Source organism: Heptranchias perlo, chromosome 37 (genome assembly GCF_035084215.1).
Source record: "Heptranchias perlo isolate sHepPer1 chromosome 37, sHepPer1.hap1, whole genome shotgun sequence".
In the NCBI taxonomy this organism is placed as follows: Eukaryota; Metazoa; Chordata; class Chondrichthyes; order Hexanchiformes; family Hexanchidae; genus Heptranchias; species Heptranchias perlo.
The window spans coordinates 3,413,607-3,484,119 of record NC_090361.1 but is presented as its reverse complement, the minus strand read 5'-3'; the positions used below and the strand labels follow the sequence as shown (position 1 = coordinate 3,484,119).

Sequence of the window (70,513 nt, the reverse complement as noted above, 5' to 3'; positions counted from 1 at the left end):
TTTTCATCACCTCACCATTGGCGGCCGTGCCTTCAGCTGCCTAGGTCCTAAACTCTGGAATTCCCTCCCTAAACCTCTCTGCCTCACCTCCTTTAAGTCGCTCCTTAAAACCTACCTTTTTGACCAAGCTTTTGGCCACCTGTCATAATATCTCCTTATGTGCCTCAGCATCAAATTTTGTTTGATAACGCTCCTGTGAAGCACCTTGGGACGTTTTACTACGTTGAAAGTGCTATATAAATGCAAGTTGTGGTTGTTACCTTATGTTCTAAATATCTGTCCTGAAAACTCTTTCTGAGCTGCAATCAATATCCATCCCATCACCCCCCACTCTAACTCATTTCTTCCAACTGTGGGAATCATTAGCTCCCTTAGTCTTCCCTTCCTCCTCTAATCTGTACGTTGCAAATGTTTGTCAACACAGCAGTGAGTCCCATCGATTCTCCTCCAAGTCTCTGGCATTAGTTGGAATCCTATTATGAATTGGTTAACACATTCCAAAGACATGAAAGGCTTCACTTTTCCCACATTGTGCCTCACACTGCAACCATTTTGAGTTAATTTTCTAAGTTCTACCTTGAAGTCTAAATTATTTCTCACATTTTAGTTTCAGACAAATCAGAGCTGAAGGAAGTTGAGCTTCGTATTCTCAATGAAGTGTCGCAGAAGGCCAAAGAAGGTGAGAGGGACATTGTTAAATCAAAATGATCGGGGGCTCCACAATACAATGTTTTAATCTAAGATCCAACCATTACACATTCTGATCTTCAATCATGAGCAACAATGAAGTTCCAACTCCTAATAATCTTTCAAACACAAACCAGAGGTTGAATGAAATTACCTGCAATGTGATTGATACCCTTTTGGGGGCTGATCTGTGCCATTGAGGAATCATATACCCTGTTGGGCAGCTAATATCTATCCAGTGAGGGCTTTATTTCCCCAGTTAAGAGGCTGATATTCACTGGTTGAGGCAACCATATCGACCTATTCACCATCTGATGCTTAAACAAAGGTGGCAAATACTTCTGATTTCATGCATCACAGGAAATCTTCCGGATCACTCCTCCCATTCATTGTGGCTCAGTAAAGATTCATCCCCACTCAATTGCTACACTGTTCACTGCACTGTTCCTGCACTGTTCCTACACTTTTCACTGCACTGTTCACTGCACTGTTCCTGCACTGTTCACTGCACTGTTCCTGCACCTTTCACCGCACTGTTCACTGTACTGTTCACTGTACTGTTCCTGCACTGTTCACTGCACTGTTCCTGCACTGTTCCTGCACTGTTCACTGCACTGTTCCTTGCACTGTTCACTGCACTGTTCCTGCACTGTTCACTGCACTGTTCCTGCACTGTTCACTGCACTGTTCCTGCACCGTTCACTGTACTGTTCACTGCACTGTTCCTACACTGTTCACTGCACTGTTCCTGCACTGTTCACTGCACTGTTCCTGCACTGTTCACTGCACTGTTCCTGCACTGTTCACTGCACTCTTCCTACACTGTTCACTGCACTGTTCCTACACTGTTCCTGCACTGTTCCTACACTGTTCACTGCACTGTTCCTGCACTGTTCACTGCACTGTTCCTGCACTGTTCACTGCACTGTTCCTGCACTGTTCACTGCACTGTTCCTACACTGTTCACTGCACTGTTCACTGCACTGTTCCTGCACTGTTCACTGCACTGTTCCTGCACTGTTCACTGCACTGTTCCTGCACTGTTCACTGCAATGTTCCTGAACTGTTCACTGCACTGTCCCTGCACTGTTCACTGCACTGTTCTTGCACTATTCCTGCACTGTTCCTGCACTGTTCACTGCACTGTTCCTACACTGTTCACTGCACTGTTCCTGAACTGTTCACTGTACTGTTCCTGCACTGTTCACTGCACTGTTCTTGCACTATTCCTGCACTGCTCCTGCACTGTTCACTGCAATGTTCCTACGCTATTCACTGCACTGTTCACTGCGCTGTTCCTACACTGTTCACTGCACTGTTCACTGCAATGTTCCTACACTGTTCACTGCACTGTTCTTGCACTATTCACTGCACTGTTCACTGCACTGTTCCCTGCACTGTTCACTGCACTGAGCAACGCAGCCAGACTGAGCTATACAGAGCAGGAAGGTACAAGGTTTGATCCCATTCTATGCTGAGTTAGCTGATGTCAAGACAGCATAAGGCACTACAATTCACTGCAGCATTGCTCGACTGGGAAAGAAAAATCAGCCATTTCCTGATTACCGTCCCATGATTCCCCTACTGGCGAGTGTGTCAACATGAGCGATAGGTGAGGACAAAATCAGGACCCACGTGTGATGCACCCCACGCCGGAATAGCCTGCCGGCACTCACTGTTTAGGCTCACACATGAAGAGTGGCCACCTGGGGGAGCATGGTCTTCTGACACCAACTCGAGTCAGCGTCCATGAGCCCAATATGCCTTTTTTTAAAAAATTAGCAGTGGGGTGTTTAGGGGCCGTGACCCCGCCTCATTACACTCGCATAGATCAGCCTCTTCCAATCTGAATTCATTTAGTTCTTGTTCGGTGGAGAGCACTGAGTGTGTGTGTGAGTGTGTGTGTGTGTGTGAGTGTGTGAGCTTCTGTAGCCTCGAGGTGGCGGCAGTTATCATTTCTTTTCCTTCCTGTTATAAGGATTAACACTGCCTCCGCTGAAAGGGTTATTGTCACTTCCCCCGCCCCGAGCACATACTGGCTGCTGGTCTTCCTTTGTCACTCACTGGGTGAGATTAGAGAGATGGCCCAGTAGATAATTCCAAAGGCATGGAATAAAGAGAGGAAATGAGCCGAGAGAAACAGGTGGAGAGGAGACAGACGGACAGACAGGGGGTGGGGGGTGGGGGAAGGGTAGAAGAGATGGAATTTAAAAAGACAGAAAGAAAGACATGAGAGAGAGAAGGGAAACAGACAGAGGCCTTTGGAGGTACACAAAACGTCACCATCTCGACAACCACCAAGTCCGTACAGCACTGCAGACTATCTGAGTTTGTGTGTGTACTTTGTGAACGTGAGTGCGAGAGTGTGCAATGGGTTAAAGACCAACTCCAGGACTTGAGTACCTAATCTTGGTTGGCACTTCAGCCCTGACGCCAGGGTTGCCAACCCTCCAGGATTGTCCTGGAGTCTCCAGGGATTGAAGATTAATTTTCAGGACACTGCCACCAGCAAACCCGGGAGAAAAATCATCAGGGCATTAAACAAACTTGTGGGGTTTTTTTCATGTTCTTTGAACACTTTCATTTACTAGTCATGAAAATATTGGAGATGAGGGAAAAACGGCTGTTTCACTAAGTCAAAATTAATCCAATTGGGTAACAAAGAGTCTGTTCCCTTTCCAATTGGCTGTGGGAAGGCATTGCGCCTGGAGGATGAACCAATGGCAGGATGGGTGGTTCAAGGCGGGAGGTCCTGTGATGAAACCTCCAGAATTACACCCAACCAGAGTTGGCAACCCTACTTGACACTGAGGGAGCGCTGCCTTGTCCGAGCTGACACTCTTCGGATGAGACGTTAAATCTGCTTGTTCTGGTGATTTTGATAGATATTAAAAATCCTGTGGTACAATTCAGAGCCAAACAGGAAGTCCTCCCTCAATCAACACCAACAAACAGATTGCCTGGTCACTCCTTTCCTGCAGTGTGGAGGGTGTTTCTGCAGTGGAAGGGCACACGTTTAATCACATTAAAGAATAATTAATTGTATGGAGTATTTTTGAGATTTTTTAGTGAAAAGGCAGTGAACATATATGGAGGTGCATATTTGTGCATATGAGTGTATGTGTGTGTGTATATGGATTTATCTGTGTGTGTGTAGGGGAGGGAGTGTTTGTGTGTGTGTATATGGATTTATCTGTGTGTGTGTAGGGGAGGGAGTGTTTGTGTGTATGTGTGTGTGTACATGGATTTATCTGTGTGTGTGTAGGGGAGGGTGTGTATGTGTGTGTGTACATGGATTTATCTGTGTGTGTGTGTGTATGTGTAGGTGTGTCTGTATAGGAGAGGGGGTGTTTGTGTGTGTGTATAGGAGAGGGAGTGTTAGTATGCATGTGTGTGTGTATAGGTGTGTGTGTGTGTGTGTGTATATATTTACCACTCCTTGAGATCTACTATTGATTTTCTCTTGATGTTTAGTGTTGGCCGAGCTGTCGAGGGTCCATGCTAAATTAATAACCATGATCTCCGCAAAACTGGAAATGCTGCCAACACCTGGTGAGTTATCCGAAGACAATTCAGTTTAAATAAAGTGAGTGTCTGTCAATATATAAATGATGAGCAGTCTCCTCGAGCGGATGTGGGAAATGTGCCCATTCACATTGATACCAACGATGCAGAGGCTGGTCTTTTTTTGATCAGTTTTCTCCCTTGTCCTCTATTGAAGGTGTAAGGCCGGGTTTCATGCTTTGGCAGCCTCGTTGGCATAATTCTTGTCAGCTCCCACCGGACTCCCGCCTGACCTGGGTTGGGTGGGGGTTGCGTGGGGCAAGAAAATGGCTGTTACAGGCCTCAAACCCCTGCAGCAGTAGAGTGGGTCAGTCTGTGTCTGTGACAGCTGGAGAAGAGGGCCAAATTCATACAATCATAGAATCCTGCAGCATAGAAGGAGGCTATTCGGCCCATTGAGTCTGTGCCGGCTCTATGCAAGAGCAATCCAACTAGTCCCACTCCTATCCCAGTTTCTCCCTATTTACTCTATCAAAACCCTTCATAATTTTGAACACCTCTATTAAATCCCCCCTTAACCTTTTCTGCTCTAAGGAGAACAACCCCAGCTTCTCCAGTCTCTCCACGTAGCTGAGGTCCCTCATCCCTGATACCATTCCAATAAATCTCCTCTGCACCCTCTCCAAGGCCTTGACATCCTTCCTAAAGTGTGATGCCCAGAAACGCAAGCCATTTCTTTCCTTTCTTTAACTGGTGGATATAGAAGCACTGGAGAAGGTGCAAAGAAGATTTACTAGGATGATACCAGAGCTGAGAGGTTATACTGATCAGGAAAGAGCGAACAGGCTGGAGCTCTTTTCTCAGAAGGCTGAGGGGTGACCTGATAGAGGTCTTTAAGATTATGAAACGATTTGATAGGGGAGACGTAGAGAAAATGTTTCCACTTGTGGGGGAGACCAAAACTAGAGGTCATAAATATAAGACAGTCACTAATAAATCCAATGGAGAATTCAGGAGAAACTTCTTTACCCAGAGAGTGGTGAGAATGTGGAACTCGCTATCACAAGGAGTAGGTGAGGCGAATAACATAGATGCATTTAAGGGGAAACAAGATAAACACATGAGGGAGAAAGGAATAGAAGGATATGCTGATAGGGTGAGATGAAGAAGGGTGGGAGGAGGCTCATGTGGGTCATAAACATAGAGCAGTTGGGCCGAATGGCCTGTTTCTGTGCTGTAGACTCTGTAACTCAATGTAACCCACCTTTCAGTGGAGGGGGATGGGTATAGTGGGTGTCCATGTCGTGGTCAGGAGGACGGAGGCAGTGCACTCACTTACTTCACGGTGAGTTGTTCTGCTCGAGGAGCTGACCATCCAGCCAGGGCTCAAACTCGTACTTGTCAGTTGTCCAACGAGTGCCTGTCCCCCTGGACTCCGTGGTCAAAGTGACTCCACCGTGACAGGCCTGCTGACGGGAGCTCAGAGCCAAGTCAACGCTCTGTGGTACAGTCATGACTCTGCTAGGACAGGTCCACACTTCTCCAGGGGTGCAGTTGATGATTGTCCAGCCAGCCAGTCTAACTCACCCATGAAATTTGTTGTGTACAATTACCATGGTGAGTTGGACACCTCTCAATCAGCAAGATAATCTGGGAACGGTGGGATTCATAATTTTGAGAAAGATTCATCCTTTTGCCATGTGGGGACATCAAAGGCACAAGATATCTTTCTGGCAACAACAACAACTTGCATTTATATAGCGCCTTTAACATAGTAAAACATCCCAAGGCGCTTCACAGGAGCGATTATCAGACAAAATTTGACACCGAGCCACATAAGGAGATATTAAGAGGTAGGTTTTAAGGAGAGTCTTAAAGGAGGAGGGAGAGAGGTAGAGAGACAAAGAGATTTAGGGAGGGAATTCCAGAGCTTAGGGCCTAGACAGCTGAAGGCACGACACCAATGGTGGAGAGAAGGAAATCAGGGATGTGCAAGAGGTCAGAATTGGAGGCAAGTCATTACTTTTAAGGTGCTCGAACAAGTCCAGCATGGACCCCTCTTAATAATCCCTCTTAAACCTGATGTCTGTGGTTGACTGAAAGTCACTTCCACCGTGTTGTATTAATTTAGTGAAATATTTACTACTTTGTCAATTTGGACTCTCAGCATTGGCCAGTGAACGTTGAATGTTTTTCAGAGTGTCAAGACCTTCAGTGCCCTCGAAATTGGCTACACTTCAATCAGAGCTGTTACTACTTTTCAACTAAACGAGCAACGTGGAATTCGAGCAAGTTGTACTGTTCTATCCGTGGGACCCAGCTCCTCGTCATTAACAGCGTTACTGAGCAGGTAAAGTTAAGGTTATACAATGAGAACTGTTTCATCTGTCTGTTCGAGTTAAGATTGCCAACTTTTCCCAGGTCCAAACCAGACTGATTTTTGTTTGGTAAGGGTATTAAAGGATACAGAACAAAGGCAGGTAGCTGGAATTTAGATACAGATCAATCATGACCTAATTGAATGGTGGAACAGGCTCGAGGGGCTGAATGGCCTCCTCCTGTTCCTATGTGTCTATGACAGTGGCAGCTAAGGAGATGAGATAGGGATAGGGCAGGGGGAAAGGGGTGGGCTCAGTGGGGCAGGGGTAGGACAGGGGTAGATAGGACAGGAAAGGAAGAGTCCAACGGGATGAGATGTTGGAGTGTAGCAGGGTTGATGGGACAGGGCAGAAGATGGGATCATGACTCGAGTACTGATGGCAATTCATTCAGGACTCTAATAACCTTAAAGAAATAATGGGGCCAATTTTCCTCTCCCGTCACCTCGGTGTAAGTAGATTTTTGTACATGTCCGACTTGATCCCAGCTGATCCTGGCGGGAGTTGCACCTCAGAATCTGGGCTCTCCCAAGGGAGGGAATTTGTGCGCTGCTTAAAGATGAAATGTCATTGTTGTACTGGTTGCTTGCAGGAAGAGGAGGAGCATCTGAAGATGACTAAGCAGCACGCTAGGAAGGAGCAGGATGAGAACTCAGTAGAGATTTTGCTGCAATTTGTGCGTCTCATTGTCAGGGGGCTTCAGTAATGTCATCGCTGGCTTAGGGTCTGCTCACCCACAGATCAGTTGGCACAAGGTCCAGGGAAAGGACCAGGCCTGAACTGGTTATGGATGTGTTATCATCTCTCCTAGTGACAACACATCCACACCATATTGCAACCCTCTCCAATGACTTGACATATGCCAGGTAGTGCCTGACACAGGGTACAAGGGGTTAAAAACCATGGGAGGTATGAATGGTCACCAACCCTGGTTGGACATCGTCCTGGAAGTTTCAGCACATGACCTCCTACTGCCAACCACGCCGCCCCCACACTCCCACCATTGGTCGTCTGACATGTCCATCCTCATCCCACAGCCAATCAGAAAGCAATAGCTCTTCAATACCCAATTGGATGATTCATGACTCTCAGTCAAATATGATGTGATAATGTGGAGATGCCGGTGATGGACTGGGGTTGACAATTGTAAACAATTTTACAACACCAAGTTATAGTCCAGCAATTTTATTTTAAATTCACAAGCTTTCGGAGGCTTCCTCCTTCCTCAGGTAAATGTTCAGGAGCTCCTTGAAGCCTACGCATTTATACATCACAGAACAATACATGGTGTTTACAGACTGCCCCTGCATCAAAGACGGGCACCTCAGCACCTCACTCTACCGCAAGCCCACGGACAACCTCACGATGCTCCACTTTTCCAGCTTCCACCCTAACCACGTCAAAGAGGCCATCCCCTATGGACAGGCCCTGCGAATACACAGGGTCTGCTCAGACGAGGAGGAACGGGATGGACACCTACAGACTCTGAAAGACGCCCTGGTAAGAACGGGATATGACGCTCGACTCGTCGATCGACAGTTCCGACGGGCCACTGCGAAGAATCGCATAGACCTCCTCGGAAGACTAACACGGGACGCAACCAACAGAGTACCCTTTGTCGTCCAGTACTTCCCCGGAGCGGAGAAACTACGCCATGTTCTCCGCAGCCTTCAACATGTCATCAATGACGACGAACACCTCGATATGGCCATCCCCACACCTCCACTACTCGCCTTTAAACAGCCACCCAACCTCAAACAGACCATCGTTCGCAGCAAATTACCCAGCTTTCAGGAGAACAGCGTCCACGACACCACACAACCCTGCCACGGTAACCTCTGCAAGACATGCCAGATCATCGACACAGATACCACCATCACACGAGAGGACACCACCCACCAGGTGCATGGTTCATACTCCTGTGACTCGGCCAATGTTGTTTACCTCATACGCTGCAGGAAAGGATGCCCCAGAGCATGGTACATTGGCGAGACCATGCAGACGCTGCGACAACGGATGAACGGACATCGCGCAACAATCGCCAGACAGGAGGGTTCCCTCCCAGTTGGGGAACACTTCAGCAGTCAGGGACATTCAGCCACCGATCTTCGGGTAAGCGTTCTCCAAGGCGGCCTTCGAGACACACGACAACGCAAAATGGTCGAGCAGAAATTGATAGCCAAGTTCCGCACCCATGAGGATGGCCTCAACCGGGATCTTGGGTTCATGTCACGCTACACGTTACCCCACTAGCGAACAAAAGCTATCTGTTTTTAATATAATGGGTCATTTGCTGGCTTTCTCTGCCTTCCGGATGTTTCTGCCTCTCTCTCTCTCTGTTTTTTTTCCTGTTTGTTTTTTTGTTGAATGTGTATTCGGGGGTTCTGTAGGTGACACCTCTCTGTCTGAACACGGTGATTGCCTTGGCAACGGGCAGTTGCAGGGGCAGTCTGTAAACACCATGTATTGTTCTGTGATGTATAAATGCGTAGGCTTCAAGGAGCTCCTGAACATTTACCTGAGGAAGGAGGAAACCTCTGAAAGCTTGTAGATTTCAAATAAAAATCGTTGGACTATAACTTGGTGTTGTAAAATTGTTTACATTTGTCAGTCAAATAGCATTTTTTCCCATCTCCAATATTTTTGTAACGAGCAAACAAAAGTGTTCAAAGAAAATGCTTTAAATACACAATTTTTTAATGCCCCAATGATTTTTCTCCCGGGTTTTGCTCACATCAGTGTCCTGGAGTTTAATCGTCAATTCCTGGAGATGCCAGGACAATCCTGGAGGGTTGGCAACCCTCTCGGTAAGCCTGCCTGAGGCCCCATTACAGACTCTGCAAGCTGTACAGATATCATAACAGTATCCCATATTTTCCCTTTTCTTAATTGCTAATAATGTTCTATTTCCATCCTTGTACAGCATTTTGTTTCACTGGAAACTGAATCCAGGAGATTCTGGATTGGCCTGATCGACCATGGAAATGATGGGAAGTGGCAGTGGGTAGATGGCACAGATTATGAAACAACACCAACGTAAGTGCGTTCAACGGACACACACCGCAAGTGTCAGACACTGGCCGTCTGTTCACCTCGTTTAATTTTTCATGAAAAATTAAACGACTTTATGCGAAAACGCAGGTTCCAATGTCGTTAGTTTCAATATTTTCAGGGCTGAATATTGTTGGAAACAATTATTGTATTACAAAGGTTTGGAACCTTTCAAATTGGTGAACAAAATCTGTCTGATATGTAGAGTGATCCTGATGGTGAGATTCCCTAGTAAAAAAAAGGAGTTCTGATGGAGATTAGCACTTTAACTGGAGTCCTGATCGTATGATTCGATCCATAAAGGGAGTACTATTCTGACCATGCTGTCGCGTTAAACCCCCAGGATTTGGTACGTTAATAACCGGGTTTTGTTCCTCAGGTTCTGGATGCCAGGAGAACCAAACAGTCAGGAGGAGGGCTGTGCCCACCTGTGGGTGGATGGCATGTGGAACGATGCCCCCTGCTCGACCAAGGATTACTGGATCTGTGAAAAAGAATCTCAGCAATGAGCTTGTTGCCGTGGCGACAGTCTGCTTCTGTGTTTTGTGGCTGTTCAACATTTGGAACCTGGAAGCATGAACCAATTTGTATTTTCTTTAATCTCTCCCTTCTTGAAGGTCTTTTCGTGCTCGTAACTGCCTGCACAGCTAACAGTAAAGAAAGAACTTGCATTTATATAGAGCCTTTCATGACCTCAGGACGTCCCAAAGCGTTTCACAGCCAATGAAGTACTTTTGAAGTGTAGTTACTGTTGTGATGTAGGAAACACGGCAGCCAATTTGCGCACAGCAAGATCCCACAAACAGCAATGGGACAATGACCAGATAATCTGTTTTGGTGATGTTGTTTGAGGGATAAATATTGGCCAGGACACCGGGGAGAACTCCCCTTCTCTTCAAAATAGTTTACGTCCACCTGAGATTTTCTGCTGAAGTCACGACAGACGATCAGGAGAACTGCCCTCCCCCTGCCCAACTGCAGAAATTCAACCCTAGTGTGCATCACGCTGTCAAGTACTTTCATGTCCTACCCATCACTGACTTTATTACCCTTTCACCTGCATTGCACCAATACTAAGGCACAACAAGGAAACATTTCTTGGGGCAAAAGCAGGGGAGTGGGGCTAACTGGATAGCTCTTTCAGAGAGCCGGCACAGGCACGAGGGGCTGAATGGCCTCCTTCTGTGCCGTATGATTCTATGATTCTAACTGCGATCGGAAAACACAAATAAAAAAGGTCAAAAGGCTAAGTCCAAATATTGTCTACAGGACCCAGCAACTCAATTTGATTTACGTTCTGATGAGTTTTGTGAAGCTTTGCTCTTGCAGTTTGCGATGTGACACTTTTGTTTGAAATAAAGCTCTGTAGCTCTTGTATATCTGTGATGGAGTAATAAAGTCAGTTCAGTGCACCTCCTCACATTTAGGGGTGGGGGGGAATTTCCTGGCTGTTTTCCAGTGCATTAGCGGCGTATAAACGGCACGGGAAATTTCTTTCGGAATGGGAATTGGGTGGAAGTCCATTTCCGCCCGTTTGACGCCATTAAAATGCTTCCCCCAAGTTCCCCTTCACTTTTTGAGCCTTCCCGTAATCTGTGCTCCAAATTAATTTGCGAATTGTCAAACTGAGGGCCAGTGGTGAAACAGCTGCAGGTTTCCTGGGGTTTGCACTCAGGGTAAGCTAGACTGAGATACATGGGGTATAGGAGCAGTGAGTTTCCTGGGTTTGCACTGCTGATGCACTCGGGGTAAGTTAGACTGAGATACATGGGGTACAGGAGCAGTGAGTTTCCTGGGGTTTGCACTGCTGATGCACTCGGGGTAAGTTAGACTGAGATACATGGGGTACAGGAGCAGTGAGTTTCCTGGGGTTTGCACTGCTGATGCACTCGGGGTAAGTTAGACTGAGATACATGGGGTACAGGAGCAGTGAGTTTCCTGGGTTTGCACTGCTGATACACTCGGGGTAAGTTAGCCTGAGATACATGGGGTACAGGATCTGCCAATATTATCTGATCAAGGTGGAAATTAGGGGTTTTTGAGCCTGACAAGTCTAGAGAGTTTAAACACTGATTTCTGGAGCTGGGAAACATTTTTTAAAGCCGTTTGGTTTTGGATTTCTGAGTACAATAACCTGCTCTTGCTTCACACAGGGTGGGCCCACCACCATATTTTGAGAACACCCAACTCCCGCCCACCCCCACCCTGCTACAGTCAGGGCGTCTCAGGATCAGGTATGGCATTCATCATGGGAACACTACTGTATGCCTTTATTCTGGAGGAGGACAGGATGGAGCTCAGGGGAGTCAGGTGCATTTAAGAAGGGTGCAGCCCATCAGTAGGGTTGCCAACCCTCCAGGATTGCCCTGGAGTCTCCAGGAATTGAAGATTAATCTCCAGGACACTGCTGCAAACAACCCAGGAGAGAAATCATAGGGGCATTAGAGAAAAATTGTGTTTTTCTTAATTTTCTTTGACTACTTTTATAAAAATATTGGAGATGGGAAAAAGTCTGTTTGATTGACAGCCAAGATTCATCCAATCAGGTAACGGAAAATCTGTTTGCTTTCCAATTGGCCGTGGGAAGGCGGGGCACTGTGAGGATGGACATGTCAGATGACCAATGGCGGGTGAGTGGGGGTAGGACAGTTGGAGACAGGAGGTCATGTGAGGAAACCTCACAGAATACGTCCAACCAGAGTTGGCAACACTACCGCCCTTGTAGCACCTCCCCCCATAAGATATACAGGCAGCACATGTCTTGTGAGGACCTTTCTGAGGAGTTGTTTTTCTTTATTCGTTCATGGGATGTGGGTGTCGCTGGCAAGGCCAGCATTTATTGCCCATCCCTAATTGCCCTTGAGAAGGTGGTGGTGAGCCGCCTTCTTGAACCACTGCAGTCCTTGTGGTGAAGGTTCTCCCACAGTGCTGTTAGGAAGGGAGTCCAGGATTTTGACTCAGCGATGATGAAGGAATGGCGATATATTTCCAAGTCGGGATGGTGTGTGACTTGGAGGGGAATGTGCAGGTGGTATTGTTCCCATGTGCCTGCTGCTCTTGTCCTTCTAGGTGGTAGAGGTAGTGGGTTTGGGGAGGTACTGTCGAAGAAGCCTTGGCGAGTTGCTGCAGTGCATCCTGTGGATTGTGGATAAGTAGAGTGCGCTTCAGCAAAGAGGCAATGAGACATCTCTTTGAGCTGCTGCAGGAAGATCCCAAGCCACACTTATCTGCCCGCACTGCTCGCTCAGTGGCTACAAAGGGTCATTTCAGGCGGCATGAAGGATCTAAGTGCCTTTAGCACAGGGAGCACTATGGGCCTGCATTTATGACTCTCTGAAGGCTCATGACCAGTGCTGTGAGGCTATTGCAAAAGCAAATAGAGTGTTAGGATGTATTGCCAGGACCATTAAATACAAAACAAAAAAAATACTTTGTATAAAGCATTGGCCATTTAGAATACTTGGTCCAATTTTGTTCCCCTCACGTGGTGGGTAATATAAAGGCCCTGGAAAAGGTTCAAAGGAGGGCCTGAAAATTAATACCTAATTTAAAGGCCTTTATTTGACATGATAGGCTTAGAGAGCTGGGTCTTGTTAGCCTAGAAAAGTGTCGGCTTCAAGGAGATTGGGTTTGAAGTCTCTAAAATATTGAAAGGATCAGATTCAGTCCATGTGGCTAGGTTATTTGAGTTAGATAGGTTCGGGAGGATCAGGGGACATGAGAATAAATGACATAAGCATCGAACTAGGTTGGATGTCAGGAGGTAGTTGTTTTCATAAAGAGTTGTTGATCTCAGCAACCAGTTATCAGCACAAGCAGTGTCTGTAATCACTCTAAAGGAAGCTGGAGGAGTTGCTGAGTGTGGTCCATATAACTATGTATGGATGGTGGGTGGTGTATTGGAGGAGGTGTCTACCAGTCATCATGTCTCTGGGAACTTCTTCGATCATCTTCGGGGGTCGGAGAGGAATTCCTCGAGTTTTTCCTAAATTGGCCTAAGATTTTTTTTTTCTTTCTCTCTGTGTTTTTGCCTCTCCCAGGAGACCGCGTGGCTGATTGGTGGGGGGAGGGGGGTAGATGGGGGTCACAAAAACAACTTGCATTTATATAGCGCCTTTAACATAGTAAAACACCCCCAGGGCACTTCACAGGAGCGATTATCAGACAGAATTTGACACCGAGCCACAAAAGGAGATATTAGGCCAGGTGATCAAAAGCTTGGTCAAAGAGGTAGGTTTTAAAGAGCATCTTATAGGAGGATGTGGAGATGCCGGTGATGGACTGGGGTTGACAATTGTAAACAATTTTACAACACCAAGTTATAGTCCAGCAATTTTATTTTAAATTCACAAGCTTTCGGAGATTTTCTCCTTCCTCAGGTAAATGTTTCAAGATCTCCTTGAAGCCTACGCATTTATACATATTGAATAATACATGGTGTTTACAGACTGCCTCTGCAACTGCCCGTTGCCAAGGCAATCACCGTGTTCAGACAGAGAGGTGTCATCTGCAGAACCCCCGAATACACATTCAACAAAAAAACAAACAGGGAAAAAAACAGAGAAAAAAAAGGAGAAAAAAAAAACAGAGAGAGAGGCAGAAACATCCGGAAGGCAGAGAGAGCCAGCAAATGACCCATTATATTAAAAACAGATAACATTTGTTAGGAGGAGAGAGAGGTGGAGAGGTTTAGGGAGGGAATTCCAGAGCTTAGGGCCTAGGCAGCTGAAGGCACGGCCACCAATGGTGGAGCAATTAAAATCGGGGATGCGCAAGAGGCCAGAATTAGAGTGCAGAGATCTTGGAGGGTTGTAGGGCTGGAGGAGGTTAGAGAGATAGGGAGGGGCGAGGCCATGGGGGGATTTTAAAACAAGGATGAGAATTTTAAAATTGAGGTGTTGCCCATTGCAGTTGTCTATTGTTATTCCTACATTTTAAAAAATATGATTACACCTATCTCCTTATTCTGACTTATAATTTGCAAGACACATTCCCTCTGGATCGACTAAATGGAATATTTTACTGCTGGTAATAAGCCATTATGGGATTTGGGATGTTCTGACTTGCCTTGGCAGGCCCGTTTCTGTCTGTGCAGTTTCTGCCTGCTGGCTGAATGCACAGTGATTGTACCCCTGGAGAGCTGGTTTCTAGAACTGAATCACAGTCTATCGCTTGAGTAGAGGTGCTGTTGCTAGGAGAACTTCAGATCCTGTATCCTCCTGTGCGCCATTGACCTATCATATCCTTTCCTGTGGCTCAGTGGGTAGCGTTCTTGCCTATGACTCGGAAGATTATGGGTTCAAGTTTCACTCTAGAGACTTGAGCATGTAATTGAGGCTTAATGCACCTAGTGCTGTACTGAGGGAGTGCTACACTATCAGAGGGGCAATAGCTGTGGGAAAGTTACATTGTTGGAGATGCTGTCCTTTGGATGAGATGTTAAACTGTAGGCCATATCTACCCTCTCAGGTGCATATAAAAGATCCTGTGATACTATTTTGGAGAAGAGCAGGGGGAGTTCTCCCCGGGTCCCAGCCAATATTTATCCTTCAACCAACATCACTAAAACAAATTACGTTGTCATTACCTTATTACTGTCTATGGGATCTTGCTGTGCGCAAATTGACTGCATTTCCTACATTACAACAGTGACTACGTGTCAAAAGTAAGTCATGAAAGGCGCTATATAAATGCAAGTTCTTTCTTCATTAATCAGCATCAGCATAATTGACAAATGGGAGTTTTAAAAGCGGGAAGTGAAACCCTGTTTAGCCCCACTCCAGCGCTTTCTACTAACTTCAAAAGCCGCCCAACAAGTTGAGGCAGTTTTGTTTCTCCTGTCACATGTTTTCTTTGTGAAAGTTTGACACTTTGTGAAGACGTATCTACCAAGACCGACAGATCGGGAGAAAAAGTTATACTTTAAACTTCTTTCTGGAATGAATTTCTCACAACTTTATCTCCTCTGTAAATAAAACAGAAACAAGAAAGTGTAAACCTTGTATTTCTGATTCTGTTCAAAAAAGAGGCAGAGCCAAGAAGAGAGTGAAATAAAGAAGTGCGTAGTTTAATGCAGGCAGTAAGTTGGGGAAATCCCTAAACTAGAAATGTGATTTATTTTATTGACTTGGTTAATGCTGCCAAGTTTCATTGGATTCACCCCACTCCCCCCTCCCAATCTTTAAGATGGACTCTTCCAAACATGTTTTAAAGTTAACCTCTGACTGGTAACTGGGTTGAGCAAAGTGTGTGGGGGGAGGACGAGAACTAGTGAGGCTGGAGGTGATGTCAGACTTCTAACAGGAAGGTGATTTAACTGTGGCAGAAGAGGCTGAGAGAGTGGGGCAGAGGCTGAGAGTGGGGACACTGCAACCAAGTGATGAAGAGAGCAACACAGTGAGTTGACGTGAAGTGAAACTGCGTGTTAAAGTGAAGGACTGACTGTTCCTTCCCACACTCTGAACACAGCTGCACCAGAGAACCTTGATTGGTGTGGTTTTTAAAAATCTCAATCTTATTCCGTTGAGTATTGCTGAAGTTTGCTCTCGTGGTTGACGATACAGCCTGAACTGTCTGTAGAGATTGTTTTATTGTAATTGTTTCTGCTCTCCATTTATTCGGCCTCCCCTTCTTTCTCACTCTATTCCTGTTAAAGGTGAACTTGTATGCATTGAGTAAAGTTCTGATCCGGTGTGAGGGGCTTTTATTGACTTGTGTGCCACAGTACTCAGCAATGCATTGGGATTCTGTCACCAATCGCTATTGCCGAGGGGCAGTGAGTTGTGTGCTGATTGTTGAGATATTAGCATAGGACAGGCAGCTTGGTTTGATTCTGGGTATGTACCTTGTGTTTGTGTGTCCTTTTTGTGGGTTTGCTATGTAGCACTGGCCATTTATCTTGTTTAAACAGTTGACACTCTGGACTGACTCGGGACTGTTATGGTGAGAGAGTTCGCAACTAATTAAAAGGATGTTTGCTGACTTTTGAAATGGACAAGGCTAGTTAAATATTATGCCAGAGAAGTACAACAACAACTTGCATTTATATAGTGCCTTTAACATGGTAAAACGTACCAAGGTGCTTCACAGGAGCGATTATCAAAAAAAAATTAACACCGGGCCACATAAGGAGATATTAGGGCAGCTTGGTCAAAGAGGTAGGTTTTAAGGAGCGTCTTAAAGGAGGAGAGAGAGGTGGAGAAGCAGAGAGGTTTAGGAAGGGAATTTCAGAGCTTAGGGCCTAGGGAGCTGAAGGCACGGCCACCAATGATGGAGTGATTAAAATCTGGGATGTGCAAGAGGCCAGAATTGGAGGAACGCAGAGATCTCGGAGGGTTGTAGGGCTGGAGGAGGTTACAGAGATAGGGATGGGCGAGGCCAGAGGGAGTTGAAAACAAGGATGAGAATTTTAAAATCGAGGTGTTCCCGGACCGGGAGCCAGTATAGGTCAGCGAGCACAGGGGGTGATGGGAGAATGGGACTTGGTGCGAGTTAGGATACGGGCAGCAGAGTTTTGGATGAGCTTAAGTTTATGGAGGGTGGAACATGAGAGGCCGGCCAGCAGAGCATTGGAATAGTCCAGTCTAGAGGTAACAAAGGCATGGATGAGGGTTTCAGCAGCAGATGAACTGAGGCAGGGACGGAGACGGGCGATGTTACGGAGGTGGAAGCAGGCGGTCTTGGTGATGGAGCAGATATGGGGTCGGAAACTCATCTCAGGGTCAAATAGGATGCCAAGGTTCAGCCTCAGACAGCGGCCAGGGAGAGGGATGGAGTCGGTGACTGGGGAACGGAGTTTGTGGCGGGGACCAAAGACAATGGCTTCGGTCTTCCCGATGTTTAGTTGGAGGAAATTTTTGCTCATGTCGGACAAGCAGTGTGACAAATGAGAGTCAGTGGAGGAGTCGCGGGAGGTGGTTGTGAGGTAGAGCTGGGTGTCGTCAGCGTACATGTGGAATCTGACGTTTTCGGATGATGTCGCCGAGGGGCAGCATGTGGATGAGAAATAGAAGGAGGCCCAGGATAGATCCTTGGAGGACTCCAGAGGTAACGATGCGGGAGTGGGAAGAGAAGCCATTGCAGGTGATTCTCTGGCTATGACTGGATAGATAGGAATGGAACCAGGCGAGGGCAGTCCCACCCAGCTGGACAACGGAGGAGAGGTGTCAGGAGGATGGTGTGGTCAACCATGTCAAAGGCTGCAGACAGGTCGAGAAGGATGAGGAGGGAGAGTTTACCACGGTCACAGTCACATAGGATGTCATTTGTGACTTTGATGAGGGCCGTTTCAGTACTGTGACAGGGTCTAAAACCTGATTGGAGGGATTCGAATATGGAGTTGCGGGAAAGATGGGCATGGATTTGGGAGGCGACAAGACATTCAAGGACTTTGGAGAGGAAAGGGAGGTTGGAGATGGGCCGGTAGTTTGCAAGGACGGAAAAGGTCAAGGGTGGGTTTTTTGAGGTACAAGTTCTGTGCTACACCTGTATGTTGCTCCCAGTGTAGCTTCAAATCACATACCCAGTTTCTACTATTTGTTATTAACTTGAAGAAAGCATGGGAAAAATATTTTGTCCGCCTTAGATTAGTGATAATGCTCTGAGTCCGAAACGTCCCAAGGCCCTTCACAGGAGTGTTATGAAACAGAAATTTGACACTGAGCCACGTAAGGAGATATTAGGACAGGTGACCAAAAGCTTGGTCAAAGAGGTAAGTTTTAAGGAGTGTTAAAGGAGGAGAGAGAGGCGGAGAGGTTTAGGGAGGGAATTCCAGAGCTTGGGGCCCAGGCAGCTGAAGGCACGGCCGCCAATGGTGGAGCGACTAAAATCAGGGATGCGTAAGAGGGAAGAATTGGAGGAGCGCAAAGATTTCGGAGGGTTGTAGGGCTGGAGGAGGTCAGAGATAGAGAGGGGCGAGGCCACGGAGGGATTTGAAAACGTGGATGGGAATATGAGGATTGCTGACTGGAAGAGAAAGCTTTAACCTGTTGATCTTCAATGATCTCATTGTTTTGCAGATGGCCGGCCACTGTTACTGGTACATGCTCTCTTCTTTGATTGTTGCCTGTTTTGTGTCGTCTGTGACCTCTGACATTTCCTGCTACAATGATGGTGGGCAGCCTGTTGATTGGTAAGTTAGGTCATTTGCTTTCCACATCTAGAACTTGTTCAACTAAAGACTGAGCTCTAAACATCGGGGCAGTGTTAGAAGTGACCTTTCTGATCAGCAAGAGTGACGTATAAATGGAACCTCCATTACCCACCGTAGTGGAAGGAGCTTTCTGATCAGATGGGAGGGAAGAGAGGGACCAATGTGCTTTGACAGCATGGGTTTCCACTTCAAAGGAAAAGTCAGAATTTGCCTTGTGCACTCAACATGTTGCAAAACACTTCCTGTGCAGTGAAGTACTCTTGCTTGAAGCTCTTGATTGTTTTTCAGTCTCGTCAGAGTCTCGTAGTATTTGATGTTTGTTGACTTACTGGGTTGTATTTTCTATATACTAATAATAAAAAAAGATGCATTTTCTATAACGATACCAATGTTTTCAATTGATCAGCTGTTAGGATAGGGGTCTCTGGAAACGCACGGGGGTCCTGAGGAACATGTGTGTATTTGCAGGGGGATTCCCAGAGAACATAAGAAACAGGAGCAGGAGTCGGCCATACGGCCCCTCGAGCCTGCTCCGCCGTTCAATAAGATCATGGCCGATCTTCGACCTCAACTCCACTGCCCCGCCCAATCCCCATATCCCTTGATTCCTCTAGAGTCCAGAAATCTATTAATCTCAGTCTTGAATATACTCAACGACTGAGCATTCACAGCCCATTGGGGTAGAGAATTCCAAAGATTCACCACCATCTGAGTGAAGAAATTTGTCCTCATCTCAGTCTTAAATGGCCGACCCCCTTATCCTGAGACTATGCCCCCTAGTTCTAGAGTGCCAGTGTCTGGGTCTGTTGTAGACAAATTGATAGAGATTGATTGCTATGATTAGCCAATAACTCCATTATCATTGTATCATGTGACTACCAGGATGGTGGTAGGCGATCTAGGTGGACCTTGGTCTATTCTCATCTAGCAAGTCCTGTATTCCTAACTGCCGTCCCCACTCCTCTGCAGTGTTAACAGGCAAGGATGTACATTATGTGCGATGTTTACTGAGACACCGTTTTTGAAGAAATCCACTGGTACCATGAAATAACGCCATTATTTTCTGAGTGACAAAGAGCTACAAAAATAAACCGCCTGAGTGACAATGAAGCTAAGAGAAAAGCAGAAGTTAAACATCAAACCTATCTTTCTGTTTCCTTATTATGCAACTGCTGGTTTTCTTGGACCTGTGATCAGTGACAATGTCCCACTGTTCCCATGTTCTCATTGAGGTTTGCGGATTTGAGCAGTGCCAGCATCACGTTCACCCCACGTGATCATTTAACCCGTTAATTCACTGGCGCAATCTTGTTTCATCATTTGGGAAGGAAACGTTCTCCAATTGCCCCATAACGAACTATTATTTTTTTCACAAAAAGCACTTGTACCAGTAACTCAGAATAACCCCACAAACTACTGCTGGAAAATGTGATGTACTGTCAGGCACTGCGTGTTATACAGCATGAACTGTCCTAGCGACCAGTACACTCCTCAAAGTGGGTCTCTATTAGCGCCCAAAGGGGGATGTTTGTGGGAGAACCTTCACCATCGGACTGCAGCGGTTCAAGAAGGCGTCTCACCACCAACTTCTCAAGGGCGATTAGGGATGGGCAATAAATGCCGGCCTTGCCAGCGGCGCCCACATCCTGAGAATGAATAATAATATTTTTTAAAGTTTGACTGTGTGATAGTGTAAAACGGGTGATAGCGAATCGGCAGCCTGTTTTACATCTCTCCCGAGTGACTTCAATGGAAATAAAAACAATGGGGAGAGAGGTAAACGGACTGCCGACTCACCCTCCCCCGTTTTACACTACCGCTCAAACTCAACCACCACCCACTTTCATTTCTGGGGCTCTGTATTGGTGCTAAGGACTTGACAGGTCAGGTACAGCGCAGCTGGATCCAAAGCAAAACTACCCCTACTCTGTCCCAACGCCATGTCTTAGGCCCAACCTCAGAAAAGCGACTCTACCACATTGGTGAGATGAGTTTCTGTTCCTCACTTTGGGGAAAGATTTTCTCTTGTGAACATTGTAACTGTTTATAAACAGCACACTTACGATTCTGGTGCAAAATGCACTGATGAAATCTTCCCCCTCGGAATAAGATTGCCAATGTGCTGCTGAACCGGGGGGGGGGGGGGGGGGGGGGATATTGTGATGTGTGCCCATGCTCGCCAGTGGTGGATCGAAACTGCCCAAGATCGAGTTATGTGGACAGCCGTCCCTTTTCCCTTTGCTGTTAACTTAGTTCTTCCCCCCCCTCTGCATTCAGGTTTATTATTTACAAGTTGCCTAAAGACGTTGATGGGAGTGGTTTAACATACATGTACATCGACTCCACAACTGGTGGCTGGAAACCTGGGAAATACTCAATGAATCAGACAGATGGAACTGTGGGAAGGACTTTGCAGCAGCTCTACGGAAGATCTACAAGTCAGGTAACTGGAGCGGTTGTTTATGCCACTGAGCTAGGATTGGAGGGGGAGGGGTGCGGGGGTGGGGGCGGGGCGGGGGGTTCACGAGTAAGGCCATACAGAGAACAATCACAAGGTCATCACTTTCGATATCGAGACTACGGGGAGATTGTTAACCAGCGTGGCGGAGTGCGGTCTGATATTCCTCTCCTTGGATTTGAGAAAGAAACAAAAGAAAGACTGGCATTTTATACAGTGCCTTTCACAACCTCAGAACGTCCCAGAGAACTTTGCAGCCAATGAAGTACTTTTTGTAGTGTAGTCACTGTTGTAATGTAGGAAACCTGGCATCCATTTTGCGCACAGCAAGATCCCACAATCAGCAATGAGATAAACGACCAGATCATCTGTTTTAGATGTTGGTTAAGGGATTAAATATTGGCCAAGGTCACAGGGAGAACTCCCCTGCTTGTTTTAGGTGTATCAGGAATTCTGCTTTCTGTTAATTGATCCTCGAGCTGACACCTGGGGAGGGGGATGAGGGAGGGGGGGTGGGGGGGAAGTAGATTTCTATTTTTTAAAATCGGAATTTTCAATGTACCTTGCTGTTTCCACCAGAATACATCACGATTTGCAGAAACATACAGTTATATTTTGAGGTGATTTATTGGCCATGTGGTGTGCGCCTGATGGACATTCCAACACACCGGACTGGTGTAGCGTAGTGGCCCCCTATGGCTGCCCTAAAAATGATCTAATTGCCCCATTTGTTCTTTCTCCCCCTCCCATCCAAATTCTTCATATGTGGTGGTACCTCTTAAAAATAAAAGCTTTAGGGCTGATGGGATAAGAGCAGGGGAGTGGGACGAATTGGATAGCTCTTTCAAAGAGCCAGCACAGGCATGATGGGCCAAATGGCCTCTTTCTGTGCTGTAGGATTTGGTAATTCCGCAATAGCTGAAGTCAGCAGAGGGTGGGGCGCTGGGGTGGGTCTTGTGCGAGGTGGGCGATGGGAGCGGTGTTATGGGGGCCAAACCCTGGGGGCTACTAGAGTTTTGTGTGGTTCGCCCACCCACCCCTTCAGCGCATTGGATTTGTCTGATTTGGAGTGGGCACCTGAGGAAGCTGTACCTCCTCCAAGAGTTGGGGACTGTAAGATGCTGGAAAGGGCCTCTGACAGAGGCCGCATGCTCTGTAATACTTATTTGGATTGGTAAATATCCAGATAGATTTCTTCCAAATCCTGATGAGCAAAAGAGAGAAATCTGTAAACTCCTTCAAGTTACGCTGATATCTCAGCCAGCAGTTGGACATTTTGCTGAAAGGACCCTGGTTTTCCAGCAATCATAAGGTTGCTGGTTAGATTTGTTTCTTTCCCCTCACCTCCCTAGACCAGGGGAGTCATAGAATCATAGAAACGGAAGGAGGCCATTTGGCCCATCGATTCTGTGCCAGCTCTATGCAAGAGCAATCCAGCTACTCCCACTCCCCCGCCCTATCTCCGTAGCCCTGCAAATTTTTTCCTTTCAAGTACTTATCCAGTTGCCTTTTGAAAACCATGATTGAATCTGCCTCCACCACCCCCTCGGGCAGTGCATTCCAGATCCTCACCACTCGCTGAGTGAAAATGTTTTTCCTCATGTCACCTTTGGGTCTTTTGCCAATCACTTTAAATCTATGTCCTCTGGTTCTTGACCCTTCCGCCAATGGGCACAGTTTCTCTGCATCTACTCTGTCTAGACCCTTCATGATTTTGAATACCTCTATCAAATCTCCTCTCAACCTTCTCTGTTCCAAGGAGAACAACCCCAGCTTCTCCAGTCTCTGTTACATCGTCAAAAAACTCTATCAGGTTAGTTAAACACGATTTGCCTTTAACAAATCTGTGCTGGCTTTCCCTAATCAATCCACCCTCATCCAAGTGACTGTTAATTCTGTCCCAGATTATCGTTTCTAAAAGTTTCCCCACTATTGAGGTTAAACTGACTGGCTTATAGTTTCTGGGTTTATCCTTATTCCCTTTTTTTGAACAAGGGTGTAACATTTGCAATTCTCCAGTCCTCTGGCACCACCCCCGTATCTAAGGATGTTTGGAAGATTATGGCCAGTACCTCCACAATTTCCACACTTACTTCCCTCAGCAATCCCCGAGTCAATGCCAGTTGTGGTTTGTATGGCTTGGTTGAACTCCCAGGAGGAAATCCCCTCTCCTTAATAAGCAGAATATTCACCATTGAATCATTTCCAAATCTGTCCTTTTTAAAAAAAAAATACACACACGTTTGGAACATAGGAACAGGAGGCCATTCAGCCCCTCGAGCCTGTTCCGCCATTCAATTAGATCATGGCTGATCTGTATCTTAACTCCATTTACCCGCCTTGGTTCTGTAACCCTTAATACCCTTGCCTTACAAAAATCTATTAATCTCAGTTTTGAAATTTTCAATTGACCCCCAACCTCAACAGCTTTTTGGGGGAGAGAGTTCCAGATTCCCACTCCCCTTTGTGTGAAGAAGTGCTTCCTGACATCACCCCTGAACGGCCTAGGTCTAATTTTAAGGTTATGCCCCCTTGTTCTGGACTCCCTCACCAGAGGAATTAGTTTCTCTCTATCTACCCTATCAAATCATTTAATCATCTTAAACACCTCAATTAGATCAGCCCTTAATCTTCTCTACTCAAGGGAATACAAGCCTAGTCTATGCAACCTGTCCTCGTAATTTAACCCTTTTAGCCCCGGTATCGCTCTGTTTGGACAGATGGGCACAGTGTAGCTTGAGATAACGTGGGAGCTGTGACGATAACGTACTTGTTTCAGGAGAAAGAGCTGTGACTTTGTTTGGGTGCCGTATGGCTGGGCTGGGAATACTCTCTGTATCATGCAGCAAACTGAAGCCACGTTTTCAGAGGGGCTGGAAAGCAGTTAGGAAGCACCTCTTGACTCTGGATGCCTGGAGTTAATAGGTTGCTTAGAGGCAGTAAGAAGCAGTTGGGAGGATTTCTACATTCATTCCTGTATTCTGTTTTTCCAGAGTAAAGATGTGGCATATGTACTCTACAATGATCAGTTCAGTGTCGACTCCATTACTTACGGTGGCCATACTAAAGGTGATGAGCAAAGACCATGTTGTGATGTTTCCTCTCATGCTCCAGGCCGCAGATCTCTCCACAAGCAACACCAACAATCCTCGATAGGCCAGCGAGCTTGTTTAAAATGGGCTGGGATACAGGGCTGTTTTTTTCCAAGCTTTCTGGCGCTCTGTCTCTGTTGTGTTGCTGCACATGTGCTTAATAAATGTGATTGATTAATGGATTTTGTAAAAGTGTTCCTCCTGTGTTCGGTGTCAGCTGTGGCTCACTGGTTAGCAAGCTTGCCTCTGAGTCAGAAAGTCGTGGGTTCAAGTCCCACTCCAGAGACTTAAGCACAAAATCTAGGCTGACACTCCCAGTGCAGTACTGAGGGAATGCTGCACTGTCGGAGTGCCGTCCTTCGGAGGAAGTTAAACCCTGCTCTCTAGGGTGGAGGTAAGATCCCACAGCCACTATTTGAAGAACAGTGGGGTTCTCTCCAGTGTCCTGAGCCAATATTTATCCCTCAAATCAACATCACTAAAAAAAACAGATTACCTGGTCATTATCTCATTGCTGTTTGTGGGAGCTTGCTGTGCACAAATTAGCTGCAATATTTCAAACATTACAAAAGTACTTAATTGGCTATAAAGCACTTTGGGATGTCTTGAGGTAGAGATAGGTGCTATACAAATGCAAGTTCCTTCTTTCTGTGTGATTTAGATTTGGGGAACTGCATTCAGGCCACTGTCTCAGGCTGAACCAGACTGTTCGAAACCTTGGCGTCCTTTTTGACCCTGAGCTGAACCTCCAAACCCATATCACCTCCATCACTAAGACCACCTACTTCCACCTCTGTAATATCACCTGTCTCCGCCCTGCCTCAGCCCATCTGCTGCAAAAACCCTCATCCATGCTTTAGTTACCTCCAGACTTGATTATTCCAATGCTCTCCTGACCAGCCTCCCACCTTCCACCCTCCATAAACTTCAGCTCATCCAAAAATCTGCTGCCCGTACCCTGTCCTGCACCAAGTCCCGTTCACCCATCACCCCTGTGCTCACTGACCTACACTGGCTCCAGGTCCGGCAGGACCTTGATTTTTAAAATTCTTATCCTGTTTTCAAATCCCTCCATGGCCTCGCCCCTCCCTATCTCTGTGACCTCCTCCAGCACTACAACCCTCAGAGATCTCTACCCTCCTCCAATTCTTGCCTCTTGCTCATCCCCGATTTTCCTTCCGCCCACCATTGGCGGCCGTGCCTTCAGCTGTCAAGGCCCCAAGGTCTGGAATTCCCTCCCTAAACCTCTCTACCTCTCTCTCTACCTTTAAGATGCTCCTTAGAACCAACCTCTTTACCAAGCTTTTGGTCACTTGTCCTAATATCTCATGTGGCTTGGAGACAAATTTTGTTTGATAACGTTCCTGTGAAGCATCTTGGGACTTTTTACTACGTTAAAGGCGCTATATAAATGCAAATTATTGTTATATTCCTCACATACCCCATTGAGTCCAGAATTCAAACCTATGACAGGATGTGAATCCTTTATGTTGCCTCTGTCATTAGATTTGAGTATTTCAGCTATGGGTATTTTTTCACTTATTAACTGCCAGCCCAGACAGTGTGTGTTTATCGGTGTTTATTTTCTTCCTAAAATCAGGAGTTGTACTTTTGGATCAGAAACAAGGCTTTTGGTTGATTCACAGCACTCCGCACTTTCCACCAAGAACTGACGAGAGCTATTCCTGGCCACACAATGGATTACGAAATGGACAATCGTTCCTCTGTGTTACGTACCCATATTCCCAGTTCAAGGAAATTGGTAAGGAGATTGCTCAGCAAGTGTTGTTTCGTTTTCTTTAAAATAGTGCAAAGCTGGTGAATGTACTGCCCAGGAAGGCGCCAGGTTTGATCCCTGATCCACGAGTTAGCTGGGATGGTGGAGCGCTAGAATTAGTCTCCAAACTCCTGGGCTAGGGTGGGGGCAAAAGAATCTCAATCAATATTCATTGGCCGGGTACCTGTCGTCCGAGAGGTCTGCTGCGTAAGCTGATCTGATGCCCCCTCTGGTTGAATAGCCTGTTGATCCTCAGTGTCGAGACTGATCAGTGAACCTCTTTACCCGGTGAGTGGTGAGAATGTAGAACTCGCTACCATAAGGAGCAGTTGAGTCAAATAGCATAGATGCCTTTAAGGGGAAGCTAAATTAGTACATGAAGGAGAAAGGAATAGAAGGATATGCTAATAGGTGAGATGAAGTAAGGTGGGAGGAGGCTTATGTGGAGCATAAACACTGGCATAGACCAGTTGGGCCGAATGGCCTGTTTCTGTGCTGTAAAATTCTATGTAAGGTACCTGACACCTTTTGAGACTCCAACGTTCTGGAGGGAGAAACATAAAGAGCCCAAGAAAGGAGAGGGAGAAAAAATTCCCCCCCCCCCCCCCCCCCACACAAAGAAAAAAGAGCATCTCTCGTTCCCTGAATTGGCCTTTACTTTGTTTGTGTGTTTGTCCATTAAAGGATTGCGCTGTTGTGAAAGTTTCCTGAGGTGTCTGACTTACCCCCTGAACGTTGCCTTTCTGTAGGTACGCAGTTGTTGTACAACAATCCCCACGTCTACGATCATTCGATACCGCCCGCCTTTGCTGGAGATCTAGTGAATCTCAGCAAGGCAGCGGTTGGAGAACACGTGAAGGCTCCTCCCTGGAAGCGCGAGGTGACCCTTTCATCGGCAGCGGGGAAGCAGTTCATCAGTTTTGCAAAGTACAGGAAATTTGGAGACGGTAATGTATTTTCTGCATAGAAACATAGAAAATAGGAGCAGGAGTAGGCCATTCAGCCCTTCGGGCCTGCTCCACCATTCAAATTGATCATGGCTGATCGTCTAATTCAGTACCCTGTTCCCGCTTTTTCCCCATATCCCTTGATCCCTTTAGCATTAAGAAATATATCTATCTCCTTCTTGAATACATCTAATGACTTGGCCTCCACTGCCTTCTGTGGTGGAGAATTCCACAGGTTCACCACCCTCTGAGTGAAGAAATTTCTCCTCATCTCAGTTCAAAATGGCATACCCCGTATCCTGAGACTGTGACCCCTGGTTCTGGACTCCCCAGCCATCGGGAACATCCTCCCTGCATCTAGTCTGTCTAGTCCTGTAAGAATTTTATATGTTTCGATGAGATCACCTCTCGTTCTTCTAAACTCTAGTGAATATAGGCCTAGTCGACCCAATCTCTCCTCATACGTCAGTCCTGCCATCCCAGGAATCAGTCTGGTAAACCTTCGTTGCACACCCTCCGTGGCAAGGACATTGGCGCTGCAGAGCCCTCTTCTCACCCTCTCTCAGGTTGATTCCTGACTCTGCCCTCTCCAAGTCTCAAGCATCGCCCTTGCAAACCGTCTCAGCCACTTTCAGTTTAAATGTGTTCCGTTCATGTTTTAGAAGGAAAAATAATTGTTTGCCTGTACCTCCTGTGAAGCTTAAATTTCCACACACACCTCTCTCGATTCTGCTTCAAACATCTGTTAAAAGATTCTTTGCCTGAGTTCTACTGTTCTGTGGAGCGTACCTTCATTTTTTCTTTTGTCCCTGCATCGAAATCCTTATTAAGATAATCGGCAAAAGAACCAGAGGGGAGATGAGGTAAATTTTTTTTATGCAGCGAGTTGTTATGATCTGGAATGCGCTGCCTGAAAGGGCGGTGGAAGCAGATTCAATAGTAACTTTCATAAGGGAATTGGATAAATACTTGTAGAATAGAATCACAGAATGATACAGCACAAAAGGAGGCCATTCGGCCCACTGTGCCTGTGCCAGCTGTTTGAAAGAGCAATCCAATTAGTCCCACTTCCCCCATAGCCCTGCAAATTTTCCCCCTTCAAGTATTTATCCAATTCCCTTTTGAAAGTTACTATTGACTCTGCTTCCATCACCCTTTCAGGCAGCGCATTCCAGATCATAACAACTCACTGCGTCAACTCTCCCCTCTTGTTCTTTTGCCAATTACCTTAAATCTGTGGCCTCTGGTTACTGAACCTCCTGCCACTGGAAACAGTTTCTCCTTATTTACTCGATCAAAACCCCTACATGATTGTGAACACCTCTATTAAATCTCCCCTTGATGTTCTCTGCTGTAATGAGAACAACCCCAGCTTCTCCAGTGTCTCCACGTAGCTGAATTTATGTGTTGAATACTTCAGCAGTTTTGTCACTTTAGCTGTTTTAATTCTGCCCCTCTCCCCACCCCCTTTTACACTTTTGGGGTTCTAACACAAAGTCTAATCCTATCATTAGGGGATGGAACAGGAAGTATTACATAGAATTACGTAGCATTTATAGCCATTTGGCCCAACTGGTTTCTGCTGGTGTTTATGCTCCACACGAGCCTCCTCCCTCCCCTCTTCATCTCACCCTATCAGCATATCCTTCTATTCCTTTCTCCCTCATGTGTTTATCGAGCTTCCCCTTAAATGCCTCTATGTTATTCACCTTAACTACTCCTTGTGGTAGCGAGTTCCATATTCTCACCACTCTCTGGGTAAAGAAGTTTCTCCTGAATTCCCTATTGGATTCATTAGTGACTATCTTATATTAATGGCACCTAGTTTTGGATGAACCAGGCCGAGTTCCCATTGTCACTGCTATATCACCATCTTCTTGTACGTTACAGATTTGTATTCTGGCTGGGTGGCGGGCTTTTTCCAGAGTGACCTGTTGGTTGAGACCTGGCCGAATTCTGCGCACACCAGCCCATCCAACTGCACCATGAACTACGCGGTGTTCAACGTCAGGAGAATTAAATTCACCGCCGAGATCAGCTTCAAGAGGCGCGTGGATCACTCCAAATGGTGCGTGACACAATCAGACAGAGACGTTAAGTGGACCTGTATCGGGGATATCAACCGGGATCAAGCACAGGAGCACCGAGGGGGAGGAACTGTCTGTACCGATGACCCAGTTGTCTGGGATTCTTTCTCTAGACTAGTTGCATCCTGTGAGTTTTGCCAGTGTTCTTGCAGTGAGGAGCAAAGGAGGAATGTCTGAGCTGGGGTTTGGATGATGGTGTCGGGGATGGGGGGAAAATCATAAATGTGCAATGGCTCGTTTTCCTTTTGCTTTTGTGAGTCCGGGTTTATCGAGCTGCTTCATATATTAGTACACGGAGAGTGTCCCGAATACTGGTAGAGTGCTGGAATCCCAGCCAGCGAGCACCAGATCGTATCCAGTCTTGACTGTCATTGACGACGGCCATGAGATTTTCTTTCAGGTCTGTCTTTCGGATGAGACGTTAAACCGAGGCCCTGTCTGCCCTCTCGGGTGGACGTAAAAGATCCCACGGCACTATTTCTAAGAGAAGGCGAATTCTCCCCCAGTGTCCTGGCCAATATTGATCCCTCAACCAACATCACAAAAAACATTATCTGGTCGGTGCTGTTTCTGGGATCTTGCTGTGCGCAAATTGGCTGCCGTGTTTCCTATATTACTACACTTCAAAAAGTACTTCATTAGCTGTAAAACGCTTTGGGACGTCCTGAGGTCGTGAAAGGCGCTATATAAATGCAAATCCTTTCTTTCTATCACCGTCCGATCCCTGTTCGTTTTCTCTGGCTCCGTACCCTGCTATTGGGCTTTAAGGTGAAACACAAAGGCCGTGTTGAATGGTCCCAACAGCCTCTTGTCACTGCGGCATGTCTGCTCCTCATATTGGTGATTCCAGGGACACCTTGGATCCCAGTTATACTGCCCTACCATGCTGCCTGCTTCAGGAAGGTCATTATAACTAATGCCGGTTTTACCAAACAGTATTTACCCCCCACCAAGAAGGTTGGGGGGTTGCAGCCCACCCCCTCTTCCCCGCGCTCCCCAACAGACCTGTCCCGGGTCAGTCAGCACCAGGCACTCGAGTGCCTCAGTGTTGGAGTTCCTTTCCTTTTCTGTGGTGCTACTCCCCACCGCAGTGTGCTGAGATTGGAGATGATTATCTGGCCATGGTGCACTTCTGCTCTAGGTCACTGGTTTGAATACTACTGAACACTGTCCTCTACAAATATGTCATTTAATTTGTTGTACTAAATCTTCTTGCCTGAATCATCATTAAATTGTAACCTGTTGGGTGCTGTGTAACAAAATATATCCTGTTTGTAACCTCAGTATTGACCTGGTATCTTGTTTTTGGTCTGGTTTTATTTGTTTTACTTTCTATAAATTAAATTTCAAATGTACTAAAGCGTTAATAGGAACAGGAGTAGGCTATTTAGCCCCTTGAGCCTGTTCCGCCATTCAATTTGATCATGGCTGATCTGTATCTTAACTCCATCTACCCGCCTTGGTTCCGTAACCCTTAATACCCTTACCTAACAAAAATCTAACCATCTCAGTTTTGAATTTTTCAATTGACCCCCAGCCTCAAAAGCTTTTTTGGGAAAAGAGTTCCAGATTTCCACTCCCCTTTGTGTGAAGAAGTGCTTCCTGACATCACCCCTGAACGGCCAAGCTCTAATTTTAAGGTTATGCCCCCTTGTTCTGGACTCTCCCACCAGAGGAAATAGTTTCTCTCTCTCTCTCTCTCTCTACCCTATCAAACCCTTTAATCATCTTAAACACCTCAGTTAGATCACTCCTTAATCTTCTATGCTCAAGGAAGTACAAGTCTGGTCTATGCAACCTGTCCTCATAATTTAACCCTTTTCGCCCCGCTATTATTCTGCTAAATTTATGCTGCTACCCCTCCAAGGCCAATATACCTTTCCTGAGATGTGGTGCCCAGAACGGAACGCAGTACTTGGGCAGGAACTCGTTAGTGGATGGACTATTTTATCGAACAAGCATCGTACCTGAAATTTCGAGATGTGATCCCGCTCGAGTAGAACCTAGTGGTGCCAGTCGATTTTCCCCAATTCTTGTGTATTTAAAGGGCAGAACGTCGCTTCACAAAATATCAGTGGCAACGAGTGGTTTATTTCCCCATAAGTCACTGGTCCTCACTTTGTGCCTACATGGAAGAAAAAATAAACTTTAGATTAAATTAATTTTCTTGCTTGAGTTGTGCAAATTGTGGCCAAGTTTACTGGTGTGGGTTTGGTGCAGGTGACAGAGCGATGTGCCTGTGGAGCCATTGAAATTTTTTTTTTCAAAAAAGATCAACTCTTTGTGGTGAATTTTGTACTCGAAGTGGTCATGCTGAGAAAGTGAATACTTTCCTATTCAGTGCACCACATTCACATCAAACTTTTTCCATGTCCCACACCATCTGTCCTGTGGCTTTTCTCAGTTGGTAGCACTCTTTTTAGTCAGAAGGTCATGGGTTCAAGCCCCACTCCAGGACTTGGGCCCATAACCTAGGCAGACACGGAGGGGGTGCCGCATTGTCACAGGTGCCAGATGAGTCCTTTAACCGAGGCCCCCTCTAACTGTTAAGGTGGATGTAAAAGATTCCATGATACTATTCAAAGAAGAACAGGGGAGTTCTCCCCGTGTCCTGGCTAACATTTATCCCTCAACCAACATCACCAAAAAACAGATTAGCTGTCCACAAATCTCATTGTTGTTTGTGGGACCATGCTGTGTGATAATTGTTTGTCGACATAACTACAGTGACTGCCCTTCAAAAGTAATCCATTGGCTCTGAAATGCTTTGGGACGTCCCGAGTACGTGAAAGATGCTATATAAGTGCAAGTTCTTTTTGTTCCAATTTAGTGGCAATTTGTGCTGAATTATGTTGTGCTTTGAGCCCATGGCCATTGGGAGGTAGATTGAAACTGGCCAAATTCATAAAGGAAAGTCAATTTAAAAACTCTGGGAATGATTTTCATCTTGTCACCCTTCCCCACAACCCCCCCGCCCCCCACCACCCAGTTTATGCTTAAAAATGAGGTGGTAATGGGGTGAAAATTACAATCGAGCAGAAACTCGCTCTGTAGCCTAAGGCGGCTGAGACTAATTGTAGCATCCAAACTGTTAGAGCCTCTTATTGAGCTCCGTTTTAGTCAATTTTGGCCATGGTCTCCATCACCACATGTGCTCACTGCTAACAATTCCTGTTCTGTCATTGAATGCCCTCTTTGTCACAACCCTTCTCTGCTCCATACCAATTGGAAAACACCATTGGGGGCCCTACTTACAATAGTCGAACAGTAAGTGTAACAGCATCAAGGGTATTTGATGTGCAACAGCCAAAGGGCCAGAATTTGCTGTCAAAATAACGATGAGACTAATGGTGCTTGTTGCTATTTATGCGTAAATGGTGCAGCAACTTCGGGCAAGGAGCAGATGCGCGGTTAAATGTGACTATCCAAAAGTTGCTGTCCGAGTTACACCGCTCTGCCGTTAGCTTCGCGAAAACAGCATCTCACTGTTGAAGTTGCTGTATTTGGGCAGTAGATACGAACTAAACTCACCGCAGGTATTTAGAGCCAGTAATTAGTGTAAGTACCCTTTTAACGATGTGATAATTGTTAATCACTGCCAATCAACTTCTCTGGTCCTGAAAATGAACTATTACAAGTGTGGAGTCTCATGCCTTCAGGTTTTGAATTTTTTGGAGATTTTAAAAATTTTGTTTTAAATGTGGAGATGTTTTTTCTTTCTTTTCCTTTCGTCTCTCTTAATCCAATCTTTCTTTCTCTCTATTTCTCTTTCTGTACCAGATTTGACATTGAATTCACCCTCCTCAGTCCTTCCGCTGTTTATTTCCCAATCCTTGAATCTCATTAAGGAGATGGCCTGTTGGTTGCCCTGTTCACTCAGGTCCCAGCTGCCCTGTTTCCTTCGCTGCGTCGTTTATCAGCTCGCACTTTCAGCAACTTTGTGGGTATTTTTTGAGCTGAAGGGTACAGGGGCAAATCCAAGTAACGGCAGATGCCGTTAGATACCCTGCTACAGCAAAATCTGGCCCATTGGTATTTTTCTTCCAGTTGTTCTTGGGATGAGGAGAACATTATGCATCCTTTGTTGCTCTGAGGGTATGAAGAGTCAATTTAATTTCACAACTTGCCACGATGGGCTTTGAACCCAGAACCTGTAGGGCGACTGGTCCACACCTTTGGTAAATGTGCCTCTTGCACACTTTCTGGAGGTCGAATCGGGCTCATGGAGGCCGGTTGTTGTTGCCCTGCCTTCCCTCTACGGGGCGCTACCCTAGCAACGAGGAGGGGGGGGGGTGACGGCTCAACCTAACTCGCTAGCCCCGGAAGCGACCGTGATTGACGTGGGGGACTGACCATTGACGAGCCGCGCCGGGACACGGAGTAACCAATGGGAGAGCGATGTTTTTACCCGAGCCTGAGGTGGGGGGGCGGGAGCAGCGGCCGATCAAGTTTGGTTGCGCGGCGCCAGAGGAGGGAGGTTTGAGGAGAAAATGGCGCCGAGCTGGAATAAGCGCCCGACTGGGAGGAAGAAAAACAATGTGCTGAGGAGCCTATACCGGCTGAAGGTACTGAATGGACGGCGTCTAACACTAAATGTACATTTAACAGGGTGAAAATCCAAACCACAGGTGTAACCTGGACATGGGTCAAGTTCCCGGTGATTGATGGGACAAGTAACTCCACTAAATTCCCTCCTTTTCACAGCAACATGTTTAAAGATTGCAAAAAAAAATCAAACACTTTCCATTAACCAGTCCAGGTTAATGTAATAAACGTCCCATCTCCTAAAGCAACCATGAGTTAATGACTCAAGGTTACCATGGAATAATAGCACATCATATATATATATTTTAAAAAGGATGGTGCAATTCATTTCATATCAATCTTAAAAATGCTGTAAAAGGAAGATTATTTATGACACTTGCTGGTTGCTTTCAGCATTCTCTTTAATGTGTGTTTGTTTTAAACCGGCTCAGATACTGTCTGGGGCTGGAGGTCTGGTTTGAAATTACACTGTAATATCAATGACTACTAATGTGTTTGCATGAAATTCCTTTGTCTGCTAGTTTAACATTGGCGTTTCCCCCCTTTCATCTTAAAAGGAGTCATGCCCAATAAGGGACAGAGGAATTTTCATGTGATAGCATTGATTTTTAATGTTGCGCAGTGTGATTTTTTTTAAAGTCTTGCCTGTAGTGACATCTGGGATAGTGTGTGGTCTAGGGAGCAGCCATTTCCTTCTCTCTCCACAACATTGGCATGGTTGATCATCCAAAATTATCAAGAGGGAGACCAATTGCCTGTTAAGTGGCAGAGTGTTATTCCTGCAAGGTATGGAACTCGCTACCACAAGGAGTAGTCGAGGTGAATAGCATAGATGCCTTTAAGGGGAAGCTAGTTAAGTACATGAGGGAGAAAGGAATAGAAGGTTACGGTTAGATGAAGTAGGGAGGATAAACACTGGCATAGACTGTTGGGCCGAATGGTCTGTTTTTGAGTTGTAAATTCTATGTAATGTTGCTCACAGAAGGATAAAGCTTTGTGAAATTGGGATTGTGCCAAAGAAAAATGACAGTTGACAATTAAGTGTCACTACTAGAAATTTTGCCTCAAATATTTACTGCACTACAACAGTGACTACACTTCAAAAGTACTTCATTGGCTGAAAAGCGCTTTGGGACGTGAAAGGCGCTATAGAAATTCAAGTTCTGCCTGTAAGCAGCTGTTTCAAACCATAAAGAAAGGCAGGACACCAGTAAAGATTGTTGTTCAGTAACATTTAAGTATTCATCTGAATTGCTACATCCTTGTCAGCTTGGCTCAGTTGGTAGCACTCTCACTCCTGGATCAGAAAACTTATGGGATCAAGTCACCGGACTTGGGTCGGCTAACATTCCATTGCAGTACCAATGGAGTGCTACGTTGCCGGAGGTGCCGTCTTTTGCGTGAGACGTTGAACCCTGCTGGTTCAGGCGGATGTTAAAGAAAAAGAGCAAGATGCCCTGATCAGCATTCCTCCCTTAACCAGTACTACCAATACTTAGTTTAACTTGGTTATTCATGTTGTTGCTGTTTGTGGGATGTTGCTGATGCAGAATGGCTGCCGTGTTTGCCTTTTATAACAACAGTCACTGTACACTTCAAAAAGTGATTCATTGTGCGACTTTCTTTGAGTGATAACGTGCTACAACAATGCAATTATTGGGAACTGAATGGTGCGGTGGGTCAGATATCAGCAGTTCATCCTGGATTTAAATAAGTGAAAGTCTCTTCTGTAAAGCTGCTGTGTAAAATGAGCTTGGGTAGTTTCAGTGCAGTTCCTAGTGGACGTGGAACTACTATCACAAAATTGCCCCTAATTTGGCACTAACTGGCAGTATCACTGGGATATGCATCGGTGTAGAAAATGGAAAGGGTGCCATGGTAGTGCATTCGGGGGGAGGCTTATTTGAGGTTGGGCTGCAGCAAATTGTTGGGCAGAGTAGAGAGAAATCTGCAAATATAATCCAAATGTATGATGTAGTGGCTTCATAATACCAACTAACTGCAATATGTAAAGTTCTCCTATGCAACTTGGATTCAAGTATGTACAATATAGATTAATTACAACATGTGCAAATGAGCTAATTCTAGTATGAAAGTGGCCAACCAATCCAACATGTAAACCACTGCTATGGAAAAGGGGTGAGTCGTAGTATATACAATGAATTAATTGCAATGTGGGTTAATCGAAGTATGTAATCCACTTTGATGCACAACGTAAGTTGGTTTAGTTCCTTGCCAGCGACTGCCATTTTATTCTGGCTCGGGTGGAGTACGCTAATCTCCTAGCTCACATGTATAAAGCTTCTTCTGACATTGGGAAAGATCTGCAGCCAGAATTGGTAACATTACAAATGCAACTTTGCACTGACAATGTGTGCGTAATTGTTCTGGCATTGCCGAAATTCATCCCACAATATAAATGGCGCTTCTGTGAGGCCAAGTACCCTCTCCCCCTATCACGCTGCACCTCCTACATCTGAGGATGGAGCGAGCACCCCTACTCCCAGGCCACTCTCAGCTAGTCTGCTAGAAGTTGCCCAATGGAGAATTGCTCCGAGTTTAGCTTTCTCTCCTGTGCAGAATGGGGTGCTGTGCTTCAAGCACGCCCTCTTTTTGAGTTATTTTTAAGAGTAGGGGAGTTCTCCCTGGTGTCGTGGCCAATATTTATCTTTCAGCCAACATCACTAAAACAGATTACCTGGTCTATCACATTGCTGTTTGTGGGATCTTGCTGTGCGCAAATTGGCTGCCGCGATTCCTACATTACAACAGTGACTACACTTCAAAAGTACTTCATTGGCTGTAAAGGGTTTGATAGGGTAGACGTAGAGAAGATGTTTCCACTTGTGGGGGAGTTTAAAACTAGAGGTCATAAATATAAGATAGTCACTAATAAATCCAATAGGGAATTCAGGAGAAACTTCTTTACCCAAAGAGTGGTGAGAATATGGAACTTGCTACCACAAGGAGTAGTTGAGGCAAATAGCATAGATGTATTTAAGGGGAAGCTAGATAAGCACATGAGGGAGAAAGGAATAGAAGGTCATTCTGATAGAGTTAGATGAAGTGGGTGGGAGGAGGCTCATGTGGAGCATGAACGCTGATATAGGCAAGTTGGGCCGAATGGCCTGTTTCTACATTGTAGACTCGATGTAAAATGCTTTGGGACGTCCTGAGATCATGAAAGATGCTGTAGAAATGGAAGTTATTCCTGTTTTGGCTGGGTATGTAACCTGCTCCCAATTCTCTCTAAGTTTAAGTTTTCAGCCTTTAATATGTGTAGAATTTTAGCTCTTCGATAAACGAATTGGTAAAAATTTAGCAAACCTTTCTAGACATATTTCAGAGTGAGATGTCGATGATTGACGTAACATTCATGGATTGGGAGGCAGCCCACTCCTAGCTTCTCATATTCTTCTAAATTTGTCACGGGCTTATAGTGATTCTCAATTTAGGTTTTAATGGGCGCAGCAAATTAAGAAGGAACTTGTTTTACAACCGGGAATTGTGTATTATGACACCAACTTTGCATCAGGGAATCGCTCTTGACATTAAAGGAATACTCCAGGGGCCCTTACCCCCACTAATTAAATTCATTACTTAAAAGCCGAGCTTAAAAGTTATCTTTGTTTAGTCCAGCCTGTCGGGATCTTTCGGGGCCTTGCTATTTTCTCATGCTTGTTCATGAACAGGAGGGTGTTGCAATGAGGAGTGGTGGATAATAGGATCCTATTCCCCAACTCCAGCTCTCGGCTGAATGGTGAGCCAAATTTCTGATTATAGCAGCTCTTTCCGCTGTTTGTCATTACACAGTTGGTCAGGTGAAGGGCATTGTAAGGTATCAAACCATTTCAACCCAGTTTTTGTCCAGATGATTACCCATTGTTATGTGTTTCTTTTTTTTTATGGCTACAAATTAATGTCACGTTTTCTTTCTCGTAGATAACTGGCCAGTTCTCACACCGAATGTTCCAAAATTTGCCTCCCATTCTTTGTGTCCCTCTGAAAAACATTGTGGATGATGATTTTTTACTGGCTGGGTACGTAAACCATTTCCTGAGTCAAGAAGCATTTCAATGACAACTATTCCAACCTTTCATGTAAGATTGAGAAGAGTTCGGTTTATTCATTGATTTAACTTGAGAATGTTAGGCACCCCAAGCCCTTGCCGTTATTCTGTGGGATACAAGTGTATTTGTCTGCAATAGCCTGCTGTGCACTATTCTAAAGAGGCATTAACCCTTAATTTTAAACAGGCTCATGCCAGTGCTGAAATAGTGGAGAGAGGATGTTTCAGACAAACGCAGTGTTTATACCCTAGAATCCCACAGCATAATGCATGGGCCGAGATAACTTGTATTTAACATACTGAACTCGCCAGTATTTAACTCTTAACATCAAATTAATTTTTATTCTACCTACATGGTATAAAAGCTTCTGAACTGAATGTTTTCCACTTACGGAGTGGGCCCATTGAAATAGCAGAACTGTTTTAAAAAGATAATATGCAATGTTGCCATTTCTAGTTTTCCTCTGGATTTTACCAGTTAATGGGAAAAAGTTGCTGCTGAGCTCTCCAAAGCAGCACTCTGCATGGTTGACTAGCAACAGCCTGGTACTCTATAGCTTGTACAATCCTTTAAACTACTGAAACCTGGTTGTGGTCTTTTGCATATTTTCAGGGTCCGGGATGGACCATTGAATTCTGACTCAGGACACCCGTCTCTTTAATTCAACTCGGCTACTCTTGATGCGTTTTTTTTAAAGATATTTGTTTGAAGTGCAGAGCTGAGCTGCTTCCTAGTGGCTCAGAGAGGTTAGCCAATGAATAACACATGGACAGGAGTAGGTCATTCAGTTCCTCGAGTCTGTTCCGCCATTCAGTTAGATCATGGTGATCTGACCAAGTGAACCATGCAGATCAGGAAGGTTCCAGTTCAGGGTCTGGTCTGAGCTGAGTTAGGGAGGCGAGGACAAGGGGGCATAATCTTAAAATCAGAGCCAGGCCATTCAGGAGAGAGGTTAGGAAACACTTCCTCACACAAAGGGTGGTGGAAGTGTGGAACTCTCTCCTACAGAAAGCTGTTGATGCTCAATTAATAATTTTAAATCTGAGATCGCTGGTTTTTTGCTAGCCAAGGGTATTAAGGGATATGGAACCAAGGCAGGTAAATGGAGTTAGGTACAGATCAGCCATGATCACATTGAATGGCGGAACAGGATCAAGGGGCTGAATGGCCTCCTCCCGTTCCCATGAGTTAGCTGATCTCCATCGGGCGGCAGTACAGGAGCTGCAGTTGGGTTCAGTTCCCCCCTAGGTTCAGGAGAGGAAAATTATCCAGAGTTCCCTTTCCTGATCACTGCAGCGAGTGCTGCTGAAAGGTGTACACGAGTTTTACACTGGATGAGGATAAGATCAGGTTCACCTGTGATTTCCCCCAGTGACAACCCAATGAGACTCATCAAGGATCACAAGAAAGAATGAGTGCAAGTAAGTGGGGTCTTGCCTGTGATCCCCTGGGCAAAGCACCAAAGACAACGAGCCAATGCCTTAAGGAGAGGAGGAGAAAAAAACTAGAGACTGCCCCCAAAAAACTACAGTGCTAGAATTTAATGGGTGGATTTAGGCTGCTGTATTTGAATATTTTGTTGAATTTTGCAGTTCTGAAAACCTCTTCTGGGATAACCAGAGGCTGTTATTTTCATTTTTACTTCCTGTAGTTTCATTTCTTTTTACTTCCCCTTCTCTCCCCCGCCCCGCCCCCCCCACCCCTCACAGACATATATTCCTTGGATTTACAAAATGCGGCAGGTATGTGCTGTCCTACACCAGGGATGTGCCAGAGCAGGAGTTTGACGAGTTACCGTATTACGTGTATTACCTATATTGGTGGAAGTTCAACATTCATGACAAATTGAAAAAGGTGAGTAATAAAGTGTGAAGAGAGAACACTCCTAATTCCACACTTGAGCTCAAATAAATCCTTGGATGGGCAGCTCCTTATTTTTTTTTCTGCCTGTTATTGTATTCTATCAGATTTAGCTTCTCTCCTATAAGGAGTGAAAGAAAGCGGGCTCTTGCTGGGATGGGAGAGAGGAAAGATTGAGTAGAATGGGGCCTATACTCTCTGGAGTTTAGAAGAGTGAGAGGTGATCTCATTGAAACATATAAAATTCTAAGAGGGCTTGACGTGGTAAAAGCGGAGAGGATGTTTCCCCTGGCTGGAGAGTCTAGAACTAGGGGACATAGTCTCGGGATAAGGACCATTTAGGACGGAGATGAGGAGGAATTTCTTCATTCAGGAGGGTCGTGAATATTTGGAATTCTCTACCCCAGAGGGCTGTGGATGCTGAGTCATTGAGTATATTCAAGGCCGAGATCGATAGATTTTTGGACTCTCTGGGAATCAAGGGATATGGGGATCGGGCGGGAAAGTGGAGTTGAGGTTGAAGATCAGCCATGATCTGATTGAATGGCGGAGCAGGCTCGAGGGGCCGTATGTCCTACTCCTGCTCCTATTTCTTATGTTCTTGCCTGTGATTCCTTGCATTTCCAGCATTATGGAGGAGCACAGCCAACCAGACTGCTCATGTGCACCTCATAACTCCCACATAAGAGAGCAGCAGAGGCCTGGTGCTAGGCAGACTAGGCACCATCCTGGCCAAGGAACTGACATGGGATTGTTGTCCTAAGGGAGAGAATGACTTCCAGTTCAAACCCACACACACACACTGGCTGTACTTAACTACGTACTAATTTTTAGTAGAATGGTTGCATTCTGAATTGCTCTGCTGTGGAAGAAAAACGAAGATTTTTTTTAATCCTTTGTTTTTTTTGTTGAATTTTAGGTGCGACAAGTCCATCTTTTCAAAGATCAGGAAGTATACAGCGACTTGTATCTAACAGTGTGTGAATGGCCCAGTGACCCCTCAAAACTCATTGTGTTTGGGTTCAAGTAAGTATTCAAATGTTTGCTTTGACTTTATAAATGGAAATTGTAATTAAGTAGTCTGGTGCTTCAATCCTCCTGGGAAAATGTTCAACCCACTCCTCTGCCACAGGAGAAATTGCTAAGATTTGAAGCTGAATGTCAGTTTGGCTCAGTGGGTAGCACTCTTGCCTCTTGAGTCCAAAGGTTGTGGGTTCAAACCCCACTCCAGAGGCTACAGCACATAATCTAGGCTGAACCTTCAGTGTGGTGCAAACCATTGTCAGACGCTTTCAGATGCGACTTTAATTAAACTGAGGCTTCATCCACTATTTGAAGCAGGGAGTTATCCCAGTGCCCTGGCCAATATTTCTTCCCTAAACGTCACCACCTAAAACCGATTAACTCGTCATTTGCTATTTGTGGGATCTTTTTGTTCTGGTGTCCTTTTTACTGTTTAATTTTTCCCCTTTCTAGCTCCATCTATCTTTTCCCAGCAGGTGCAGGCAAATGACCCGTACCGCAGAACCTGTTCCACCTTCACTGTGACCAGCTGTTAGAGGGAGTGTGGGTGACTCGCTTCTGCTTGTGACGAGTGTTATTTGAAGGGGGGGGGCGGGGGGGAAGGGTTTCTTGTTCTTCCTCCCCAGCCAAGTTTTTAAAAAAAGTTATATTTATTATTTTTTAAAAATAATAACATTTTTCCCTCATTATATGAAAATGTAATTCAATTTCTTTTTAATGCAGCATTCGCTCAGTGAATGATCTGCTGATAAACATGGTGATGAGTGACGAAAATGACAGAGATATTTATATTACAACTGTTGCTACACCTCCGTTTGCGTTCTGTCCTGACTGCAAGGACATGGCTTTGCTCAGCACAGGTACGAAAAATGTTTTTATTTTATTGTGTATGTGTGTGTTAAAGCTGTAATACTTCACGTTGCAGAGACCTAACTTTCTGTTGTGTGTTTTTACAGATGAGCAGAATGCCCACTGTCTACAGCATGGCTTCATGCTTCACACAAAATACCAGGTGGTGTATCCCTTCCCCACCTTTCAGCCTGCCTTCCAGCTCAAGAAAGATGGAGTGGTGTTACTCAACACCAGCTACTCACTGGTAGCATGTGCTATATCTGTAACGACAGGTATGTCCAAGTGGTCAATATGTGGGAGCCTAGATAGTATGTGTGGGTGGGTTATTCACAAGATAATTACAGGCGAGGGAGGACTTTCAGTCCAAATTATTTAATCCAGACAGAGATAGCCTCAACGTCCCTTTCACTGGAGCATCCAGTTGGTTCTCACCTCCACTACTGTATCTGGATGCATATTGAAGTGTCAGCCGTGGCTCAGTGGGTAGCACTCTCGCCTCCGAGTCAGAAGGTTCAAGTCCCACTCCAGAGACTTGAGCTCCAAATCTAGGCTGACACTTCCAGTGCAGTACTGAGGGAGTGCCGCACTGTTTGGAGGTGCCGTCTTTCGATGAGAAGTTAAACCAAGGCCCCCATCTTCCCCCTACAATGGGTGTAAAAGATCTCACGGCATTATTCGAAGAAGAGCAGGGGAGTTCTCCCCAATGGCCAGGCTGATATTTATCCCTCAACCAACAACATTAAAAAAAAATAATCTGGTCATTATCTCATTGTTGTTTGTGGGATCTTGCTGTGTACAAATTGGCTGCTGTGTTTCCTACATTACAACAGCGACTACAATTCAGAAGTACTTAATTGGATGTAAAGCGCTTTGGGACGTCCTGAGATTGTGAAAGGCATTTTAAAATGCAAGCTCTCTTTCATTTTGTGTATGCGCACCACAGTTGCTTGTTTTCAATGTACTGACACCTCTCCACTGTACTCTGACTCCCTCATAATGATCATCACTGCTTTGCAAATCTTCCCCCTGGTCACTCTCAGCACTCGGGTGTAAATGCCATCTCTCCTTATTGGGCATTGCAACCAAGCCCAATCATGTCCTCACTCCATGCCCACACATGCGTACTTCCATTGGGGTCACTGGATTCCCCCTCTCTAACCCAGGGTCATTTCAGTCAATTGTAACACTATAACTGCCACCTCCAGCCGACATCAACTAACTCGACACAGATGGGGAAGTTCAGCCAGAGGCCTTTCTAGTTTACGAAGATACGAAGTTGACGGGCAGGAAAGGACCAGCTGGTCCATCAAGCCTGCCCCACACATCATGATGGTCGGAACATCGTGACTAGACATTTCCTCCCTGCCCCCGCCCCCATCCCCCCCTCGCCCTGCAGCCATGTAATCTCCTGGGAGAGGCAAAAAACAGACAAAAAGCCTATGGCCAATAAGGGGGAAAAGACTCTGGAAAATTCCTCTTCGAAACTGTCCAGGATATCACATTGACTCTGTACGTTTGTATGGCACTGCTAGGCACTGCCTTAACCAACTGTTCTTTCCATTCAGATTTGTTTAACAACTTTTTTTGTACTCTTGTGCGTTCCAGGTGAGAAAGGGCAGATTTTGTACAGTAAGAGCAGTGAAAATAATGAACCTCCACGACACAGTGAGGTGAATCCTAGTCTTGTTTCACCAGTAATGGACAGTGCTGTGTCCAGTTATCAGCAACATGAAGGCATGAATCGTCCTTTATCCAGTCATGGAATGTCGGGCTGCATCTTACACAAAGCCGCCACCAACAGCTGCTGCTCGCGCACTGAAAGCTGCTCGGAGGAAATGTTGAGCTGGGAACTTAAAAGCTTTAAGCACGCTGTATCGGCGGAGTGTAACCCTGCCCTCTCTGACCAGTCCTCTGCAGCAGGCAAAGCCAAGGAATTTGCAGCTGATATTTTCAGACGAGCAAGAGCTGCCACAAGCACCACTGAAGGGCCATGTAGTTTAGATGAAGCTGTATCCAAACAAAAGGAAGGTGCCCTACTAGGGAAACCCATTGAAGACTGCCCCAAGGTCCTCAGTACACAGAGAAGCGAGGCTTCTGAATTCACGCCCTCCTCCTCTTCAGAAGCAAAGTTAGGGACGCAGTGTTCTAGTTGTGTTGCAGAAAGCTGTGGTTCTGCTTTGAGCCCCAAATGTTCACACTCGCTTGTGTTGAGCTGCACTTGTACAACGGGGAAAGCTGCTTTGGACAACGGAGTATTGTCTGCTGCTAGACCGAGGTCTGAAGTGACAAACGGGTTGGTGCAGAGCGAATCGGGCACAATGGACAATACTGCCAGCCAACATCAAGAAACTGCACAAACAGACCCTGGTTACGTGAACTACATAAAGCTGCACTATGTTCTGGAACCTTCTGGCATGGTTGTAGATGATGATGGTGAGTTAAGCAGCAGTGCCAACAAATCTGTTAAACCTCCATTTTGGTTGTCAGTATGCTGTTTTTGCTTAATTTGCAACAACCCTATGATGTCCCACTGGGCTCAGCTCTTAGACTTCCAGTATCAGAAGGCCCTTCGCTAAATTCTTCCCCTGCAACATGTACAATTCCTCAGAATAAAGGGTAGGCAGGGATCCTGCTCCAATTCTTTGTTTTTATTTTTAGATTTTCAGCATTTGCAGTTTGATTTCTTCTTCTTACTATTTCTTTTGAACTTCTGTTGGATTTAGTGCTGATCAAGGTGCTGGAGATTGGAACACTTCTTCCCAGTGTCAGCATCATCACTCCCAGGTCAGATATAACACGTTGGAAGCAGAGCAAAGCTCCATGTGCTTTGACCAGCATTATGATTCAGCACCAGCATTAAAAGAACATTCCTACTGCGCAAGTTATGTTTTTTCGTGAGATCGATTTAACGTTGAGTTAACAACAGTTTTGTGTCCATCAGAAACAGTTGAGATGGGCTAAACCTATTTAACATTGGACCTTTACAGCCAACAAAGAGAAGAGACATTCATCCTGTTGGACTGTGCTGAATTTGAACCCAGGTCTGAAGGTTAATGGCCAGTATCTCACCCACAGTTTTACTCCTCTTTCTCTTTCCCCCCCCCCCCCCCAACCATTGCCCAAACCAGGCCTCGATCCAATAGCTGAAGGTGTCTAAGAGTGACGTGATTCTGCATGCGATAGTTCGATTTCCCCCTCTCGCTCTCTTCCCCCAGCTTTGGGAAGGTCTTTTAGGCCTTTGCTCAGAGTTCCTTTCCACCAAAGCTGAGATGGGGGGGATTGAATGGATGCCCCTTCGCTCTTTGTGGCCTGCCTCATTGTAATTAGCATATTGTGCAGAGAAACTTGTGCAGTTTGAGGCTGAAGCTCTGACTTTGAAGCACGTGGATGGTCCCTCTCGGAAACTGGCTTGTCACTTGGCACCGACACTTGCTAGTGGGATGCCAACACACTGCTGTGGATTGGCCTTTTGGAAATTCCTGCACAAAACTTTTCGTTCAAACCAGAAGTACAACCACAACTTGCATTTATTTAGCTCCTTGAAACGTCCCAAGACCCTTCACAGGAGCGAATAGCAAACAGAATTTGACACCGAGTCACATAAGGAGATATTAGGACAGGAAACTTGGTCAAAGGGGTAGGTTTTCAGGAGCATCGTAAAGGAGGAGAGAGCGGCAGAGAGGTTTAGGGAGGGAATTCCAACACTTAGGGCCTAGGCAGTTGAAGGCGTGGTGGCCAGTGGTGGGGTGATGGAAATCGGGGATGTGCAAGAGGCCAGAATTGGAGGAATGCAGAGATCTTGGAGAGTTGTAGGGCTGGAGGAGATAGGGAGGGGGGTGAGGCCATGGAAGGATTTGAAAACAAGGATGAGAATTTTAAAATTGGGGCGTTGCCAGACCAGGAACCAACGTAGGCCAGCGAGCACAGTGGGTGATGGGTGAACGGGACTTGGTGCGAGTTAGGATAAGGGCAGCAGAGTTTCGGATGAGCTCAAGTTTATGGAGAGTGGAAGATGGGAGGCCGGCCAGGAGAGCATTGGAATAGTAGGAGTTAATTCATGTGTGCAATTCAGAATGTAGCACTCTGCACCTCCAAGACTATTGTTTTATACAGCGAGAATATGTTTTATTTAGGGTACAGCATTCTGCTTGAAAATGCAATAAGAGTAGGGTAGAGTAACACTTTTCAAACCTTTTTACAAAGCCTGTTAAAAAGTTTACTGTGACGGTGAAGTGGTATAGTTTGCTTTGGGGTGAACTTGGTCCTTTGCTGCAAGTTGATATGTCATTTCCGACTGTTTATCAAAGCAATCGGTAAGTTATTGAGCTGTACCTAATCATATGTTTATGTGTATTTGTTAATCATTGAGAGGGACCCTGGGAGTTCCAGTTTTATGTTATTTTATAAGAGCCCCCATAGAGAGCCCCAGTTGCTTTAAAAATGGTCTTGGCAGTTTCAACAGTTGTATTGACTGCTTGTTCCTATGTGAGGAACATGGGAACTTTTTGGAACATGAAAAGGCCATTTGGCCCAACAAGTCTGTCCCTTTTTTGGTTGATCTCAACCCCACTTTCCCCACCACATCCCCAAATCCCATCTTTCTCCAGAAATGAAACAAATAGTCCCTTCCTGATCCCGTTAATGTCATGTGTTTTAATGATAACTTTCCCTGACAACTTATTCAGCTACATTTTGTAGGAAATAATTCTGCCTGAATTTCCTGTTTATTCTTAAAAATGTTGATGCTGCTTCGATGCTAGGGAGTTCTACTTTGTAAATCAATGAAGGGGTAAACTTCATGCAGGCCTGCTGTCCATTATCTACAGATAGATTAACACTTTAACACCAAACTGGGTGGGCACCACATTCTCAAATGACCCATCCCATTGGTCTCTGTGTTGCTCCCGGGGTCAGGTGCTGAAAATGCACTCACTCCCCTGGTGGTGCAGCAGAGGCGTGGGATTGGGTGCCCTGCCCAGCCAGTGTTGGCTCAGCTTCCAAGTAGCGCCTCAGACACAACTTTGTTCATTCGCATTATTGTGTACTCAATAGTGGTAGAATTGTAGTGTTAAACCTAAGGATTGAGTTTTGGAAGCATAGCTCCTTTTTTTAAAAAAATAGTTTACCTCATAGTATGACTGAAGATCTCAAAGGATTTGTTTAATCTTATAACTGTTGGCTAAGAGAGGAGCTTGCTGATGGGAGACTAAAACCGATCTTGTTTCTAACAGGATATGATGATGATAAGATCTCGCTGCCTTTTGTAGTGACTGACTTGAGGGGAAGGAATCTGAAACCTTTTAAAGAAAGTGCTTCGTATCAGGTAACCACAGTGCATCGTTTCCCACTCAGAATGGTGAAAACCAGCTACCAGGGCACCCTGACAGCCACGTGGATTCACTGACTGTAATGTGTAGCAACCTGCCATGTTGTCACTTTGATTGTACGGTTGGGGTGTGGAATATTGAACTGTGAAGAGACCAGCTGTACAGTGTTATAGATTTCATTCTTTCACATTTGAGTTACGTCTGGAGACAGTTTCTTGACCCCTATTGTAAAGTACTGGTAGTTACAGCTCTGTCAGTGGTGCTGGTGGGAATAATTGGACTTGAAGTATTGCAGGACACTGAAGGTGTTTTGGCTTCGGTGCATTTCTTTTTTTTAAAGCTCTCAAGTACCAACACTCTAAATATGCCCAGCAACGACATTGCATTGTAAGATACAGAGCTCTAGCAACTCGACCCCCTGGTTACTGGCTATTTCTGGCTCATAAGTGTTAGAGCTCTGGGTTATTTTCCTCTCTTTGTGGAAAAATAGCTGGCCGCATATTGGGATGAGTTGGGTTTGTGATGAGAACTGGTAAATATGCAAGGTCAGTGGTACAATATTACACTGGAATCCCGGGAGTGTAACATTTAGCGGGGAAACCTGTTCATTCTTATAATGATGTGCAGATTGTGTGTAGTTTGCAGTAATTAAGAATCATAAAGGATTGTGTAAGTAACCGTATTGTGGTATAGAATATGTATATATAGGATTCACGGAGCTGATTGGGAAGCCTCAGTGGTCCTTGGGGTAAGGCACTGAGCTCTACAGCTCCCATTCTGAGTCAGAAGGTCAGGGTTAGAGACCCGCTCCAGAGACTTGAGTACAAAATCTAGGCTGACACTCCCAGTGCATTACTGAGGGAGTGCTGCACTGTCAGAGGTGCCGTCTTTCAGATCAGACGTTAAACTGAGGCCCCATCTGCCCTCTCGAGCACTATTTCGAAGAAGAGCAGGGGAGTTCTCCCCGGTGTCCTGGGCCAATATTTATTCCTCAACCAACATCACTAAAACAGATTATCTGGTCATCATCACATTGCTGTTTGTGGGACCTTGCTGTGCGCAAATTGGCTGCCGCATTTCCTACATTACAACAGTGACTACGCTCCAAAAGTACTTCATTGGCTGCAAAGCGCTTTGGGATGTCCTGGGATTGTGAAAGATACTATATAAATGCAAGTCTTGCTTTTTTAATTTTCCCCTTCGGAGCGCGCATGTTTGGGCTTTGGGTGGAAACCGAATCGGGCTTGGCTGCGATGCGCTACATGGTCAAATAACCTGTATGGCTTTTGCATGAAGAATGGGCCAGTTGGTGCCAAGAGTGCCAGAGAGCTGCCGATCCCCTTGGAACTGTAAGCCAGCACCTTCGAAAGGGGGGGGAAGAAAATTGGAAAAACAAAATCTGTGGGTTAAAATTTATAACCGACCAGGGTGAACTGATAACTTAAGGGCAAAGTTTGTATTGCACATTAGGTGAGTAAATAGAATGATGAGAATTATGTGGGAATATATGGAATTCTAAAAAATATTTACTTTGATGTGCTGATTACAAATTGGTTCTAAGGGCACCGCTGGAATCTGGTTTGTTTTCTCTCAATACAGTTCTCGATTAGGTTTCATTCATGAAATTCCCAAAACTCTACATACAGGTGACACGATGTACCGCTGCTGTCATTGCTTCTCCCATTATTGGGGTAGATTTTTAAAAAAATTTCTCCCATTTCTCTGTCCCAAGTGGGACGCTGTTGTGTGGCAGCCTCCCCGTACCTCAGCCCACAGCCATTGTTCTTGTGTGAGTCTATCAGTGAACGTCGACAGGCAGTGAAGAGAATCATAGCCAAGTCCTGTCCTGACATGCACTTTGCAGCAGAGGGTCACTGGATTCCGAACTCTGGCTGCTTTCTCCTCTCCCTGGCCCATGGGCAGCATTGATGCCAATTGTAGGAGTGCATTTACTGCCCCATCTTAGATCGGCTAACTCAGTACACAGTGGGACTCCATACTGGGACCTTCTGGTATGTGCTGTGATACATGTTGTCCTTAACAACTGCACAATCAAGGCTGCGGTAGATTGAGAGGATGGGTTTAAAGGCTGTTGAAACCCTTTCACTGTTTTACATTTCCATGAGAAAACGTCTAATAGGACACATCATTTAACTTGAGATATGTAACCTCTTTGTGTCTGGTTTTTCTGTGTCCCACTGTAATTCATCTCCTGCATTTTGTCAATTTCCAGGGCAAGTACCTCACCGTGGAACAGCTGACACTCGACTTCGAATACGTCATTAATGAGGTTATAAGGAACGATGCGTCCTGGTCAAAACGCTACTGTTCCTTCAGTGACTATGATATTGTAATCCTAGAGGTAAGTGGATTTAGACTGAACAAAGGAGTATTTCAGGCAGTGGTGTGGGTGACAGGATGTGACTTCACACTGTGATTCTTCATATGGCAAGTCCTTACATTGGCCCAGTCATGGTGGCACTCGCTCTGTATCGCATTAGTTGACCAAAGTGAGGAGGACAATAGAAGCTGATTAAGATTATTGTCAGTAAAGTAAATTAGAACTGATTTCTTCTGGAGACTATAGATCGGAAGTACGATAAATTCGAGATGGATAGATGAGATTAAAATTATCCCTTGGATTATATGTGGTCAGTAGCCACAATTTTTTGAACAGATGTTGGAAATTGAAACAAAGTTTTTGTTCAAGTCCCCGTTTATTATTTCTCAAGATTTCCGTGAGAAGTGAAACTACAAATGGGACATTTTTTTGCAACATATATTTTGGTAGAAAATTTCCTGAAAACATGAGAGCAAAAATTAAACATTTGACTAAAATCTTTTCCAAGACTAAAACTAAAATATGTCCAAAATTTGGTTCCAAAAACTTTGACTACATTTTTCCAGGAGGCTGTATATATAATGAGACTTGAACTCGGGTCCAGAGACGAGACTAAAGCTGAAGTTCTAATTATTTCCAGGACTAAACCAGTCCGATACTCAGTGCAGGACAGGCACTGCCCCCCAAGGGAAGGGAACGTTGGGATGCAGTGACTCTGATTGCCAGCAAGTGTGCAGTCCAATTACAGAGTGACATGGTCAGCACCCAGGGAGCAGCACATCCCATCACCAGGGACTGGTGTTTGGAAGGGGGCAATACTTATACAATCAAAATGCTCGACTTAGTATGCTGCAGTGAAGGATTCATCACTCTTGTTTTGCAAAGTGCACTGATTTGTTTTCTGTTTCACCGCTGCCAGCTTGGCTCAGTTGGTAGCACTCTTGCATCTGGGTCAGAAGGTCGTGGGTTCTAGCCCCACTCCAAGACTAGAGCATCTAATCCAGACTGACACTTCAGTGAGGTGTTGAGGAAGTGCTGCATTGTCGGAAGTGCCATCTTCTGATGAGGCGTTAACCTGTGGCCCCGTTTACCTGTTCAGGTGGGTGTAAAACATCCCCAGAAGAGATGGGGAGTTTCTCCCAGTGTCCTGGCCAACATTTATCTCTCAACCAAACGCCTCCTAAATAGATGAACTGGTCACAGTGCTGCATTTGCCTACGTAATAAGAGAGACCACATTTCACAAAAAATTCATTGGCTGCGAGGTGTTTTGGCATGTTCTGAGTTTGTGAAAGGCAGTATATAAATACAAGTGTCACCACTGGGGGGAGGCTGTAATCACAGTGTGACAAGTTTACATAGGCAGTTTTCATTATAAATGTGGACATAGGAATTTATAATGGAAAAAAATATATAGGGGCAGAATGTACGACTTCAAAGTAGGGACTGAATTACACCTGTGCGCCCTGGTCCAGTTATCTCCCTGACCTCTAACCCTGCTTCACCTGAAGACTGACTACACTTATTCTTGATTGCCCATGTGCAGCATCACGGGACATTGATATTACTGAAAGTGTGCGTGTGTGTGAACGTGTGTAATACGGCGATTGTTGTACTCGTTTCACATTTGGTGGCTGCAATAACGAGTTCTTTAAGGCTGTCCTCAGTTGTGAAGTGACGTGCACCATGTACAACCAAAAACCCAGTTCAAATCTGTTGACTGTTGGAACGATTAACTGAGGGTGTTTCATCTATTTTGTTTTAAACAGCAATGTCTTCCCCGCACCACACACCATTTGTGACCGGGCAGGGGACCTGCTGTCACTGCCAGTCCCACTTTCAAACTACCCATAAAGGTAGTGTGGTTTAGAGTGACTGGGCCTCCAGCTTTCCCCTGGATTGGGGGAGGGAGTGGCCGGTTTCTGCTGATATATCCCTGTGGACATCAGGAGCTCAATAAAAGAATGCAAGAATTTTTAGGAATAAACAAAGATCTTGAGGCCTAACAAGCCCAGCTGTTTTCTACAGATCATCATCACCCTCTTAACATATCCCTCAATCCCTCCTCTCTCTCTATATAAACACATCTAATTGTCCTTTGGGCACCTTTATACTGTCTGCCTCAAGAGTCTTCTGTGGTGCTGTTGAAGATCAGCCAAGATCTTATTGAATGACGGAGCAGGTTCGAGGGGCTGTATGACCTACTCCTGCTCCTATTTCTTAAGTTCTTAGTGTGTGGAGAATCGTGGGCAGAAACCAACTTGTTATAGATTGTACTTTCAGTGCAGTTAATTCTTGCTTCCTTGGCTTTTGGGACTGTTATTAACACTCGTACAATAGTGATCTGTTTTTATTTCAAGGTTTGTCCCATAACCAACCATGTCATCATTAACATAGGACTGCTGCTCTTAGCATACCCTTCAGATGAAGAAGGACAAATAAGGTAAGGGAAAAGTTACGTCAAAACATGTGTGGTTCAGTTATGAAACTGTTGAGCTGATGGATCTGAAGTTGCACTTGCCTTACATTTTACTTTCATATGAAACCTGAAGTTTGTTCCATTCAGGGTTGGGTTCGCACACTGACCTTTCACCTCTAGGATCTGGACTCAGCCCAGACAGATGAGACGTAAATTTCCTCACTCTGTGGCCTTTAGGGGTGCGATGTGAAATGAGTTTGGGGAGTCTCGGCCCAGTTCATGGAGGCCCTTGCCTGCAGCATAAAACTGACCTCGTTTTGATATCGATTGACGTTAACTTGACATTCAGACTCGGAGCAACCACAAGGCTGGCTGTGGTCTGAAATGGGAACGTTGCACAGGTTCTGTAGGGGCTGCTCTTCGGAATTTGGACTTGAGGCACATTATTGGGAGTGAATTGAAACCGCTTTGTTCTACGGCTGCCTGTGTTGCACTTGGCCTAAGAATCCTTGACACTGTCACTGGATGCTTGAGTTGGGGAATTGTTCCCTTCCCCGGCACGACAATCCTTCAACTTGATGAGCACAAATGTTCCCCTCTCGCTGAGAGTCCTTTTTAGTGTATCCAGGGTTTAAAACACTTCATGTCCCTGTCTTGTGTATCGGCCATTCCCTCATGTGTATAAGTGGAGTTGTGGATCGATGTAAACGTGAACCTGGAGCTCGTGTTTCTGTGTGTGTTTCTCCCTCTTGAATTATACAGTTTGTGTCAGGGGAGTGGCTATCAGGGTGGTTGCATGATATTTTAGTTTTATTGAGAAATAAACATGAAAGTTACAAACTCTTTAAAAAGATGAGACCGGATGGTGTGTCCCGATTTTAACCACAGTGAGGATGCAACAAGGAGGAAAAGTGCGCAGGATGACTGCTTCACAGCTCAGGAGGAGCGGTGGCCAGTACTTCTACAGAGCCTTATGTCTTCCTCTTTGGACCTGAAATGAAACTATAAGGAGTGACTGTCTTCACTCAGAGGGTGGTGAACCTATGGAATTCTCTACCACAGAAGGCAGTGGTGGCCAAGTCATTAGATGTATTCAAGAAGGAGATAGATATATTTCTTAATGCTAAAGGGATCAAGGGATATGGGGAAAAAGCGGGAACAGGGTACTGAGTTAGACGATCAGCCATTTTGAATGGCGGAGCAGGGCCGAATGGCCTACTCTTGCTCCTATTTTCTATGTTTCTATGATATCAAGACTGTGTGTGTGTGTACATCTGCTGTTGCTCACTCACAGTCGCTGTGTGCTGCCTACATCGGTCCAATACAAGACAAACTGAGACAGGGAAACCTTTGGGGTTGAAATTTTAGGGAGCTGTGGCATTGGGAATGGTTCAAGTTTAGACATGTTTACCATAAGAACACATTATAAATGGTTCACTCTGTCCACAATAGACTGGCTTCACTTATTGAGGATACCAGTATGCTGTTAACATGGAGTAACAACAACTTGCATTTATATAGCGCCTTTAACGTAGTAAAACATCCCAAGGCCCTTCACAGGAGCGTAATCAAACAAAATTTGACACCGAGCCACGTAAGGAGATATTAGGACAGGTGACCAAAAGCTTGGTCAAAGAGGTAGGTTTAAAGGAGAGAGAAAGAGCGAGGCGGAGACGTTTAGAGAAGGAATTCCAGAGCTTTAGGGTCTAGGCAGCTGAAGGCACAGCCGCCAATGGTGGAGCGATGAAAATCGGCGCTATGCAAGAGGCCAGAATTGGTGGAGCGCAGAGATCTCGGGGGGTTGTAGGGCTGAAGGAGGTTACAGAGATAGGGAGGCTGCACGTTTAGTCTGGATGTGAAAATCCCACCTTCTGCACAAAGTTGCTGGTATTCCTGTGAACAAGAATAAATGGAGGTGCTGCAATTTTTTTTAAAGTCATAGAATCATAGATGGTTACAGCACAGAAGGAGACCATTTGGCCCATCGAGTCCATGGCCGGCTGTTTGTAAGAGCAATCCAGTTAGTCCCATTTGACTGCTCTTTCCCCATAACCCTGCAATTTTTTTCCCTTTAAGTATTTATCCAACTCCCTTTTGAAAGCCACGATTGAATCTGCCTCCACCGTCCTTTCAGGCAGCACATTCCAGAATCTCGAATCTGAAATATTCAACTCTGGCGAACTGCCGCCCTCTGGCAGTGTGTCCCCCCACCCTTACCAGCACAAGAACTATTGTGTCCTACTGACTATTTGGTTATCTGAGTGTATGCTTCTCCCAATAACCAATCCTGTGTGTGTAGCTGTGAAATACTATCAAATTCTATTACTGATTTTTCAGACCCAAGACGTATCATACTTGTTTGAAAGGCGCGTGGAACCTAAACACTGGCATCTTTGCAACTGTTGGAGTTGGAGACTTAACTGCTGTGCAGGGGCAAACCAGGTAAATTAAATGATGCATTGTCCTAATACCATCTTGCACGAGGAATGGAAATTTAGGCTAACGTTCCCTTCTCTTTCCAACCCTTTTACACAGTGGCAGTGTTTGGAGCACCTTCCGTAAAAGCTGTGTCGATGTAGCAATGAGATGGCTGGTTCCCGAAAGTACCTTTCGCAACGTCAACAGAATGACAAATGAAGCCCTGCATAAAGGTGTGCTTTAGTCCCGAGGGTGAGAGCGGCCCGAAATCGCGTGTAAACTTATTACAGTACAGTGGTGTGCATGGTCGAACCTGGGGCTATTTGCAGCCTGCCTTCCCTTCCCCAGTGCCATACAGCAGCTCCAAGTGTCTCCGTTCGTGGCTTTCCTGACTGTCGGGTTGTTGACCGAGCTGGGATTCAGTGCTGTTTCTCACTCTCTTTCTGGTCCTCCAGCCGATGAAGGTTGAGGGAGTGCTATTAGCAATGAAGGAGCCCCATTAAAATAGACCCACTGGGCAAATGGTTTTCATTTTGCTCTCCCTTTGGGGAAGTGCCCAGTCTTCACTTGCAACTGCCGATAGTGGCCTCATTAAAATCGGGAGCCCTGTGTGGGGAATCTGGGATGCAGACCCATGTCCTGTCACTCTGTGCTGCAGTCTATTGCAATGTTCCTCAGCGTGCCCCCCCCCCACCCCGACACACACACCCGCCCCCCACCCCACCCGATAAGGTTGCTTCAGTTTGTGGCCCTCAACAATGGTGAGCAACCCAATTTTACAGTTTGTGTAGCCCCACTCTACCTGTGAGTCTGTGTGGCGGGCTTGTGCAGTGATGCGATGCGTTACATCTCCAAAGTCCAGTGGAACAGATAATCGCGTGACCCGTTAACATGTCAGTGAGCCTTTTAAACCATTTCAGCAGCTATTATTAATCACATGGCCGCTCTGTTCATGTTGCTTTTCACTCTCACTGGCTGCTGATGTGCACGTGTCTGGCCTCGTTTTTTCAGATTTGATTGACAGGCCGATGCTTTCCTTGGAGCTGTATTGCAATCCAGGCCCCAGAACTGCAAAGAACAAGATAGCAACGTGGTCATTTAATGTGAATGTTGGCTTTTGTCTAGGTCGTTCTCTGAAGCGTCTGGCGGACAGTGGACGCAGCATGTGGATTGTTCTGTAGCGATGACCCCCCACCCCTCCCCTCTCGCCTTCGTTCATTTTACCAACAGTTTTTAAAGGGAACAATGAAAGAGAAGAGCCTGGGTGTCGAGAACAAAGTGAGCTGCAATAGCATTGATGATTTAAAAAGTTTTTATTTTTTAAGAAGCTACCTCTTCTTCATTCAGTTTTTTTCAATCATTCCTTCTCAGGCCTAAAATAAAGCCAGGCCCTTGGAGGTTTTAAAAAGAACTTTGTAAAAGTTAAAACCTTCCAAGCGTGTGCAGGATATCGAATATGTTTGTTTTTCTCTGAGGGGTGGTACATATCTCGCAAGTACTGGTATTTCCCCCAACCCCCCCACCCCCTCACTGAAGTTTAATGTGTCTTTGGCGGCTGCATTACCTCAGCAACTAATTTAGGACTTTGTTTGGTTTGTGTTATGTCAATGTCTTTGGGCGACTCCAGGCCACTTAGCTGAAGAGTGTTCATCTCTTTTTTTAAGTAGTTTATGTATTTTTAACACTATTTAGGATCTAGTTTGAAAGTGCAAAGAGCTGGTTACATTCCTTCCTTGAATCCTCCCAGTTTATTTCTTTCTGACCCAAGAACAGTATTGGTCACTGGACATGGATGCTAGGTAGACTCTGCGTAGCGAGCTGACCGTTCTCGTCCACCATAACGGCCCCCTACAGAATTCTTGGGTTGGACAGGTTTGCTGGTTACAGAATCGCAGGTAGTGACTGATGTAACTGTATTCCATGTTAAGCTATTGCTGAGTATGAATGTGTTCCTCTTTGTGAATTTCAATAAAATATACAGAGAAGCTTGGTGTGAATCATGGTCTGTTGGAGGTATAACAGGAAACTTCAACACTGGCTCATCTGCGAAGAATGGCCCACGGGGCAGCCTGACTGAAAGAACCATGTGCTAACGTTTGGTGTTACATAGAATTTACAGCACAGAAACAGGCCATTCAGCCCAACTCATTTGTACCGGCATTATGCTCCACATGAGCCCCCTCCCTCCCCATTCCATCTAACCCTATCAGCATACCCTTCTATTCCTTTCTCCCTCATGCACTTATCGAGCTTCCCCTTAAATGCATCTATTCTATTCGCCTCAACCACTCCATGTGGGAGCGAGTTCCACATTCTAGCCACTCTCTGGGTAAAGAAGTTTCTCCTGAATTCCCTATTGGATTTATTAGCGTCTATCTTCATACCCCTAATTTTGGTCTCCCCCACAAGTGGAAACGTCTTCTCTATGTCTACCCTATCAAACCCTTTCATAATCTTGAAGAGCTCTGTTAGGTCACCCCTCAACCTTCTCTTTTCTCGAGAAACTTAAAGAAACCCTAAAAATTTCTGTGATTGTGGTTGAATTTTAACATTTCTGGAATAGTGTCTGGGGAGATAAGCCCCCAACCAAGAATCTCAAGACTCATTCACACTTCTGTGACTCTCTGTTGCTCAAGTTTGACCCATTTCATTTGGATGAACCTGACTGTTTAGCAAACGGCCACTTGAATGAGCTACTGTATGAACTAAACGCTGGCCGCAAGTATATTTATAAATTTCCTGACACTGGATTTTAACCTAAGCAGGTTTTGTGATGTCTGGGGAGCTCTGTGCACGGTGGAAGTCTGAAAGCAAGACCGACCGCACAAGATAAAAATTTCTTTTTTTTTTCTGGCAGCTGGGTGTCAGACGTGAGTGGAGCCCAAGAGCATGTTTGAGTCTCCAAACCTGGGCTACTGAGAAACTACAGCTGCCTGTAGGTTTTGTTTGCTCAATAAGGGCAGCACACATCCCACTTAACTAGGTCAAGAGAGTTTAGGTGCAGGTTGGTAGAGACTTGGTTAGTGACTCCCACACCCACACCAAGTGTGTGCCGGTTACTGATAGAATTCAACAGAAACTACACAGGTTGCCAGAGTGGATCGCTGGTAACCTTGCTGCTTGTCTATCTAGGACTGCCCTAGCAGTGGAGTTATTTGACTGCAGCATTAACTGGAACTGTCAGTAGGAAACCCAGCCACCCCCAGTGACAGTTCTACCCCTCCAGTTTCCATCAGTGAGCCAAGTATCTTGGACCTATTGACTGATATCGGATGTCCAAATCTGCCATGGAGGGTTGACTTGTTTCTGAACTTCTATGGTCAGGCGTGTCTTTTCAGGACCACTCTAACCCCAAAGAGCCTCGTCCTACCTCCTAATTGCTCCTTGGACAACTGATAAGCTTGGATTTGAGCCTTCGCTAGCTGGATGGCAGATACTAGGAGTGTCTCACAAGCCGCATGGTGAGCGGTGCAACACAATATGTGTGATCAGAGCATGGACACACACCATTCACCTGCTTCTACCAGTTGCCGGTGTAGGGCATCAGCAGCAGCTAGTTGTCTCTGAAGCCCAATCACTTAGTCTATTTCCAGTCCCATTCCCTTTCAGGACAGGGTTCTATGCACCATTATGAGCTGTTCACACCAAGTTAAAAAGCAGCACTGAAGAAGTCCTGGAGTAAGGTGACATTCCCACCCTTTTCCAATCTGGAATAAAAAAGTTATTTAGAAATATACCTAGGAAAACCGGAACTGTATTAGAGAGACTTTATTTGATTATATTAATACAGTAACAAACCACATAATTATTGACATATTGCTTAACCTTTAATAATTAACGTACATTTTACAGTTGGTGATACAAGAAACAATAGTAAAGGCACATACTGATATTACACTTTCTCTTCCGTCCTGCATAAATTGCAGCTAAAGGCAGCACAGTGCGTTGGAATGCCACAGTGTACTCTGGCACAGAACACGGAGGAAGCCCAAGTGCTTCCCCACAGAGGCTGGGAGGAGGGGAGACCTTGGCATTAATCATCCCCTGGCACACCTCGCATTGGCGGAGCGTTGAGAACAGGTTCGGGCGCTGGTCTTGCCCGCCTTCTCTCGGTTAAAACAACTTTAAAAGAAATAACATACCAGTCTTGTGAGGTGTGTAAAATGTGCGTCATTAGTCAGCAAACTCCTGCCAGTGATCAAGACCCATTCTACCAGTGGGAAGGTGCCAGCTACATGCTGCATGGACCAAACCCATGTTAATATTGTAGAGGATAGTTTTACATATATTGATGATAAATAAATGTTTCTATTCAGTTTATAGATTGAACGTAAACGTAAGTAAAATAAAGTTCCTGTCCCTGCATGTGTGGTGGAGATTGCTGGGACCAGCAAGAGTGCAACGAGAGAGTTACAAAGACTCTCCTAATGAATAATTATGTTCAGAGGGAGTTGTAAAATACACATATATATATATATAAAAATAAAAAATATAATACTGAATAGTTTAACCATGTATTTGCCTACATAAGTCACTGACCTCCAAAAAATAAGTAATTGATTGTGTAAAGCGCTTTGAGACGCTGCAGTGATGTGCTAATGCTGCTGTCTAAATGGTGGAGGAGCCCTGTCAGAAAACTGCACGATGCCAGGTGCCACTTCAAACATGCTTTGTGTGCCAGTTGAATAATGGGAAGCAGAAGAGAAATTTTTAATTAATAATCTACCTAGTAAATGTTATCTACAATTTTTTTTTTAAATTAGCAAGCTGAAGATTACAGATTAGATCTGAGAGTTCTGATGTATTCACCAGCTCTGTGACTGATATTTATGAAGTTATACACAATCCATACAAAGTGCTTTATCCATCTGCATTTTCTGAAATCATGTCCTTGTAATCTGCGTCAGAATTACTTTCCTGTATTTTTCCAGGGCTGCTATTACCGTGAGCTGTTGCACTTGTGACAGCACGAGGCCTGGTGTCTTCCAGCGCCAATGGTCTCTCTGTTTGGAGACTGTCCTTGGCTTCTGCTCCTAAGTGGAAACCGAGGGAACAGTGGGTGGTGGAAATCTGGAACTCTCTTCCCCCAAAAAGCTGTTGAGGCTGGGGGGTCAATTGATAATTTCAAAACTGAGATTAATAGATTCTTAGGCAAGGGTATTAAGGGTTACGGAACCAAGGTGGGTAGATGGAGTTATGATACAGATCAGCCATGGTCTAACTGAATGGCGGAACAGACTCGAGGGGCAGAATGGCCTCTTCCTGAAGTAGCATGTTGGAAGGGTGGGATGTAAGTCACCAGATGCAGAGTTCCTGATCTCGGCTGAGCTGCTGCTCAGAGGGGACCCTGTGGGGAAGAGTCCCCCCCACCCCCACTTACAGGTGCTCTGGTGCCTGGTTTCAGAATAGCATTGGTCAAATTGTGATTGCAGATGGTGCACAGAGCAAAAATAATAACTGGGAGTTATAAAGTGAACATCAGAGACATAGGAAAGAAAGTGATGAAATGATAATTGACCGGGTCAGCGATTACTTTAAGACAAATGGAATCCCTTGCAGGTTTCATGCCTGTACGTACATGAGTAGATTTCCCAAAACTAACTCAGGGTTGCAGACATGTCCAATTCACACAGGCCAGCTGTAATTCTGTGTATTCAATATAATATTGGTACATTACAAGAACCCGTGCACTGAACATGGAGATTTTTGTACTAAACAGTATTTTCAACCTATTTTTTTTATGCAATACTCTTGGAAGAGATCACTACGCAGGTAACCACAGTGCATTGTGTTCAGTCGGAGAACAAATACTTCACATCCCACCTGTGGCAGGTCAGGGTCAGGCAACTGAACGTGCGTCACAGTACACCAATGTAGGGTTGCCAACCCTTTCGGGATTGTCCTGGAGTCTCCAGGAATTAAAGGGCACTGCTGCGAGCAAGCCGGGAGAAAAATCAAAGGGGCATTCAAAAAAAGTGTTTTTTTCCCCCATTTTATCCAACACTTTTATTAGTTATAAGAATAGCGGAGCTGGGAATAAAATGCTGTTTGACCAGGGGGGGAGGTCATATGATGAAACCTCCAGCAATAGGCCCAACCAGAGTTGGCAACTCTATATGAAAGACCCAGTGACGATAACGCCAGTCTACATCTATGGGTTGGATTCAGTCAGTGGGCCCTGGTATATTCCTGTAGATATGGAAGCTGTGCTGGGTCTTTTCACTCCAAAAAGAAAAATGCCTGGTGTGCTATGGGCAGAGGTGTGCTGTTCCTCCGCACTGCACAAAAACAGAAACACACAAGTTTTACTCCCAAAGTATGTCCTTGTAGATTTCTTACTCCTACATTGTGTAGGTTTATAAATGTGAGTTGGAGGGAGTTCTCAGTGTTGAGACAGTGTGGTCTCAGTGCTCGAGGGAATCCAGTTAATGTGCTGTCAACACTTTGAGGACTCTCTCCAGCACAGGCCACTGGCGGCATCGCTAGATTGCTAAATAACAGGCTAGCCAATGACAGACCTCATACGCCCCCTTGTTTTTTTTTTGCAAGGGTGTTAATTTTTGCAGGTCTTTGAGATTTACGACCTGCATCTCGGGGGGAGCAGCCAGTGCTCCTGCTTAATTGGGACTCACTTTGCCATTGATAAGTCTCAAAGTCATCGCTTGTACAGATTCAAACTCCCATCTATTCAGGTTGGTAAAAAAAAAAATTATATTTCATTTAAAAAAAACCTACATGTATCACAAGACTTTATATAAACAGCCCATTCAGTAAATACTAACAGTACATTTGTATTTTGTGACTTTTTCAAATACTCCAGGTGGGCATTAAGAGAAGGAAATAAATACTGTTAAGAATCATGTTTCTTTAAACAGGACCAGGGTATTAATGGATGGTGTGTGTGCAGCCCAACATTCAGTATGTGAGCAGCAGGCGAGGCTGGGATCAAGCTCGGCAATGATCACTCTCAACCACTGTTCAAAACTCTGCTGGCATTCAGGGGAAGAATGTGACTTGGGCGAGGCCCCGGAGGATGCCAGTCTCCCCGGGGGTCCGCCAGTGTCCGGAGAGGAGAAAACTGGAAAAATAGGGAATAACACAAATCCTGCTGATAGGATTAGATGACATAGGGTGGGAGGGGGCTCGAGTGGAGCATAAATACCAGCACAGACCTGTTGGGCCGAATGGCCTGTGTCTGTGCTGTAAATTCTATGTAATTCTTACAAGTACCCAACAAGAGATAAACAGGAAGCTGTAACTAGAGGCTTTCAATGGTGACAGGGAGAGAAAGGTTTTTGCAAGACTGAAAAGGATCTATAAATGCACAGTGTGTAGGGTGAATGAGTTCTGAAGGCAATTCAGTGTCTGAAGAAATGCCTGTGATCACTGGTCACATTCGGTTTATTCAGTAAGTGGATAACTCAGACACATCTTAAATTCAGCAAAAACTGTTTCCACTGGCAGGAGGGTCGGTGACCAGAGGACACAGATTTAAGATAATTGGCAAAAGAACCGGAGTGGGGGGGGGATGATGAGAAGAAATTTTTTTACGCAGCGAGTTGTTCTGATCTGGAATACGCTGCCTGAAAGGGCGGTGGAAGCAGATTCAATAATAACTTTCAAATGGAATTTGGATAAATACTCAAAGGCAAAATTTGCAGGGCTACGGGGAAAGAGCAGGGGGAGTGGGACTAATTGGATAGCTCTTCCAAAGAGCCAGTACAGGCACGATGGGTTGAATGGCCTCCCTCTGTGCTGTATGATTCTATGAAAATTACCTTTGGTACCAGTACAATCAAGTATATACTTAAGATACTACCAGCAATGAGTAGGGACATGCACTTTCCACGGATTCAGTTTTTTTTTTTACACGGGGTTCCTGAAATTCCATGAAGCTGAGAAGGAAGTGACCCAATGAATTTCACACAAGTTTCCTAAAATTTCCATGAAATTCACTGGCCCTCTCCTCATCTCCCAACTTTGGGGGACTTCGAAAACTGCTCCCCAAGGAAAACACTCAGCCCGACCGATGAACTGAGCGTGTCGCTCTTTTCTACCAATCTAGAGTGGATCGCGTGATCCCGTAGTTTACACTTTGGGCGTGTTATTTTTCTACACGATCCCGAAATTGGCAGACTGACTTTCAGAACTGCGGATCAGTATCCCGGTTTTCAGGGAGCACCTCGAACGGGTTTTTGTCCGTTCGTTATTTGGTGAAATAATCCCTGTCCTCGTACTCAGGAGTCGTAGGACTAGGAGCTGCTTTTAGGTGGAGCACCCTTTTAAATGCTGCAAGGTCACTGAGTCCAACCGCTGGACGCTGCTACAAAATTGGTACGGCTCAGTAGCAGCCTCCAGTGGCAGCGCTGAACTACTGCAGTTTAGTACTGAGTGGTAGATCTGTGTACGTCGGCCTCAAAACCAGTTGCCTGGTTTCGTTTTTAGTAATTTTCAACTGTCTTTTTCCTGTATTCAGTATCTTGTATTAAACACTAAAAAACAGTGGAATGAACCATCCTTCAATCAGTTTATGTAAACCCTTGTTTTCACCCCACCCCCCCATCTCCAAATAGCTGGATATATTCTTGCCAGAGCAGTCCCTGTTACAGATGCAAGGGTTTCTGTTCTGTTCTTGCAGGTGTCAGTATTGGTGCGTTAGTGATCATGTTTCAGCCTGGTGCGTTGTTCAGAAATGTACCATTATCCAGAGATTAAACAACACCCCGATTAAATTAATCACTGGACCTGAAAGGAAACAGAGACAACTTTAGGATTTTATTCTTTGCTTTGCTGATTTTCCCCTGAAGGTATTGCCAGGCGCTAGGGGACAGTTACACGAGTGCCAGTCCAGTATCCCACCCCGAGTGCCCATTTAAATGTGAGCCTAGACAGCGAGGAGGTGGGTGTTTGGACCTGAGAGGCATCAGTGCCAAACCTGATCCTTTTGGTTACTCAATGACCGCACTCTCAATGGCCGCACTTTCTAGCAGGGGTCACTAGAGAACAGATGGAGCACGAGTCACGTCTCTGGAGCCCTGCCACCGCCTCAGCTGAGATGATCTTACTCAGCAGAGACTGGGGATTGGCCCCTGTCGGGTTCCATTCCTCAATTATAGTCTACCGTATCCGGACCTTAGTGAACGAAACTGGAAGGAGCGACTGAGTGTGTGAACACATCGCTCAGCAGAGAAAGCTGTCTGGTGGCCTTTTGTTGATGCTGCTGTGTTAATCCGTCACGAGACGGTGCCCAACATCACGAGGGGACCCTCCACCTGACTTCGCTATTCTGCCCCTGTCCCCTGCCAAGCGTTTTCCCACAACTAAAAACAGAACCTGCCCCCCTCACAGATGCAAATCAGCCTCCTATCGCTCTGTGACACAGCACGTTGGAGTCCAGCGCAATGATCTAACGTACCCTTAGGGCAGAGTACAGGGAGATTTAGTCTGCAGTTGGTGGCCTGGGGGGGGCGGTGCTGGCGGGTAGCAAAACTGGCAAAAGCATTCCCCCCCCCTGCCCCAGACACTGACATTCGATGAGACCACAAGAACGAACTTGCTGTTTGTATCCCGCTTTTCACAACCTCAGGACGTCCCAAGACGCCTTACAGCCATCGAAATACTTTTGAAGTGTAGTCACTGTTGTAATGTAGGGAACGGGGCAGCCAATTTGCGCACAGCAAGATCCCACAAACAGCAATGTGATAACGACCGGATAATCTGTTCGAGTGATGTTGGATCAAGGGACATGGGGATCGGGCAGGAAAGTGGAGTTGAGGTTGAAGACCAGCCATGATTTTATTGAATGGCGGAGGAGGCTCGAGGGGCCGAATGGCCCACTCCTGCTCCCATTTCTTATGGTTGAGGGAGCACAAAATCCAACAGCTCAACTTTATTCAGTTCTGATGAAAGGTCATCGACCTGAAACGTTAACTCCGTCTCTCTCGCTCTGCGGATCCCACCGGACCTGCTGAGGGTTTCCAGTATTTTCCGTTTTTAGCTCAAGTTTTATTGTGCGCTTTTCAAACGCCACCTTCCTCAGCTCTGTGCGTCTACTCACAGTCTCCCAGAACACCATCAGTCACACAGGGAATCTGATCAAGTAAACCTGTAGCGCAAGTGGATAATTATACAGCAGACAGAAGGAGCAAGGAGTTTATAAACAGCCGTGCTCTCGGTCCCAGGAATATAAAAGGAAATATATAGACTAAAGTATTAAACTTCTGTTACCATTTACTGGACAGCCGTACGATGCCTGTTGAGATCACAGCAGAAGGCATGACTTTGGAGGCCTGAAGGGATTGTCGCTCGATGGAACTCCCACAAGCAGCAGGTCCTTGTGCGCGTTCTGGAGACAGAAGTTTTTCAGATCTGCAGCTGCCTGAGAAACCTGCAATGGCAATGTTAGAACAAGATCAGGAATAAACACTGACTCTGTCGACAGAGAGGGTGTGAGCTACAGTACACGGCTGTGGAAGATGGTGCAATGGGACGTGCAACATAATTGTTTTTATGCTCATCAGTACTGGGGAGCGGAACGTAACTATAACTTGGGCTTTACAATTTATAAAGAGACAATGACTGAGGTTGTAACTGAAACTCACCAAAAGGTTTCATCTCAACTAAACTACAATATAGCTGGGAGCAAAGATTTATAAAGATGTATTTTGCTTTCTGTTCCCAACCATTTTTCTCCCCTGCTGTTCCTGAAGCCATTAACTGGGGTAGATTCTGTGACTCTACATAGAATTAAATGGAATTTACAGCACAGAGACAGGCCATTCGGCCCAACTGGTCTATGCCGGTGTTTATGCTCCACACGAGTCTCCTCACTACTTCATCTCACCCTATCAGCATATCCTTCTATTCCTTTCTCCCTCGTGTGTTTATCTAGCTTCCCCTTAAATGTATCTATACTGTTCACCTCAACTACTCCTTGTGGTAGCGAGTTCCACATTCTCACCACTCTCTGGGTAAAGAAGTTTCTCCTGAATTCCCTATTGGATTTATTAGTGATTATCTTATATTTATGTCCTCTAGTTTTGGTCTCCCCCACAAGTGGAAACATCTCCCCTAGCAAACCCCTTCATAATTTTAAACACTTCTATCAGGTCACCCCTCAGCCTTCTCTTTTCTAGTGAATAGAGCCGCAGCCTGTTCAGCCTTCCCTGATCGTTATAAACCTCTCAGCTCTAATCTCATTCTTTTTTGCTCCTTCTGCATTGGGTTTTTTCTGCCTTTCTTACTCCAGATCCTTTGCTGTGTATTTTTAGATTAGATGAGTGTTAACTCCCTTCAGTCTGGAGTGTGGTCACTGGCTCTGATATCAAGGTAACTTTCAGATTTCAAGCCCAGAATAACCAACAATCAACCTCCCTCTGAATGACTCCAGTTCCTGGATCCATTCCTGTGCCTCCATCTTCAAAAAACAGCAAAGCATGACAACAGCAGATATAATTTTAGATACTAAGTGAAATTATTGAAAAAAAATGATGAGCAAGCAAATATATAATTGCAATATAATACATATTTACAGCAGATTTTTACCCCTATAGTGTCTCCATCACCAAAACCGCCCGTCTCCGCCCCGCCTCAGCTCATCTGCTGCTGAAACCCTCATCCGTGCCTTTGTTACCTCCAGACTGGACTATTCCAATGCTCTCCTGGCCGGTCTCCCATCTTCCACCCTTCATAAATTTGAGCTCATCCAAAACTTTGCTGCCCGTATCCTAACTCGCACCAAGTCCCGTTCACCCATCACCCCCTGTGCTCGCTGACCTACATTGGCTCCCGGTCCGGGAACGCCTCGGTTTTAAAATTCTCATCCTTGTTTTCAAATCCCTCCATGGCCCTCGCCCCTCCCTATCTCTGTAACCTCCTCCAGCCCGACTACTCCCCGAGATCTCTGCACTCCTCCAATTCTGACCTCTTGCACATCCCCGATTTTAATCGCTCCACCATTGGCGGCCGTGCATTCAGCTGCCTAGGCCCTAAGCTCTAGAATTCCCTCCCTAAACCTCTCCGCCTCTCTCTCCTCCTTAAAACCTACCTCTTTGACCAAGCTAAGTACCTCTGAAAACAGTTGCTTGGGTTTCCTGGATCTGAGTGAAATTCGAAAGTAAATTGCTGTCATTAACATAACTCAGCAAATCCCACAGTACATGTTTGTTTGAACGTGACTTGGCTCCTCCCTGCGGCCTCTCAGTTAGACTGGCCTGTCCTCGCAACATCTGTATCACTGCAGCTGGATTTTAGACACCCTAAGGTGTAATACTTCATTTTTTGTCACAGGGACCTTTCAGCTGAGGTCAGAGTAGAAACTGTAAGTTTGGCCTCAGCGTTCCCAGGGGCTAAGGAGAGGGAAAAATTGGCCAGAGATCCTGATCTTTGATTCCAATCCCAATCTTGTTCTGATCTGGAATGCGCTGCCTGAAAGGGCGGTGGAAGCAGATTCAATAGTAACTTTCAAAAGGGAATTGGATAAATACTTGAAGGGAAAAAATTTGCAGGGCCATGAGGAAAGAGCAGGGGAGAGGGACTAATTGGATAACTCTTTCTAAGAGCCAGCACAGGCACGATGGGCCGAATGGCCTCTTTCTGTGCTGTATCACTATGATTCTACAATTACCACCTGTGATTGTGCTGCAAAGTGTAATACATTACAAGGGGGCATAATCTTAAAATCAGAGCTAGGCCGTTCAGGGGTGATGTCAGGAAGCACTTCTTCACACAAAGGGGAGTGGGAATCTGGAACTCTCTCCCCCAAAAAGCTGTTGAGGCTGGGGGTCAATTGAAAATTTCAAAACTGAGATTAATAAATTTTTGTTAGGCAAAGGGTATTAAGGGTTACGGAACCGAGGCGGGTAAATGGAGTTAAGATACAGATCAGCCGTGATCTAATTGAATGGCGGAACAGGCTCGAGGGGCTGAATGGCCTCGTCCTGTTCGAATGTGCGAGTCGGACAGGTTATGTTGAAATGTGATGCCCTCCATGGTAAAATAGTCTGGTGACACTTGCCGTCTTGCCCCATACGTGAAGATTGGGCATGGGGGTTGGGGGCTACCGATGGGTCTGTGCCTTCGGGAGAGGAAGGGGAGGAATAAATAACGGGTGGGATACTTTTTTCCCGCTCTAAAGATAATTAAAAGCAGTAAGGAGGAGTTGGAGAAAGTGGCCGGGCGCGAGCCCAGGACACGAGTTGGTGACGGGTCGATGAAAAGTGAACACAGTTCACGTCCTGCTGCAGTTCCAGAATGTTTCGTTGTTAGAATGGACCCGAGTGATGATGAATCATTTGCCCTATTTTATGCTACACACATGACCTTAAGCAGAAGGGCAGACACTGGGCTGCTTTGTTTCACAGTACAGTCTGCAGTAAGCCCTGGTCACAGTGCGGTGACATTCATCTTGCTATTAAACTGTCTGAAATATTTAAAAATAACATTTCCCCACAGTTAAGATCAGACAATTCCCCCCCCCCCGATATTTGTAAATATTTCACCAACTCTCTCAATTCCTCCACTGCCTTTACGTTGTCAGACAGCTGGTCCGATATCCTGTCCTGGATGAGCTGCAATTTCCTCCATTAAACAGTGGGAAGACCTGAAGCAGTTGTCTTCGACCCCTGTCACAAAATCCATTCCCGAGCCACCGATTCCATCCCTCTCCCTGGCCATTGTCTCAGGCTGAACCAGACTGTTCCCAACCCCGGGCTCCCATCAGACCCACAGCTGAGAATCCGAACCCATATCGTCCCCATCGCCAAGACCGCCTCCTTCCACCTCCACAGCATCGCCCACCTCCTGCTGAAACCCTGATACCATCCTTTGTCAACTCCAGACTTGATCCAATGCTCTCCTGGCCGGCCTCCCATCTTCCATGAAATTCAGCTTATCCAAGACTCTGCTGCCCCTATTCTAACTCGCACCAAGTCCCGTTCACCCATCACCCCTGACCTTGCTGACCTACATTGGCTCCAGGTCCCCCAACGCCTCCAATTTAAAATTCACGTGTTTAACTCCTTTCATGGCCTCGCCCTTCACTATCTCTGTAAACTCCTCCAGCCCTACAACACCCCCTGAAAACTCTCTTTTCCTCTGACTCTGGCCGTTTATATATCCCCCACCATTGGCGGCCGTGCCTTCAGCCGTTTAGGCCCTACGCCATGGAATTCACTCCCTAAACCTCTCCGCCTTCAAGGCCCCCTTAAAACCCACCTCTTTGCCGAAGCTTTTAAATCACCCCTCCTAATATCTCCTTCAGTGTCCATGTTTTTGTCCTGATTACGCCTCTATATAAATGCAAGTTATCAGCCCGCCATCACCCTGTTGTCTGAATGCTCTCGCCCGCGTTCAATGACCACACTGTCAGCTCTGGAGGTAAATCCCAGAAACGAGGGCCATTGACTGGAATCCAGCGGGATGGCCGTTATCTGTACCCACATCTGCCTGAAGTGGGGCTGAAAAATCGAGGCTCAGGAAGTTCGAGTTTACTTTATTTGAGTGTGAAAATATCAAAATTGGTGAGATTTAAAAACTAGGATTGCAGGTGACATTTTTACATTCCTTTTTGTTTTAAGCAAGAAGGAAAACCTCTCCCTCTGTTCTAAGAGGTACAGTAGTGTCGTGGTTATGTTACTGGATTAACAATCCCGAGTCCAAATCCCACCGTGGCACTTTGAGAATTTAAATTCAATTTTTTTTAAAATCTGGAAATAAAAAGCTGGTCTCAGTAAAAGTGACCACGGAGGGGTCGGATTGTCGTACAAACCCCAACTGGTTCACTGCCATCCTGTAGGGCAGGAAACCTGACCGTCCTTACCCAGTCTGGGTCTACATGTGACTCCAGACCTACACCAAGGTGGTTGACTGTTAACTGCCCTCTGAAAAGCTGCTCAAGGGGTATCTAGAGATGGGCAATAAATACCGGCCTAGCCAGCAATGTCCACACCCCTACAATGATTTTTCTTTTTTTTTATATATATATATATATATAGAAAAAAACTCCTTAAAACCCTCCACTTTGACCAAGCTTTTGGTCATCTGTCCTGATGTCTCCTTGTGTGGCTCGGTGTCACTTTTTTTGTGTCTGGTTCCGGCTGTTTTAAGTCTTGGGGCGTTTCCCAAAGTTAAGTATAAAGGCGAGGGAGGGTTGCAATTCCTTATTCTTTTTAAAAAAAAATAATGCCAGCAGCCCCTAATCGTGGAAGATGTCAGCTTTGAAGAAGCAAAACATTATTATTATTATTATTTTGGAAGATATCCAACCGACTAAGCTTTAAAGTCAGTGGAGGGAGGAGGAGTGTGTCTGACTCCCCGGGGCCCTGTGTGTTAAAGAGCCGCCACGCCCTGGATTAAAGCCCCTCTGAGGGTGGTTTAAACCCCCCTCCTCCTCCTCACTCACTCACTCACTCTCTCCTCCCTCACCCTCCTCACCTTAACCCGCTCCACACTGGCCTCCAGGCGCAGTTGCTGCACCAGTTTCCGCATCAGGAGGACGCTGCCGCTGTTACTCGCCGACATGTTTCAATGTAGCAAAAAAAAGGCAACAATTTCCCGCCCCCCGCAACAAAAAGTTAACAAAGTAACAATTTCCACACCCAGACATCGGCGGGTGGCCGACAGTAACTCGCCCCATGGTTTACTACTGGGAGGGGGGGGGAGGGGCAAGACAATACAGACAAGAGCCTCTCTGGACCATTCCAGTTTGTCGGCACTGTATTGTTGCTTCGTTCAAATTATTGGATGATTCCATTTTTTAAAAATAAAAGTTTTTGCAAAAAAAAAAGAAAACAGGGCCACGATTTATCGTCCGACTGAACTTGTACGTTTCTCTCGGAGAGCCGCACTGCCGTCTTTCGGATGAGACGTTGAACCGAGGTCCCCGTCGGGCCGGGTGTAAAAGATCCCGCAGCCGCTATTTGGAGGAGGAGCGGGGCGGAGATCTCCCCGGTGTCCCCAGCTAATGTTTATCCCTCTACCAACATCACTGAAACAAATGGTCTGGTCATTGCTGTTTGTGGGAGCTTGCTGTGCGCAAATTGGCTGCCGCGTTACAACATTGACTACACTTCATTGGCTGCAAAGCACTTTGGGATGGGAAAGGCGCTATATAAATGCAAGTCTTTTTCTTTGCGTGAGACCATACAGGTATATCATATAAAACTAGAATGGTGCGGGGCAATCAAAAGGAAACAGCTGTACACATGTGTGAAATGGGTCAGATCGCACCTGCTCTCAGCCTGGGGATTAAATGTCCATTGTGTGATTGGACAAGTTTATGGTAATTTACTGGTCCTGGTATTAGATTCACAACCCAGAAGTTGTGAGTTCAAATCCCACTGTAGCAAATTATGAAACTGAATTCAATAAAACTCGTAATTTAAGGGCTGGCACCAGAAAATGACCATGAGAGCAGCCAGATTGTTGCAAAAACCCAACTGGTTCACTAATGTCCTTCAGGGAAGGGAACCTGCCGTCCTCTCCCATTCTGAGTCTACACAACACTCCTGTCCCATGCGACAGGGTTGA

At 45.6% G+C, this 70,513-nt stretch overlaps 4 protein-coding genes across 6 annotated transcripts in view; 3 read left to right on the top strand and 1 right to left on the bottom strand.

The window, feature by feature from the left end:
- The window catches only part of LOC137304403 (hepatic lectin-like), a 19,438-nt gene extending 8,441 nt beyond the window's left edge, over nt 1-10,997 (top strand). The window contains exons 4-8 of the mRNA XM_067972984.1: nt 608-679; nt 4,162-4,239; nt 6,390-6,541; nt 9,493-9,605; nt 10,000-10,997. Of these exons, the coding sequence (XP_067829085.1) occupies nt 608-679; nt 4,162-4,239; nt 6,390-6,541; nt 9,493-9,605; nt 10,000-10,129 (545 nt within the window). The 3' untranslated portion in view covers nt 10,130-10,997. The remainder of the gene's footprint in view (nt 1-607; nt 680-4,161; nt 4,240-6,389; nt 6,542-9,492; nt 9,606-9,999) is intronic.
- A 4,854-nt stretch (nt 10,998-15,851) lies between these two features.
- LOC137304402 (deoxyribonuclease-2-alpha-like) lies at nt 15,852-31,294 on the top strand. Of its 3 annotated transcripts, none has more exons than XM_067972981.1 (7): nt 15,852-16,016; nt 18,638-18,750; nt 21,049-21,214; nt 24,223-24,298; nt 25,922-26,083; nt 26,848-27,045; nt 28,936-31,294. In XM_067972981.1, exons 2-7 carry the CDS (start codon nt 18,638-18,640, stop codon nt 29,307-29,309), a joined length of 1,089 nt encoding a protein of 362 aa, XP_067829082.1. In that variant the 5' UTR covers nt 15,852-16,016; the 3' UTR covers nt 29,310-31,294. The 3 variants fall into 3 exon arrangements, with proteins under 3 accessions (XP_067829082.1, XP_067829084.1, XP_067829083.1); XM_067972983.1 differs by having other exon boundaries at nt 15,909-15,927; XM_067972982.1 differs by lacking the exon at nt 15,852-16,016 and adding an exon at nt 16,030-16,110.
- A 2,302-nt stretch (nt 31,295-33,596) lies between these two features.
- dcaf15 (DDB1 and CUL4 associated factor 15) lies at nt 33,597-55,971 on the top strand. Its single transcript, XM_067972980.1, has 13 exons — nt 33,597-33,697; nt 37,620-37,717; nt 39,457-39,601; nt 40,527-40,633; nt 41,354-41,490; nt 41,587-41,754; nt 43,088-43,915; nt 46,714-46,805; nt 49,043-49,171; nt 51,510-51,592; nt 53,906-54,010; nt 54,104-54,219; nt 55,112-55,971. The coding sequence occupies exons 1-13, from the start codon at nt 33,623-33,625 to the stop codon at nt 55,165-55,167; spliced, it is 2,139 nt and encodes a 712-aa protein (XP_067829081.1). The 5' UTR covers nt 33,597-33,622; the 3' UTR covers nt 55,168-55,971.
- Nucleotides 55,972-57,739: 1,768 nt separating this feature from the next.
- LOC137304399 (guanine nucleotide-binding protein G(I)/G(S)/G(O) subunit gamma-5-like) lies at nt 57,740-69,612 on the bottom strand. The gene is made up of 3 exons (XM_067972979.1): nt 69,419-69,612; nt 64,214-64,373; nt 57,740-62,731 (listed from the first exon to the last, which is right to left on the bottom strand). The coding sequence occupies exons 1-2, from the start codon at nt 69,503-69,505 to the stop codon at nt 64,248-64,250; spliced, it is 213 nt and encodes a 70-aa protein (XP_067829080.1). The 5' UTR covers nt 69,506-69,612; the 3' UTR covers nt 57,740-62,731; nt 64,214-64,247.
- Between the last annotated feature and the right edge of the window lie 901 nt (nt 69,613-70,513).

Coding starts and splice junctions, on each gene's coding strand:
- LOC137304402 (XM_067972981.1), top strand. CDS start 18,638: ATGGCCGGCCACTGTTACTGGTACATGCTCTCTTCTTTGATTGTTGCC. Junction 21,215..24,222: donor ACGGAAGATCTACAAGTCAG/GTAACTGGAGCG, acceptor CTGTTTTTCCAG/AGTAAAGATGTGGCATATGT. Junction 27,046..28,935: donor GTACAGGAAATTTGGAGACG/GTAATGTATTTT, acceptor TGTACGTTACAG/ATTTGTATTCTGGCTGGGTG.
- LOC137304399 (XM_067972979.1), bottom strand. CDS start 69,505: ATGTCGGCGAGTAACAGCGGCAGCGTCCTCCTGATGCGGAAACTGGTG. Junction 64,374..69,418: donor CCAGTGTGGAGCGGGTTAAG/GTGAGGAGGGTG, acceptor TTGCCATTGCAG/GTTTCTCAGGCAGCTGCAGA.
- dcaf15 (XM_067972980.1), top strand. CDS start 33,623: ATGGCGCCGAGCTGGAATAAGCGCCCGACTGGGAGGAAGAAAAACAAT. Junction 41,755..43,087: donor TGCTATATCTGTAACGACAG/GTATGTCCAAGT, acceptor TGTGCGTTCCAG/GTGAGAAAGGGCAGATTTTG. Junction 46,806..49,042: donor AAGAAAGTGCTTCGTATCAG/GTAACCACAGTG, acceptor GTCAATTTCCAG/GGCAAGTACCTCACCGTGGA.